A 70072-nucleotide genomic window follows, 5' to 3' on the forward strand; every position below is an offset into this window, starting at 1 on the left:
TGAATTTGCTGTCACTCTCCTGGGACCTCTTTGGCTCTGCTCTCCTGTCTCCTTAACAGCATCTTCTTACTTTCCACCTCTGCAGCTGCTCTTCTGCAGTATGTAAATTCAGCTGCTGGTGCTGAACCTGGAATGTGATAAAGCCTTTTAAAACTTCATTATTTTTGAGTGGCTCTGTTTATGCTGGTGTTAAGTTTCCGTTTCCATTTCATCAAGTAGAAGTTTTACTGTTTCTCCAGCCAATGATTCCTACTGGCAAGCTCAGGAAAACCACAGGCCCCCTTCCCTGCCCGAGGTGGGAAAGGCCCCCAGCAGAGCCGTGAGCTTCCCTGTCACTCCTTTATTTTTTCACACCATCACTGCCTCATTTCCTTATTGTATGGGTAGAACTACTGGTTTTATTTAATGGGCTGCACATTTCTAAGATCTCATTTAATGCGCAGTTTTCATGGAATATAAACTTCATATTCCAGCTCCCAAGTAAAGGATTCCTTTTATCTTCCACTGGGTAATACACAAGTCTGTAAAAAAAACCCTTTATCTGCTGGGTAAGGGGAGATTTCAGCATGAGCTAGTATCATCTGAGGAATGCTGCTCCTCTTGAGTTTGGTCCCATTGTACTTCTAGGGAAGAAATTCAGGCCTGTGAGTGATTAAAGAGCTGATTAGGTGTCAAAGGCCTCCACACAGTCCTCCTGCAAGTCCCTTGTAAGGCCACTTTACATCAGCTTCTGCTAACTGCAGAATATAATGCCCCCATAATATCCATTTACTCAGGTAGTAAAAATCAGAACTGCTACAATAAGGTCAGTGTCTGGCTTAACTATAAATGATTGGGCATCACAGAGGAGGATTCACAAAATCTTGTGCACTGTAAGTGCAGTCTGCTCTGCCTTTTCTTCTTTCTTGTCAAAAATCACCACACTTATACTTGCCAAATTAGTGCAGGATTTTCTTTTGTGTAAATGAAATCTGGTATCTTTTACAGCAGAGGGTGAAACAAATGTGGGGTTTGCTCTAGGTTAACTGGTGGACTTTGCAAAGAGCAAACTGCTGCTTCCAATTTCTGCCCTGCTTTGCTGTTGTTTTCTTCTTCTCTTTTCATGGCAAACTACCTGCACTGGTTTAATTACCTGTTGTAATTTGTGTGGTGGTGAGGGGTTTTTTCAGAGATCTGCATCTACAAACAGCACATGATGTTTGCACGTGGTTTATTTCAGACTTGTTTGAATAGCCTGGTTGTTGACAAGCAGCTTTTTTGTGGCAGTTTATGACAGACTTCTTTTTTTTGTATCATCACAAAAGCTGAAAGAGCTTCTTGTTACCACTGGGGCACACCAAAAGTCTGAGGTTTCCCTGCTAATAACTTACTCATATAAAACTTGGGCAGCAAGAACTTACAAAAAAATAAAATAAAATAAAATAAAATAAAATAAAATAAAATAAAATAAAATAAAAGGCTGAGACCTAGTTTGAAGGGTGATTTATTTTACAGTTGCTTTCATCCACAGAGCTTTGTGTTGGCTGCTGGCAGAGACAACACTCTGGATTAGAAGGTCCTCACATCCCAGCCAGTATGACAGCCAGCATGACCCATGCTCATAAAAGATAGATACCAGATATTTGTCCAGTTTTTATCATGAGATAATTTTCCACTATTCTCTACATGTAGCTCCTGAGTACACTGTAAAATGTGAAAATTTAGAAAAACATCACAGGAACTACCAGTGTCTCCCAGAAGGTATGTTCCATCATAGTTTTGCACACATGTACATGTAACGATGAGAGGTTTATACACTATAAAATATAGTTTTTAAAGGGAATTTGATGTTTTTACCCCATCTATTTTACTTCATGCTGTTTTGTTAGGAGCCATTGAATTTCTGTGTAATGTTATCCCCCTTTTTTTTTTTTTTGTTTAGGTAAGAATGGATAAAGGAACAGGGCCACACATTTCAGCCCCCCAGCCACAGGGTTGGAGCTCAGGCCATGTTGGTGAAACCATGGGTGCTGTTGCTTTTATTAACCACTGTGGGTACAGAAACACCTGCACTGCCTTTGTGTCAGCCAAAGCAGCTACTGAAGTTGTGCTGTGCTCATTGCTCATGTGCCTCAGACCCCACAGCTTCGAGCAGCTGAGAGCCCTTGGGGAGCCACACAGCTGCTCTGCTTTTGGCCAAACTGCTCTTCTTTTTGGGGTCTTTAAAAACTTGGCTTAGTATTGAGCCTTGCTCTGGTGAAATGCAGGGGTTGAGTCCAGCAGCTCAGGATGGGGGGGGAGGGGGAATGTGCAGCCAGATGAGCTCCATGATGAATCCCAGAGCTTTTGGCCTTTGCAGTGATGTGGCTGACCAGGTAACTTACTGGAGGCTCCGGAAGGGCTGGGAGAGAATGCCAGATGGAGACCCAAATGAATGGCACCATTGCATGGACATTACTTCAGTGAGTATGTTGCACTGTATAGGATACCAGAGCTTGGCTTTTTCTTCTTATGTAAAAAAAATACAAACCTTCCTAAATAGTAAAAGTCAATTTTGTTACACTGTACAGGCATATTAGGTGGCAGGTCTTGTAGAAGAGAGCACTGGGTGGGGCTGAACAGAACATAGTCTTGTTATCTCCTCTCAAAGGATCCTTTCAAACACATTAACCTAGTCTTTGAGAGTGGGGGCTTTTTCTGAACCATTACTGTTGGTTTCTGAATTTAACACAATATCTAAGCCACTTCCAGCTGCACTTAAGAGCCAGCACTATTTCTCTTTTTGTGTGTTTTTAAGCCCTCCATAATGAATGCTATTTTTTTATTAAAAAAAAAAGTCTGTTTTCCAGGATAAATTACTTTTATAATTTCAGAATGTCTTGTCTAATGATAATTATCCAGACATTTAAAATAAAATCTTTCAGGAAAGATGTTTTCATCCTGAAGCAGATTTTAAATTGATTTTTCTATTTTTCATTGTTTAGGATTCAGTTTAAGAAAATCAAAGACTGTTTTTCAGTACAGAGAGGTTCCCAACATGTGCTGCAAAGTCTGTACTTGTCGTTCTTTTGGTGGGAATAGCTGTTTTAGAATTGTTTATATATTACCAAAATTAGGTTCCAAAATGAGCTACAGTATCTCTGAAAAAAGGGGATAATATTATTTTAGAGAACTAATTGGAAACTTGTTTTTTGCTAAAGCAGTTATTATTTTCATTATGACAAGCTGGAAGCAGATGAAATTCACCTTTATCTTCCCCAGCCTGGTGTCTCACATTATTTATTCAAACTGAAATTAAAACCTGACAGAATCCCAGTGAGGCATTTCACACCAGTTAAAGATTATTCTTCTGGAAAAAAACTTTTGTTCAACAATTTCATTATGTTGTTACGAACGTATTTATTGTAAAAGGGTGACATATAAATCAAAGCTATCTTTTCTTGCATCTCTCTACCCCCCACCTCCAATTAAAAAAAAAATAAAATAAAAGTTTAAGATTCTACTTTTCCCAAGAAAGTGAAGTTTTAAGAAAAAATGACCGTCACTCCTCAGGTAGTGGAGAAGGTGTGTGTGCTCCAGCACAGGGAAAACTGCCATGGGAAAACAGAAGCTCTGCAAACTTCCAGCACCAACTGGACTCTTCCTAACCCTAGTGCATTCAAGGGCAGAGTCAAGCTGGACACATGCATGAAAAGAGGAGCAGAAAATAAGGCAGAAAACCCTAGTTGCTTTATGCTGCCTTTATTCTGCCATGCCAGCCTGTAGCTCTGTGCCCAGGAAACCAGGCAAAACCAGAATGTCCTCCTTAGCTTTAGCTTTGCTAAGGAGGAAGGGGGGAACTTGGAGCCTGCACATTGCAAGGTTAAAACAAGCACAAAAGAGCAGCTGGTTGTAGTATCTGTCAAGGGCTACACACACAGGTATTCTTGGGTGAATGTAAAGCTCTGAGTCCCATCCCCCTGTGAGAAGTGGTCAGCCTTAGGCCAAGACAAAGCTCAGCAAACCAGCAGTGTGCACAGCACAGCAGTGGTGCTGGGCCAGCATCGCTTGCATATGAAAGCAATGGGGTGAGAAATTGTTTCCTGCTCTAATAACTGGAGGATATTAAGAGGGATAGGTTCATGGGGGTGTGGGCTACTTTTCATAGTTAGGAGAAATTTTCCGGAAATGCAGAATGATAATTGCATGAGGAAAGGATGGTTAATAATTTTGCCTGTTAATTCAAACACACAAAAGTTAATTGCGGTTTGGCAGTCTGAGATATACAAATTAGGAGAGTTTAATTCTGCTAATCCTCACTTTAAGTTCCAGGGTATTGAATACAAATAGGAGCATCTCATAAGGGCAGGAATCCTGCCTCCACTGAAGCTGGTAGGAGCTTTGCTATTGACTTGAGAAGGAGCTGGGTTCAGTCCTGGGTGCCTGCTAACGCAGGCTGTGCGTGTACAAGGGAAGGGGCTCAGAGAAAGGGAGACCAACAGGATTTTTCTCCTGGAATATGAGCCGAAAAGATTTCCTGGAGATTCTGAAAAACTTTGGAAGTTTTCACCAGCCCCACTACTCAATTTGTGCAGCTATTTTTGGCTACCCATATGCCCTGTGAGAGAAGTTGAGTTTTCTGTGGTTTTCCATTTCCCACTCCATTGTCTGACTGATTAAACAACCAATGCCAAAAATCCTTTAAAAAATCCAAGGCTGTAATACAAGCTGTGCTATTTCACATTCAACAGCCTGCAACAGTCTGTCTGCTCTACCTAACTCCCCTCTCTTGCTGTTGCCACCACTTGTTGTTTTATACATCTCATTTGAGACCCTGTAAGGTTTTAGCCCTTTCCTCCTCTGGGTAAATCCAGGGAAATCAGAAGAAACTGAAGCGAACTTGCTGTCAGAGGCTGGATTTTTGGATTTGATGTAGGTGAAAATGTTGCTGTTGACTTGAGTGGATGTAGGATGAGGCCACACATTATGGTGGAGGAGGGCTGCAGTAGAAGTAGAAGGCTGCTCTGCCTCTGAGCTTGTATGTGGTTTGGGGTAACATGTCTTTGAACACCTTTGAAAGGAGAATAAATCTATTTACCCATCTTTGTGAAGTGTCTGCATACCTGTACAGCTGAGAAGTGTAATTTAAGGTTGATCAAGCAAGCAGGAGTTAATTGCTTATGGTGCAATATATCTGGGCCAAGCATCTTGCCATCATTTCATTTGAACTCATGTGTACAAATGACATGAGATAAATAGTACAAAGATCAGTCCAATCAGAAATGGGTATTGCTTGAAAATACCCATTTGGCCTGAAATATTGCAGGAAAATCAATCCAGAATCTCCAAAGAACTGAATAAGCACATAAGTCACCGAGCACATCAGATGTGAGTAAAACCTCCTCATCTTGAGTTCAGCTATCACTGACATTTCAGCTATTATTCATCAGTCTAGGAGGAAAAGCAGAACCCAGGTCATTTGCTAAACCTGGATGGTATTTCCAAACGTTTCTTCTGCCTTCCTCATGATGACTATTATATGCTGCTCTAATTAGACAGTTTAATTTGCATCTCCCATCATAAGAGTATGCAAGTACCAGTGCAGATTTATCTCTCTGGTTTGCTTCCCTCAGTCACTGCTCCCAGCTGTGAGGCTGCAGCAGTATTTTCTCTTTGGACCCTCAAAAGTGCAGAAGCAGAGATGCTCTGTGACTCCAAATGAAATAATTTTGATGTCACAAGAAATGTCATTAAAACTACTGCAGTCTTTTAATAAGCTCCTTCTTGGGAGAATGGATTTTCAGCCTCTCTGCATCAGTGCTCAGCAAAGTAACCACAGCAGAGTTTGTGCCAATGTCCCTGTTACAAAATCCGTTTCTCCAGGGTTTATAATTACAACATGCCTATAAAAATTTACTTTAGTCTGAAACCCAGGATATAGTTTCTCAGACAAGAAGGAAATATTGCTGGCTGAACTTGGTTTAAATCAATTTTGAGTTTCAAGAATCCAAAAATAATAAGGTTTGTGGGGTTTATATGCTTTTTCTGTGGTTCTATAACTCAGAAAGAAATCACTTTGTAGAATCAAGTGTCATGTTTGTTTCTAAAGCAGAGCAGAAGGAAAAATAACACAGATAAAACTTCAGACTTTTTATAGTGGCTACTGAAAATTCTAAGCAAATAATTTTCTCAAAGAATTTCCCTATAGTGTCCTCATGTACGAGCCTTGCCCTGAATAGATCTGACAAAACATTGCAGGTACTCAATGGGGTTGTGGTTCACATACTTGGAGAGCTGGAGGGCTGTTCTAAGCAGCTGGAGAAATAAGGGATGGCAATTCCTAGGTTAATTTTGTTTATTGAGGCTGCTCCATCCTCATAGCTAGGAGAGGGGAAGAGGCCTCGATGGGCAAAGAGGCAAAAAGCCCCATTGCTGAGACACCCTGCCACTGTGCCCAAACATATTTACATTATTGCTGTGGTTAGCTGAAGGACAGAGATGTGTTCACTCAACTGTCTTACAGTTAGCTAAGTGCAACAGGCATTTTACCAGTTTCCTCATTTCCACATTATGGCAGTAAGAAGGAAGACAGAATGTGCCCTTGAAAGGATTGCTAATAAAAACATCAATAACTGGACCGCACACAACTGAGAGTTCCCATTTATATTGGCACTGCCAAATGCCTTGCAATATTTAGCCTTTGGCTTTTATCAATAAAGAAAATAATGCTGCTGCTAAACTGAAATATTGATGACACAAGCAAAGCCCAGCACACACAGACGAGGGGGAAAAAACAAAATAGTCTGAAAACTAACTCTATAAATCTTAGTGCAATATTTTTAATTTTGTTTGGAATTCACAATCAGGTCAGCTTTATCCAATTAAGCATTATTCAGTCTGTCTTTGTCAGCTCTTCCCTATTAGACAAACTGCTCCACTTCTCAATATTCTACTTCTGTAGCAAATTGACAGGGTCATTTTTCACATGGCAAACTGGGATTAAGGTGATATTAAACCATTTTGCATACAACAACTTGGAGCATGCTGCAACAACAAAACTAGCTGTCTCCCTTTGTTGGTGTCATTAACGATGTCCTTCCTTGCTATTTTGGTGGGCTCCTCAATGTCTACGGTTTTGCTACCCCGTGGGACACTGATATGATATTGCAGGACTGGAAATTGTGTTTGGACTCTAATTCATAACACTGATTTTCCCATGAGCAGCTTTGGGCTGAAGAAGCAAGACATTGCTAATCTTAGGGTAACTTTAGGGGCCACTAATGGGCAGTAACCCCAAACTCTTGCAAAAATACACATTTGTCACAGGTGAGCTTTTCCCTTCCCTTTTGAGAGAAGCAGGAGATCTGTTTTAATTGCTTCAGTTAAATTATTAATTTTGTGCTTAGCACTATAACTTCTTTAAAGTCAACCTATATAAGGAAAATTATCCCTTTCTGGGTGTGTTGCGTCCACCTTGCAATATATCAGGTATTTCACTCTCACAAAATGACTGAATACATTATTTTTAAAACCCTTTATCAAGGAACATGGTTATAAACACATTTTGTACTTCCCTCAATCTCAGGCTTTTAGTATTACTGATTCAGATCCCATGTGTAAAGCAATATATTGAGTACATGTGTGGGAAGAGGAAGGATGTCTGTTTTCCACTCCTGACTGAAATCCAAATGTATTCCTAAATCCTAAAGAAATTATGCTCATGAGTGATCCTGGTAGAGCAGAGTAGGAGTGTAACTGTGTGGGAAAGGAGGGCTCTAATGAAGAGTCTATGGCTCTATGCAGAGATCTTGGTAATAAGCTTCATTGGGATGATCTACACCAATCTAATGGTTATGCAGGACTTTAACAAGCTTAGTTTCCATAGCAGACCTGAAAAATCCTAGAGGAGATGCTGGATGTAAGACAGATGCTTGGGTAACGTAGCCTCAGCTTTCTGGTTTTGTACCATGTTTGGTTTCCTAACTAGTCCCGTCACTCAGCTCAGTCATGGCTCTAGGAAGATGTGCTTTCTGGGGCTAAAAGTCATGAGGGAGCAGATTTCACTCTAAATTTGGACTGAAACCACCAGGGCTTAACCATACAACCATGGTTTCTGCAACCATGCAGAAAGAAAAAGACAGAAGCAATGTCACAGAACTAGTCACTGGGTACAGTCCCACAGCAAGATGCACTGCCAGGAAATGCCACTGTTTCCCTAACAGCTCTCTGCTCTTCCATCTTTTATTTTTAAATGTCATGGAAAGCTAAGCAGTCTGATTTTCTGAGTGAGCTTTGAAAAATCCATTTTTCTTCCGTAACAGGAAATTCCTCATGATCACTTCCATGCTATGTGTCTTCTCCAGCGAAGCTGGCAAAGCAAAAAGGCAGTCACCTGTACTAAACAGCGCTGTGCAATGGCCCATTATTGCAGGAGGATTCAGGAGGAAAAGAAAAAAACCCTCAACTTAGATGCAGAGTAACCAGAGAACAGATTCACTTCCCAAACAAAGGAAGAAAAGTGAGATTTGCTCTGGCCTCTTTCCCAGGGCAGCCCTAAACCAGCAGGCTTTTCCCATTGTTTTACAATATTACTCCCTTGCTTTTATCCTCTTAGACTCTGCAGTTTCCTAGCTGGGATTGCAAAAGCTGAGGGAGGATCATCAGTTCATCTCTGTTGTACAAGACTTTCAGACAGGGATTTTTTTCCCCTTCTCATCCTCATGTAGCTTTGTAATGAAAAGCTAACTTGAAACACATAAATGCAGTTACTTCCAGAGAAGTTTCAGACAGGCATCAGGACTTTAAGGGACATATTAAAAAGGAAATGTGGGTTGTTTTATTCTAGGTTTGTCCAGGAGCATCCAGGACTCATCATATTTCATGTTAAATATCAGCCTCACTTTTCACAATACTGCAGTGATGAAGAACTAGCTCAAAATTGATGTATTGATCCCTAAAAAGACAGATATATGCGGTTATTAAAGTTAACACTTCAATATGTGCAAAATCTATTATTTGAGCCTGTTAACATTCATGTATTGGTTAACAGTGGCTATAAAAAGGACAAGGCAGACACCTCCCTCCTGAAACAACTGCTCATGGAGAAGAATTCAGAAATATGTCCTTTTTGGTAAATATCTACATCTAGGCTGGAGTCCCTGAGAAGTGTCAGTTGATGCTCCTTCAAAAATTAAGCCCCGTTTTGCCCATGTTCCAAAGTCTGTGTTCTTTTTTCCAAGTATGGTTTCTATACTCATAGCAGGGTCTTGCAGTTTGGCTAATTCCTTTCCTATGCAGTTACTTGCAGGAAGAAGATGTGAATGTTCACTGCATTTGAAAACTAGCCATGAGTCAAAGTATGGATTTAAGGGCTGTTGAATGTGCAGCTAAATACATTTAGGGAGAAGTGTTTCACTTTATGGTTGTAAATGAAACATTTTTCTTTTTCAGTGAGAGAAAGCAATGTTCTTGTGGTTCTTCATTTCAAATCCATTAGAGTTTTCAATAATTTATTCACACGCAGAGTTTCTGTCGCAGTGGGTTTGCGTTTGTCACATCACCTCAATTTTTCTAAGGAGTTGCTAATGAGAGGTCAATTACTTATGGAAATTAGAAAAACATTCATTGAGGAACTGTACTGAGGTAAAGTGTGCTGCCTCATAATGTTATGATATAAATCATTACAGCTTTAATGAATATTTTACTCTTTTTCATGTTACAGCTTATTTCCCACCCTATAAAGTCGCCTTAAGATGATTTTTAAATGAACATGAACAACTCTCCTAAAACTCTTCTCATATTGTGTTTGCTAGTAATTGCAGAAGATTACCTTACTTTTGGCTTTTGCCATTAAAAGTTTGCTCATGCATCAACATTTTGCTGTGAAATCTTCAGCTGATTAAAACAAAGGTGTTAGTAACACCAGAGTTGCCACGTTGAATCAGAGCACTCATCTGTCATCCACCCTGGCTCCATTCCCAGCAGTCACCTTTGGTTTGGCTCTGCAGGGGGGAAAGGAACATCCTGCAAAACACCTGGCTGGTTGGATTGTACCCAAACTGGTACTTGGAAAGGGTCTTCCTTACCCCTCTTCCAGGTCACCAGCACTAGCAGCACTGCAAGGAAACAGCCAGAGCCTGCAGCACTTCATCCTTGACCCCCTGTGCTGGTGAACTCCACCCCTATCTTTTTATTGAAAGACCTTCAGGACTTGCTTGTGGGTAAGAAGTTTAAGTGTTCATTTCACAATTCACCCTCCTCCTGGGCTCCTTTTTTCCCACTTCTTTAGGATTTTGAATGAATGGGTTAGAGGTAGGGAAAGAGGCAAAAAGAATTTGAGGGACCAAGATGGATAGCAGGTTAGTTGCAGAATCATGCAATTAAATTTAGAGGCCAGGGATATAATTCACTGCTGAAATTCAGCTTTGCACTGTCATAAGTTATTATTTCAGAGCAGAAGCTGAAATGGCCAGAGAGGGGAAAGTGAACAAGCAGAAGTATAATTGGACTTCAGTATTTCATATTGATACCCTGAGACTTCCACTGCTAAGCACAGTTTCACAGCCTGACCAGGGCAACACTGCAGTGAACAAATGTAGGATCTCCCATATTCAGACCATGCGATTATTCCATTTCCCCTGCAGGCACTGTAAATCAAAGGCAAAGGACACCCCGTTACGTGCTACAAGACAGTTTTGTTGGCCTTTCTTCCCAAACACATTCTGAACACACATGGTTTTTTTATGTGAGTCTTATTCACTTCAGCTTTACAGTCTTGAATACAGATTTAAAATGGGGGGAGCAAAGGAAAGAAAAAAAAAAAAAAATATAAATATATATAGGCCTTGAAACTAAGCACCTATCCACACAGAATGAAAGTGGCAGCTGGTTAAATGAAAAAAATGAATGCATCACACAGATGTTACTTTCTCAGCTTCTAAAGAATTACAAGGTCTTTGCCCCTTTGAACGAGGTCCAGTCTGGATTTAGGTGAAAACCTTGCAGTTATTTGAATTGGGTGTGTTCACAGCCCATCATTTTGGTGCAAAGAAATCCATTATGTGTACTAACGGGTAAAGCAGTTGGTCCAAAGAACAGTTCTGCCACTTCCTCTCACTATCATCTTCTCACATTTCTAATTCCCCCTCCCTTCCCTTCTCCTTGGAAAGATAAACATGTTAACAACAATGAGATGTCCAGCTGCTAAATGAAAACAATATAATACCACATAGATCAGGTCCATGATGGAATAAAGAAGTGAGGGTGAATCTAAATACCTTCTCCTGGTATCACAGCCTCTACATTGTTTTTGGGAGCATTTTTGCCAGGCAGTGATGAAAGGCTGAGAACAAAGTGAGTAAAATTTCCTTTTACTGCTTAAAAATTCTCAGCTGGTTTGCTGTATCAAAAAGCTGTCTCTTTAAACAAATCACATGGTTAAAAATGCCAAGTTATAATTCAGCAACTAACTCAGAAAATGACAATTTAATCAATCAGAAGCAACCCTCCTGAAAAAGAAAAAAAATATCTTCAAGCTTTCATGCAATGTGAGTGGTTGAAACTATAAAAAGGTTCAATCACTGTAGAACAAGCCTGCAGCATCAATGTTTATTAAAGTCAGGGGAGCCATTTATTGACCTGGGAAATAGCAAAGCACCAGCAGCACGGCTGGATTGCATTTTTATAGTTAACAAACGGAAGGTGGTATTTTCCTTTTCTCTTTTAATTGTGATTCCATCAAATCCAACAAGTTAAAAGCCCCTCAATTTTTAAAGGAAAGCAAAGAGAAGGACACTCCACACTGTTCCTTAGTCATTCTCTCTGACTCCTAGCACTGGGATATATCAAAGCATTGCAACACAAGATCAAATTTCTAGGCTTATCCACATGCCAGCAGAATGACAGGCTGGTGTGTGTTCCCCCGCCACTTCGGGTGATTGCAGAACACAGGGAGCAAGCATTATGAAGCCGTTTCTTTCTGTAATCAAAAAGGAATTACTGTATTTATTCACACAAAGGTCACCCTGCCACGGGGACAGCCAGAAGCACTCAGAACGAATTGTCTTATCCCAAGACACCAGGCACTTTCTCCAGACAAAGACACGTCTTGGTTGTTCTGGAGATTTTGTAACTCTATTTTGCTACAAGCGCGTTTTTAAGGTGCACCTTTTCACACTGCATAAACTGTGAACCACGTAAGGCTATTGAAAGGAGAGCATCAGCAACCTGAACTGTGCTTACGGATCTTTTTTCCCGTATCGTTCCCCATCCACAGGAAACCTTGGGCTTAACTGAGCAACACGGGGCAGGGATTTAAAACCCACTGCATGTGTCAGCTGCAACCTAAACAGGTGCCAACGCCAGAAGAGGTGACTTCAAAAGCTAAGAAGATGAGTCAGTGCAGCCTCAGCTGCCGGGCCAGGCGCTGAAGCCGGGAGCTGTAGCTAACCCATATCCTCTGTGGATTAGGTACAGGCTGAGCAACACACGCAGGCCAGGAGGTTGTACATTCATGCATCAAAGGGTAATGAATATTGTAACAAATCCCTGCTCACCCAGGACCCTAGCAGTTGTCAGCACGCTGCATGCATTAGCAGATCAGAGCTTGGTGGGAGCAAGAGAGAGAGAGGAAGCAAGTTCCGCCACTTCAAAAGTGCCTCTCTGCCACTTGGAGAATGTCACGCTATGTCTGTACAGAGCACTGGGCACAAAACTGCCTCTCTGATCCCACCCAGTCCTACACAGCACTTCACACCTTCCTTTCAGGTTTGCAAACAAACCTCAGGCAGCTCTACTTCTCATTTTCTTTTCCTCATTCACAAAGGAAAACACATAATATCCTTGCTTAAGACCTAGCAGAGGAGCTTGACACAAATCACCTGTCACACTTGAAACAATGTTGATTTGGGGGGGGGGGAAGATGTAAAAAGCAGCTTCAGAATTCAAAGATAGATCATAAAAAATCAGGTAAACTGATAGGCTGGTGTAAGGTTTGAGATTCTCATTTGGTGCTAAAAGTCACAATGCTGAAAGGATACTAATAATTAAAAGGTTATGGGAAAAGTAACCCATGAGTTCTCTCAACTTAGATCCCGTTGGTGTGAAATTAGTTCACAGCTGTCACTGTGTTGCTGCAAGAGAGATTACTTCTTAAATAATATTAATGACAATTTTGGTTTGATTTCTGTAATTATTGGAGGGAGAAGGGACCACATTTCCTAGGAAGGAAAAGCTTTTATCTGCTTGTGTAATGTACACTCTTTGATAAGATGGAGCTTCTTTTCCCTTGAGTTATTTCCTTGAGTGCTTTTGTTTTGGAAAAGAAATGGATTTCCAGTTGAAAGCAGAGCTGCTGTGCAGCTGATAGGGCTGTGGGAGAAGTGCCTAATTGTCATTTACAATGACCCTAGATTCTTCTCTAAATAGATCATCTCTCCTACCTTTTCTCTTCACCCTGGCTCTGCTTCACAAGCAGGTGTATTTACAGGGCTGGATTCTTCTCTCAGCTACCTCCACCACCACCAGTAAATCATAAAAATTTCTCCTGTAATCAATGGAGTGTTTTCAGATTTACCAGACAGTATAATCTGGTCCACAAGACAGCTGATTGTTATCTATAACCTCCCCATCCAATTCAAGTGATGGGAGATGTAATCCAAAAAATTTCCTTCAGACTTTTTTACTGCCAAAATAGATCAAATTCTGTGGCAGCCTTTTTACAGTCTCCACTTTTCTAAATAAACATCACACAGCCCACGCTGCCTTTACTGCAAAGCCCTTCTCCCTGGCTGTGTCAAGGCAGGTTGTTACCTGACGTGCTGACACCCAGGGCAGCCCAGCAGTTTCTCCGAGCAAGCCCGTGGTGTGGCCCCAAGACACGGGGTGCAATGGGGCTCGGGCTGTGGAACCCGAGCTCTCACTCACCAGGGAGCACTGGGAATAGTCCTCATGGCTGGATGAGTTGACTTGCACTGTCCCCTTCCCAGTGAAATACTGCATGGTGTTGGAAATTCCCAGAGTGGGCTCCCAGGCGTGCAAGAGTTGGTGACGGAGCGCTCCTGCAGATCATCAGGCAGCTGGCAGGAGCAGGGGCTGCCCCCAGGAAGGGCTGCAAGGCTGAAGGGGCTGCAGAACTGACAGGCCAGGTGGCTCCTCGGGCAGGATGGGGGAACGGGAACAGCAAAACCAGGCACTGCCATAGCTCCAGTGGCTGGAGAAGTGCTGATGAGTGCACAGTAAAGCATTTAGAAGGAATCCTTCAAAGTATGTTCCTGGACTGTAAATTAACTGAAACTGCTCAGAAAAAGCCCTGAGTGACATTGAAGGCCATGCTATTAAACGCAGGGCTCTGATTTGCAATGATCAACAGAAAGCAAATACCTTATTAGTATGCAAGGCAAATAGAAAATAACACCAAAAATGGTGAGGATATGGCTGTATTGTGACATTATATGAATTAACAGCTTTCCCCTATTGGTTTTTTCGCTAAGATTCAAACATATTCATTCTTTGATGAGCATTTGTATTCATAAAACTGCAAATTTCTTTCCAGCTTCCTTTTGTTGGGAAGGGCTGATGGCTGTTAACGAGAAAGGGAACAGAGAAGAAGCTAGAGAGGATGGGGCCGAACAAAGCAGGATTGCTCCCACACTCACAAAGAGACTTTCTCACAGGGACCTTGAATTTCAGAGCAGCCTGGAAACGAGGTGCCTTGCCTATATAAAAAACAAACACTTCCATGCAGCGTTATGACTTTGTCTTGAAGAGGTTGTGGTTCTGTTTTTAATTCACATTTATGGACATTTTAACCCACTGAGCTTAACTGTGTAATAAGGGTGCCTGGATGTGGATAATTCTTCCTCCTCCTTTCCCTTTGCAATCAGGTTTTGCCCTTCATTATACGTTTTTGTGGACATCATTAGAGCATAAATCTTTACAGAGTTCTTCAAGCTTTGACCTACATCTTGCATATACATAAACTTTTCTCCCTAGTTTGTCTTTTGGAGCACGCCAGTTCGTTAAAGTCTTGAACACTGAACCCTCACTCTTATTGCTTTATCGCCTGGTTTATGTGCCGCATGTCAAAACAGGCATCAAAAATCTGATTTATGAGGATATATACAGAAATTGTGGTACCTGCTTGTGACTGGGAGTCAGCTGGCAATTTCCTCTCAGAATTTCCTCCTCAGCTACCAGGGCCCAGCCGGGCAGCCCAAAGACAACAAAGCCAAGATTGAATTCAGAGATGGTGACTCGGGACAAACAAAGCTTGGAAGCTTTTTGTAATATCTTTGAATTTATGTACTTTCCAGTTTTAATCACACCTGACCATTCTGTGGGGGGGGTATGTTTGTTTGTTGGGGTTTTTTTGAAAGTAGAAGTCAGTGCTGGTTTTAAAAAAATGAAAGCTAACCAAGTCTCCAAATGCCAATATGAAACAGATTTTATACCCTCTTTCTTTCTCTCTTTGAACTATCAGAAAGTTATGGATGAAACAGCAAGCCTGCAGCACTACAGAAATACACAACTGTTGATAAGAAATCTCAGGTTCCCCCCCTAACCTGCCATTTCACACCGCGTCAAATGTACCTCCTTCCCACACACCCGACCTCCCTCACCACACACCGCCGGCTTTGCGCGGGAACGTCGCTTCTTTTAACGCTGTCTTTGCACCAAGGGCTCCCAGCCTCCCAGCCCCCGGGCCGTGGGCAGGGGCCCGTCCCCGCAGCCGCGCCCCGGAGGCGGAGGGTGGAGCCGAACCGCCGCCTCCCGCTCCTCCCCCGGCCTGCGCGGCCGCTGCGCTACGCGAGCGCGGGGATCCGGTGCGGCCTGCGGGCAGCCCCGCCGCCATGGCCGGCGAGGTGAAAACCAAGCTGTCCAAGAACCTGCTGCGCATGAAGGTGAGGCGGGGGGCGGCGCGGGGAAGGAGGGGAGGGGGCGGCCCGAGGCCCGATCCCGCGGCGGGGTGAGGAGGGGCGGGCGGGCCCCGCTGCGGGGCGCGGGGAAGGCCGGGGCCGCGTCTGTCTGTCTGTCCGTCCGTCTGTCTGTCTGGGGGGCCGCGTGTGTCGGGCCCCGTGGTGAGCCAGCCTGGGTCTGCCTTGGTCTGGCACCCGGGCGCGAGTGTCTCCTGCCTCCCTCAGGCAGGTTTTGCCGCTTTGCCCTTTCACTCGGGCCTGCAGCTCTGCGGGCTTCTCCTTTCCGACTTCGAACACCGGGCTGCCCGAGCGCTGGCGAGAGGTCTGGGCGGGTTAGGGACTGCGGGTGCGGGGGGGTTTGATCCAGGGCAGCTGCGGCTTTGTTGCAGCAAAAGTCTTGCCCTGCCAAGAGCCAGCGTTTGGGCACCATTGGAGCCTTTTCGCTCCGCTTCGTTTCTTTGCAGTTAGGTTGCTTATTGTGAATTAAAATTGTAGGACTTCCACACACACACGTTGAAATGAAAATATTTATTTGCTTGCCTTACTTAGATTCATAGAATCCTAGGGGTTGGAAGGGACCTCGAAAGATCACCCAGTCCAACCCCCCTGCCAGGCAGGATCACCCAGAGCACATCACACAGGAGCGTGTCCAGGCAGGTTTGGAATGTCTCTAGAGAAGGAGACTCCACAGCCTCTCTGGGCAGCCTGTTCCAGTGCTCTGTCACTCACAGTAAAAAATTTTTTTCTGATATTCACCTTGAACCTCCTATGCTCCAATTTGCATCCATTACCCCTTGTCCTATCACTGGTGTTCACTGAAAAAAGCTTAACTCCGTCCTCCTGACACTCACCCTTTACATATTTGTAAACACTGATGAGGTCACCCCTCAGTCTCCTTTTCTCCAAACTAAAGAGACCCAGCTCCCTCAGCCTTTCCTCATAAGGGAGATGTTCTACTCCCTTAATCATCCTTGTGGCTCTGCGCTGGACTCTTTCAAGCAGTTCCCTGTCCTTCTTGAACTGAGGGGCCCAGAACTGGACACAATACTCCAGATGCGGCCTCACCAATGGGGAGGGGTTTTCATCTTGAGGGATAAAAAGTATTTTTTTTTTTAATTGAGTCCATATTTTTTTCCCTGTTTACACCCATGACTAATAAAATGACCAACCTGAGTGGCAACATTAACCGCCTTTCCCAATTCATAAATGCAAAGGCTGTTAGTAACATCCTGATGTGTCCATTACCCTTGGAATTGTGAATCTCGTGTCAATTCCAATGTGAAATTAGTCTCTGCTTACGGGCTAATGGATTCTGCTCCACGTTGTGTACTACAACACCTAATTCACTCGAGTACATTGTCCTGTGATTGATGGGTCTTTGCTACAGGAAAACAACCAGTAGAAGTTGAGTAGCCATTAATTTAAAAAAAAAAAATGTTAATAACCATTACATTGTTGTAACTGAATATGATGGGGCTTTTGTGGCTTCTTGCTTGTAATGTTTTTATTTAGTCATTTTTTCCCTCACATGTTTTTATGGGACTGTATTTCAGGCACTGGCTGAAGGAGTTCAGCTGACTTCAGTTCAACGTACTGTGTAAAGTGTACTCTCATACCATACAGTGGAATATCTACCCCAATTAACAGATGCTGCTTAATGAAAGACTAAAACTCATGCACAGAGGGAAGAGAACACATCTTGCCTCGCCCTCAAAAGGGAGTAGGTGTTGAGCTTACTTAGCCAGCAGTATCCGACAGTAAGACTCCCATAACCTGAATTGCAACATAATTATTTTCTCTTATTTTTATGTAATATTCTCTTTTAAAATTAATTTTCTGCTCACGTTTATTGTTTGGGGTTTTTTTGCCAGTTTATTAACCCCCTAGAGATTTCAAAAGCCAGTTTTTAGATTTCCTTCCTTGGAAGGCTGTGGAGAAGCAGCCTGTGAATGTGCTGCTGTGGTATTTGCAGGTTTCCAGTCCAGGCAGTAGTAACCAGCTTTGATGAGATGAGTAGGTTTTGAAAAGGTCATACACAGATCTTGTATTTACCACATCCCTTCTGCAGATCTTCTTGTTTACAAATGTTTTAATTAATACTCTAGTAGCTGCTTCTTCAGATACTGATAAGATGTGTTATCATGACTCAACAGGCAGGTGAAGTGTCACCCAAAGGTTGACATATGGTCAGTGGAAGCATTGTGAAGGCCCTTGGTGCTAAGTACTGGAGCACAACTGATGTCAAAGGATGGCTCGTGCTTTTCTATCTTGCATATTTAATCCAGGTCCCATTGCTTGGGGAAATTAATGCAAATAACCACTCAGTTACTGACTTGTATACTCTGTGTCTATCATGATGGGTATATTCTTCATTCATTCATGTGTGTTTACATTTTAGATAAATGCAATCAGGTATTTTTTTTACCCAGTTATTCCTGCAGTAATTTTTAGGAACATAATCTTTAAAGTGTAATGTGAAATGATTATTTAATTGGGCGCTTGCAGCAGAACTCCTCCTGTTGAGATTTCTGACTGGCTAACCAATTTCCATGAGCAATATGGTTTTTCCACATGATGGATTCCCTTATTTTCCTGAAGAAGATACTGTATTTTTAATTGGAAAGCTTTGACATATTTTGGATCGACTCAGAAAAGTCAATTTTTCTTTCATTAAAAATCTTGTACAAATGGATGCAAATAGAAACATAAATAGAAAAGGAGACACTAGCACTATACTGGCTTTTACTTCAGAATTTGGTTTGTCTGGGCATTTTGTAAAGACTGAAGAGGTGGGGAGTGTGTATATAATAGGTATATTACACATCTGTATTACCTACATATTTTCAGTAAGCTTAGTAATGCAGTTTTCTTTGTGAAGTGTTTTGTGATGCCTTCTTGGGCTTTATCCCCAGCCAGGCCCATTTTAGGTGGGACTTAAACAATGTCCAGGTATCTGCTGGTGTTCAAGAGACAGATGTGCCTAACTGACACGTTACCTGTCAGCCTGAAGGCTTGTCTAAATACAAAAATTATGCAGCATTGAATGAGAGGGTTCAGATTAGTTGAGATTAAATTCCTCTGCTGCATTACACACCCAGGTATGCTTTTATGGCCTCAAAGCAATTTTTGTCCAGGAGTGTGTATAAACTGTACTGGTAGACTTGCCTCTAGCTGGGAATGACACTGGTATAAATGTACATCTGTCCTGGTTTGAGCCAGGATGAAGCCAGGACAGCACCTCTGACAGATGCATTTGTTCTAACACCTTCTACTTTCCATACCCCGTTAGGGAGGTCCCAGCTCCTAGAGATGATAGAATTTAAGGGTGATGACTGTAAACTTGTAAAGAGTTCAGTTTGCTTCCAGCATGGTTGGTTAACACTGTTAATACCTAAATTGCCACTCAGTTCAGGCACCTGGCTTGAGACAGGTGGAGAGGGATGTTTCACTTGGATCAGGTCTGTAGTTTTGCACTCTCAGCAATTGTTCATGGGCCATCACGTGTCCTCTTTTACTCCCTGCTGTGAGAGGGTACTGTTCCAATATGCCTGTTCTCATAAAGGCAATTTACAGGAATGCCCTTCTATTAGGCAAAATTAGCAGCCTTACCCCAAACTAAATTATTGGTCTCAACTATCTTGGCAATCTGTTACTGCAGTGACTTAACAGGTCCTTATGCATACTGCTTGACTGGCACTTCCATGGGTTGATGATGAGAAGAGCTGATAACATCTAGCACAGCTGGGTACCAAGGACTTCTTTTCACAGCCTCAGTTACTTTTTTCCACTTCCAAAGGCAGGTTCCAGCTACAGGGCTACAAACGCAAGCAGTTCATTAAATTAAATCTGGGAAAAGGGAGGGTGGTTGAAAGTATGGATGTTTCAAACAATGGCCAAGGTGGTATGGCCTACCTCTTGCTCTGAGCTCCAGTGCTGTTTGTGTGAGTGGCTTCAATTTCTGATATTCAGTAATATCCTTAATACTGTGACCTTGTCTCCAAGCCTTTGCAAAATTTTAGCAAATTTTTGCAGTTGTAACAACTGAAATGCATCAAAACTAACCTGGGAAGGTCTGTTTCTTTGTAAGTGCAGACAGCTGATGGATGACTTCCCAGTAGATAGCTGTGATCAGCAGTTGTTTATTTTTCCATTGCTGTTAATCCAAACCTAGACCAAACTCGGAGCATTTACTTTTTAATCAACTGCTAAATGCTGTGTAGTGGATAATTATCTTCATGTAATTATTGTGTGGTCAGAACATACTCATGATGTAAAAAAACTGAAGCTGTGTGTTTGTGTCTTTCTTTTTAGTTCATGCAAAGGGGTTTGGATTCACAAACTAAAAAACAACTAGAAGAGGAAGAAAAGAAGATAATAAGTGAAGAACACTGGTATCTTGATTTACCAGATCTAAAGGAGAAAGAGTAAGCTTGTAACCTTTTGTACTTATCATTGGATTGTTGAGGGGTGGGGATAGAACATACATGTTTTTTTTTCCTATAAAAGAAATGTTATTAATAACCAACTAGAATAATAGAATCATTAAGGTTGGAAGGGACCTTAAAGATCATCAAGTTCCAACCCAGACTTAAAAACCTCCAGGGATGGGGCATCAACAACCTCCCTGAGCAACCCATTCCAGTTCCTCACCACCCTGAGAGTGAAGAATTTCTTCCTAATATCTAACCTGAATCTCCCCTCTCTCAGTTTAACACCGTTACCCCTGTCACTGTCTTCTCTGATGAAAAGCCCCTCCCCAGCTTTCCTGTAGCCCCTTTCAAGTACTGGAAGGTGCTCTAAGGTCTCCCTGGAGCCTTCTCTTCTCTAAGCTGAACAGCCCCAACTCTCTCAGCCTGTTTTGATAGCAGAGGTGCTCCAGACCTTTGATCATCTTGGTGGCCCTTCTCTGGACCCTCTCCAGCAGGTCTATATCTTTCTTGTGCTGAGGGCACCAGAACTGTACACAGTATTCCAGGTGTGGTCTGACCAGAGCAGAGTAGAGGGGCAGAATCACCTCCCTGGCCCTGCTGGCCACACTTCTTTTGATGCAGCCCAGGATGCAGTTGGCTCTCTGCAATTAACAGAAGCAAAAATAGTGACAGACTGGCATTGCAGCTTCTTTATTATTTATTTTCAGGGACGTTCTCAAGGTTGCCTAGTGCAGCTTGACCTACTTTCAGTTCTTGTCTCTGTTGTTTTCTTTCACAGTTTCTTCTAGATGCATGTAATTAGTTTCTTTCAGGCAGGGACCAGTTCATTCACTGCTGCTTTTTCCCTTCATTTGAAAAAAAGAAGTTTGAAACCTTGTGTTAGTCAATTCAGGTCCTGTCACACAGTTAGGTCCATTCAGGACAGTTCTGTCTTCTTGAATCCAGCTCACTTCAAATCCTGTTTTTTGAAATAGGAGAGATAATGGCAAAATTAAAGGAAATCTTAGCTAATAAGGAAGATAATGTCCATTGCTGCTATTTAGAAAGGTCCTTTAAAGAGCAAGAGAACTACTTTTAAAATTCTTGGATTTTTATCCTTTCCAAAGCAGACAAAAATTCTATTGAAGGAGAACATACATAATTTTTAAAAAGCAGGGATCCAGGGAATTCACTGTAGTTGAATAAGGTCATTGATAAACTACTTTCCATTACTGTTGGTGGATATGAGAAAAAGGTATTTGAGCTTCAGTTGCAGAAAGGAAGGCTCAAGCTGGACATTTGGAGAATTTTTCTAACAGTGAGGCTATTGAATCACTGGAATAGATTGTCTAAGGAGATGCTGGGTTCTTCATCATTGGGAAGTCTTCTGAGGACAGGTCAGATGGACCTCTGCTGTTCGTGGTACACGTTTAGCCGATCCTAGCTTGAGGTGGGAGAACGAGCTTGATCTCTTCAGCCTAACTTCCTGTGATCATGGGAGCTTGTTTTACATGGGAGATGAAGAGGATGAGGGAAGAGTTGCATACGTGTGTGAGGAAAAGAAGGATGGAACAATTCACGGAAGTACTTTGATCTGGCACGTGTGTTCTGAACACCTCGGGGTCGTGTTTCTTTTCTCACTCCATGCTCATTAAAAGAGGAAAAAAGGAAGAAGAAAGGGGAAATCTTTGCTGAACAGAGGATTTACGCAGTGTTTTATATCCTGACAGACTCAACTAATGCCAGGTCTAACATCACAATGAAAAATTAATTAGAAGCTTTTGCTGGTATAGTAATGCCACCTGGAGAGTGATATTTATGTGGTATTTTTATTCTGGCAAAGCATTAATGTAGGTGGAATCTTACCAGCAAAGAGTGCTCTTTGTCTGGAGAGCTAATTTTGCTTGTGGAACTGGCATAGCTTTACTGGTAAAAAGTATTCCTTTGCATCCCTTGTATTGAAAGATTTATCAGAGCAATTAAGCTTCAGAAAGTAGTTGATGGTTCAGAATACACTGTGGTTCTGTTTGTTTGTGCGTGGGGAGGACAGCAAATGCTTTTTGCATTTGTTTGATTTGGTTATTCTAAAGCACACCATTTGACAAGTGCTGGGTTTGGGGTTTCATGCAGGAGCTTTATAATAGAAGAGAGGAGCTTTATGCCATGTGAGGATCTACTTTATGGCAGAATGTCCTTCAAGGGATTCAATCCAGAAATTGAGGTACTGTTTCCATGTTCTGTTCTGAGGTCGTTGCGGGTTAGGATGAAGCCCTTGGGGATGGGGGTTTGAGTGTTCACACTACATGCTGTTTGGCTTTTGCAGCACCTTCCATAAATCCTCCCATGTACAGGAAATCTGTGAGTTGAACAAAATGTTGATCAGTGCAGCATCTGGTAAATAGAAGCTTTTTATCTCCTTGTGTTGATGGTCAGTAATTGCATGACTCCTGCAGATTTGCCCTCCCTGAAGCGAGGAAAGTGTCCCACCTGCTGCTCCCCAAAACAATAGCTCACTTTGCCTCCTGCCATTTAATTTAGAGTCCAGTCCTGCAAATGTTCAACCCTATTTATTCACCAATTCCTTGTATAAGGACTTGAAATTCCAAATTAAAAATTACGGGTGAGAGTATTTGAATTTCTTTCTGGCATGATTCATGCGATAGAATTATGCTGAAATAGTAATAAAGATGTTAGCACTGAACTGAAGCAGGAGGATGAAAGTACGAAGACTGAGAGGAATGCAAAAGGTTATGCAAGGTGATTACTAGAGGATTCTTTCAGTTATTGAACTTACTCTCACTGTGACTTAGCGTATTATTGCTTTATGGTTTTTACAAGTAGTTTATTGTAAGTCCTTGCAGATATTTTTCCTTTTTAACAAAACCAGTTCAAGGACTATGTGCTAACATCACAATGAAAAATAAATGATGATCACATTCTCTCTGGTCTCCTGAAGATGTCTGGCATGCCCTTGAGGGTGTTTGAATAAGTACAATTCACTGAAAACACTTGTCTCTGTGTTGCCTCTTTTCCCAAAGGGAGACTCTAAGCTCAGCTTAGCAACAGGCAGGCACGTTGCCTTTTCCTGATGAGCTTTCATAACAGTATGCTCTAGCCTGACCAGGGAACAGCAACTAATCATGAAACTTGATTCTTACCTTTTATACATTTCTCCTACCTCTGAATTTCTGTAGCTGCTATTGTGTCAGGCTTACATGTTTAAGCTGCTTTCTTACTTCATTTTCAGAAGCTAATGATCCAAATGAACTCTAAATGCAAGGAAGAAGAAGTTGAAGTGGATGATAAAATGGAAGCTGATGTGTCAGATGAAGAAATGGCCAGAAGGTAAGTTATAGTTTATGACATCATCAATATTAGCTAGGCATATGATACATTACTGCATTATAAATGGGAAAATAAACCCAAAAAGCAAGTACACCAAAAAAACCAAACGCACCCAACAGAATTTGTTACTTTACAGAACTCATTTTCCAGGAATTCTAGTGTGTATTCTTTGGTATCTCCATGACTTTTGGCGGAAAAATACTCTGTAGGGGTTTTCTGCCCTTTGACATGTAGGCATTCCATGCTAATTCTCTCCTTTTCCCAGATGGCTAACAACCCCACACTAACAAAATGAATGGTAATGTAATAAATGATCATGTAGTACTTGTGCCTGTCAAGTTCCTATGATAGGCTTTTTACACTGCTTAAATTGTTGGTTAGATTTATTATTTGCTCCATTGAAGTTTTCTCTGATTTTAGTAAAAGCTGTATGGTTTTTATTGTATTCACAGATATGAAACATTAGTGGGAACAATAGGGAAGAAATTCTTGAGAAAAAGAGACCAGCGTGTACTCCAGAATGAAGATGAGGATGGGAACACAAGACCTAGCAAGAAAGCTAAGAAGTTCTTAAAACCTCAGGATTAATGTCAGCTGCATAACTGGAGCTAATAGAAATATTATCTACCAAATATAGTGTAACAAACTGGAGATTGTTGGGAATTTTTGCTGTGTAAAGTTCTTCTAATGTAAAGGACAGATTTGTAAATCTGAGTCTTTTCTCATTTAAGTGTCTACCATCCACATGACAAACATTTTTGGAAGTGGATGTGTATATAATGGATGTTATACATCCTTTCCTCTCAGTAGCTTTTAATATGTGGGGCACTAATCCCATCAGCCTGTTTTAAATGTTGTGCATAACTAGATGGAGTGTCCCATGCAATTGAGAGCAATGTTATTTACTTAGGATAACATCTGAAATGAGTATTTGGAGTTCAAGACAAGCTCTTCCCAATCCAGTAAGGCAGTTCAGCTTTCACTGTTTATTATGAAAATTAAAACCTTTGCTGTCTTCAAAATGAAAAAATAGTCAGCAGAAACATGTTGTTTGAGTTTGTTGTTTTTTTACCATGCTAAAAATAAGATGGGAAAAGAGAGATAAAATCCATTTTGTTGAATGTTATTTTTTTATAAAGTCTATTTAAAAATAGATGGGTTTGTAGTAAAACTTGTTTTATACAGAGAAAGCCAAGTATTGGGCAATGCTTACAGTTTGACATTTGAGCAGATTTCGAGTCTTAGTTTCTGTCTTCCAAAAGCAGTTTGCTATTCTTGTCTCTTTTTCAGCAAAAAAAAATCCAACCTTATAATTATCTGGGTCTTGTCACAAAAGCATGATAACAGCTTCAGAAACATCTGAAAGCTGAATAAAAACTGGTGGGTTGGGACTTTTTAGTGGTTAATGATTGTTGTTTAACTAATTTAATATAAAAAATTATGCTTGATGCACTCTGATGTAAGAAGTGATCCTGTTCTGTGCTGGCCACAGGTGTCCCCAAATAGTAGCTGACTCAATTCTTCTGGTTAGGGTGCAGAGAAGCTGTCTGAAGTCATGTTAGGACAACAGCCTCGTGCCCTTTGGTCAGTCAGTGCTTTGGGCCCCTTGAAAAATGTCAATGTGGTCTTGTCTAAAATCAGAGCAGGTCTCTGTATCCTGCCTTTCAAAAAGAAATATTTCTTCTTATTACTTCATTTCCCAGTTGTATGTCTAAGTTACTTAGCCTTAATGCTGACTCTCTGGAGAAAGATGGATTTGTTAAATGGAATCAGGCAGTGGCTGTTCTGTCATGGACATGAGTTGGGGTTTTTTTCTTAACAACTCAGTGAAGCAAGACATGAAACTCAATTATATAAAGAAAGGGACTGTGTGTCTGCTGTATTTTGTGTGACACATGAACTATAAGCCATACATCAAGAGCATCTTGTTAGATATTCAAGATGGATCACACATGGAAAGAGAAATACACTTTTAACCTAGTAGGGGGACCTCATGCAGGTGGAAAGTCTTGATTCATTATCTGAGAGAGTTTTTTCAGAGTTAATTAAATGCTACTGGTTCAGTTACTTAAAACCTGATCATGTATTATTGCTAGCTGAAAAGAAGTTAATGATGGCAAGACATTTTTCTTCCCACAGAAGATGTGACTTGAGCTAAGAAATGATTTATGGCTGGTCATCACAAGAAAATATCCCATTATTCTCTCTTGCTTAATAGTAGGAAAATTATTCCCCTTTATCTGAGCACATTTCTTCAAAGGAGAGAGAATTTCTGCACAGCTCTGCTGGGTGACTGAGGGGGAAAGTGTGTTAAGAGTTAAATCACCAGCAACCAGGAGATGTCACTGCAATTGCACCCCCTGGGAGACCGTGGAGCAGGTTCCAGTGGTGTCACATAAAGGAGCTTTTGGGTAATTTCGATCATGATTAATGGTTCAGCTGGACTCAAGCCTTTTGTCATGGTTTTAGCCAATAATCAGGTAACAGATGCTCCCTGTTATCTCCCCACTGCCCTCCCAGTAAGGGAAATAAGGGAGAGAGGCTTTAAGGGTGGGGAAAAAAAACAAACAAACAAAAAAAACAACTACAATAGGCTTAATTATGATGGTGCATTACAAATACATACAAATATGTCAACACAGCACCCAGCTGGCAACTCCCAACCCGACAAGTCCCAAACAGGACTGGACAGCAGCTGGGGGGGAGCCCGAATCCAGGCTCCCCGTGACAGCCCAGAAAAGCCTTGGAGTGCCCGAGCTGTGCGGGGCAGCAGGAGGAGCCGAGCCGAGCCGAGCCGAGCCGAGCCGAGCCGAGCCGAGCCGAGCCGAGCCGAGCCGAGCCGGGCCGGGCCGGGCCGGGCCGCCTCAGGGGACGCGGCTCCCCAGGCAGCAGCAGCGCGCGGCTCGGGGCGGCCATTTTGTACCGAGCCCGGGGGCTGGCGGCGCTGCGATTGGCTGCGGCTGGTCACGTGAGCCGCCGCCTCCCCAGAAACCTCCCCCTGGGGGGGTCCCGGGCGCTGCCGCGGGCCGGGGCTCCCTCCGGCCGCCTTTCCTTGCCAGAGCGCCGTGTGTTCGGCTCTGTTGCGTGTCAGGGCTCTGTTCGCTCCAAGGGGGGGGGGTAACCTTGCGCGCCGGTCCTTCGCTTTCCCGGTGGGTGGCTGGAAACCCGGGCTGCGTGTGTGTGGGGGGGGGGGTGGGAGCGAGCGCCCAGCAGCCTCCTTGGAAACCCGTCCGCTTGGGATTCGGGAGGAGGAAGGGTGGTTCCTAAAGGCGCCTGGTGCCAGCTGTGAGGAAATGATGGGTTTGGCTTCTTGTCTCCGGGCCGCGTGCTCCGCTGCCGGCGCGGGGCGGGGCGGGAGGCGCTGCGGGCCCGGCCGGGCCCCCCGCGCGGCCTCTGGTTCTTGGCGGGCCTGTACAAAGTAGGGCATCGTGGTGAGCAAGGCAAAGCTAAACATCACCGCTGTGTGGCTTTAAAAACGTACTTCAAGTGCCCAAAGTTACAAGGGGGCATTTCATGGTGGAATCCTCTGAAATACTTGTCTGCATTTCTCACCTTTTAAATACCTCCATATATGTATGTGTTTTAAGTCTGGCTCTAGCTTCCCAGCCAGGGTAGTGTGAAATCTGTGCGTGAACTGCTCTCGACAGAGAGGTAAGTGTAGAGGTGAAATACTCACAATGTGAACCTATGTCAATTCAGGCTTCCTTGGCTCTGACACAGTCTCAAGTGCAGGTGCATTTTCATGTGCAACTGCCTGAGCTCTTGAACTTTCCTGTGTGGTTGTGTTTCAAATAAATAAAAAAACCAAACACGATTTCTTTGGGAACAAAAGCGGGTTGGGTAAGGAGTAAGCATTTGTGTTGAAGGAAAATGGTTGCCTGCAAAATTTAATGGGTAAAGAGTTATCAGGCACCAGAAGCGTTTGTGCCTGTAACACCGAGGTACCTGTTAAAGTGAACAAAGCAAAGCAGGTTGTAGTTTGTGCTGTCTGACAGCTCCCAGTGTTGAAAGTTTAAGCAAGTCTCTCCAGTCAGGTGAAGTTTTGTCCCTGCCTTTGGCAGGCTCAGAGTGTTTATTTCTGTAGTAACTGCTGATGGTAGAAACATAGAAGTACTGAACAACTTCATCTTTTTTGCTGATGTTTCTCATTATTTTTTTTTACTTTTATTCTGCTTAGTACTGGGTCTTACAGAGTCCAGGAATAGAGTCCAGCTGAAGTGAGCCTTTAGTAATGCATGACCTGATTAAACTTTGACTCTCTGGGGAGGGGGAACGATGTTCAGTGGTGTCACAGAGTTTGAACCATGTTTCTTCTGTGTCTTGTTTTCTAATAAGACACTACGTTACACAGTTCTACAACCATGGATGGCTGTTGTTGCTGTTGGGCATTGCTTGTGTGTAATGAGCGGCTGGGCTGGGATCCTGGGACTTCATGCGCCACTCAGACTTAAAAAGAAACTCTCTCCTCTTCCTGTTACCTGGAATAACATACTTTTAAATTGCATTTGGAATTACACAAGTCCTGGGTGGAGGTTTGAAGTGCTTGTTCTGCTTCATTTCAACAACAAAAACTGCACAAGATAAAGCTGCGCATGAAACTTACAACACTCAGATACATAGTGGTGGTGAAGGATGTCAGACATCCCTGTTTCTCTTCTGCATGTGAATGCAAGTTTCTCTTTAAAGCTGATGCTTTAAAGATTTGGTTGTTTCTTCTGAATCTGGGAGAGCATCTGCCTTAGACAGTAATGCCTTGCTAATGCAACCCCAGCAGGAGGCTTCTGGGTTTCTTTGGCTTTGTTTGTTTTTACACCATTCTTGTCTCAAACCTGTGAGACTGTTGCTCAGTTGTATGTGTTGACATTCCTTGTGTGATATGTTACACAGTGAGGACCTGGTTATAACAGTCACATCGAGAGGAAATATCCCACTCAGAGAGGGGTGATGGAACTGGGGAGAGAAGCTGAGGCTTCAGTAATCAGCAGCCCTGAAAATCTTTAGTAAGAACTGAGTAGTAGAAGAGGGTATCTGGGTTGAGTCCCATCACTGCAGGCCCAGTTAAAAATGCCAATATGAGCCTGGAAACTTCTGCCCAAGAAACCCTCACACACCATAACCTGAGCAATTACCTGGGAGCAACAGCAGGAACATCTCTAGAGAAGTATGGAAGCAAAAGAACCAGTCTGTTAGTGGTTGTCCTCAAAGGCAGCAGCCCCAGGAAACAACTGTAGTTCATTGCATAAAGAAATAACAGTTTTGTGACCTAGGTGAATGCAGATGGGAATTTCTGTCAGCTAGAATGGAGGTGGTGAGTGTTTTGAAGCTCGCAGTGTTCCTTGGGGTCTCGGGGAACAACTCCATTTGATCAATCATTTAGAAAGGGGTAAAAACCCTTAGTGGGACCTTAGTATGACAGAATTCTATGAACACAAATTAGAGAACAAAGTCCTTAGTTCCATTATTTATGGAAAAACTGTGTTCCTACCTCAGTAATATCTTTCAGTGTCCCCTACCACCTCCTGCTTGGCCTTTGGTTCCCTGTCCCCATGCACATCATCTCCCAGCAGAGAAAGTGACTCTTGGGCCTCATCTTCCATGACCATCATCTTCCTCAGCTTACAAGCTCTTTTTCCAGGAACCTGTAGGTACTTACTAACACTGCTATCAAATTTGTTCAATATTGGCCTGTTTGGTGCAAGAAGTTTGTGGTGAGGAGGGTTGGCCAGCAAATCAATAGCATGACTGAACAGATCTCATTTACTTTGCAAATGGAATGTGCAGAAGTCATGCAGTTGCAGGGGGAGGCTGTATTTACAGCAACTCTTTGTTTTTATTTTCCTTTATTTATTATCAGGTATGCAGTTACAGCATTTGTGAGATTGATGATCAAGTGATATCTTTGAGCAAAATGACTATCAGTGGGAGGAATCAACGTTTGACCAATACTCAGGATTGTCAAAGATGGAGGAGTAAGGGTGCTTTTCAGTATTACTGCTAATTTTTTGATACGTGTGAGAATGTTTTGCCTTTCTCAGTGGTTTCCTTGGCTGGGCTTTTTGCAAAGAAGCATGGTGGGGGAATTACTTTTTTTTTTTTTTTAATGGAGAAATGTGACTGTGAAATCATTCTAAAGAAAGGGGTTCCTTTACATTTGATTTCCCCCTTGATATCTTTCACTTTGATACAGATAAATGAACTAAACCTCCTGTGCTAAGTGGTACTCATTCAGGGTAGCTGTATGGAGTCCCAGATCTGCTGTGCACAAAGAGGGCAGAATTCAGGGCACAGTGGGGTCAGCTTCATTCTTCTGCCTTTGTTATACAAATAACTCACAATGCTAAAAATAGAAAATGTCCACCCCTTTTGGGACAGAAGTAAATCTAAGCCAGTTGTGACGTTCAAGCACCATTCACCCTTGACAGGATGATTACTTTTTGAAAGCAAAGCTTGCAGGTATCTTCTTAGAGCCCATCAGCCACAATAACACTGCAATATATGCAGTTTTCATCTCTGGAAAAATACATACAGACCAAAAATTACTTTGGGCAGTTTGCTGCAGTAATGGCAAATGGGATGCACGTGATGATAATTGTTCTGTGTTTTGTCTAGGGATGATGGTGAAAGAATTATACCCCTTAATGCTCCTTTCAGAGATTATGTTGTTTTACTTATATTAAAGGTAGAGAAATGAGATGAGCTGTGAGTGGTTAGATCTTGTGAAAAATGAGGTTTTAAATGTGTACTCTTTTGTCTAAATATTCATAGATTACTTTTCTCCTTAAAATAAACATAGAAAAAGTGTTGGCAGCGTATCACAATTAATAACCCATACTCCTATTTATGTGCTATAGGCAGTCCAAAATTCCCCAGACATATTTATTATCCGAGTTAATAACCAGATTCAAATCAGATCCCATGTTTGTGCCAAAAATTGAGCTGCAGCCATCTCACAGCAAATAATTCTGTCTACCTGACAGAAGAGTCTTAAATTCATTATTTTTCCCAGAATTAAATTCACTTTAATCTGATGTTAATGTATTTTTCCTTCAGTTGCCTGCAAAAGAATCCCATAATCTTACAGTAGTGATTGCACAGACGGTGGAGGGTTCTGTACATACACAGCATTATGATCTAGGTGACCAGTTTTCTTGGTCATCTAGATCGTGTAAAATCCTTTGATGTTAATTGGGACAAGTTTTCTATCTAGGGTTATGCTGAATTTCTCTTTGAGGGTTTTTTCCACCTCTTCATCTTGAAGAGTTGTGAATTCCACCAGATCCATGTTTTCCTTGTAGTTGTATGTGGTCTCAGTGAGTGTCCACCCAATTAGAGCTCGAAAGCCATCGGTGGTCTGGAGGGTGCAGATGGACTTCTTTGTGAAGAGGGAATCTGGAGATGTCTGAAGGTACGTGCACTGGGAACGGAAATCCTCCACTGTCTGTGGCTCCAGGCTGAACATATAAACCTTCCGACACTCTTTTTTCTCCAGAAGATCAGAATTGGAGAAGTTTTGATTAGGAATATATTGTTTCCGTCTCGTTTTCTCAAGGTACCAGATGGCATTTTTTTCTGTGAAACGAAAGATGCCGGGAGCCTGGGGCTGGTCTTTCCCCGACACAAGCTCCATCGGCTGCCACATCTGATAGGACACCCCAAAGCCTCCATCAACAATATAAGCTCTGCCCTCAATAACAACCTTTACAAGGAGATGGGTCATGATGGTGGCGTATGCATTTTGATGTGGATTGAACACGTAGGCTCCCAGAAAGCTGGTGTCATACCCCAGGTGTTTCAGGACCCAGCCCAACAGCTGGTTGTTTTCCATGCACCAGCCACCCCGCTTCCTCTGCACAATTTTGTTATAAACCTGCTCCAACTCCAAAGTAATTTTCTCCCCGCAATGGATACTGAGGTTTTCGAAGGGAACAGCACGGATGTGGTGCTGGAATATGTCGGTTAAGGTTTCCAAATCTTGTTTTTCAAGGGAACCTTTATAGCCAGTCCTCGCAAAATACTCTTCCAGGTTCATGTCTCCTGTAAAGGAAGGAAATGGGCTTTGGTTTTCTTTCTTAACATCAATGATTTACAATGCTGTGAAAAACTGCCCAGGCTGCTGCCAGCAAAGATGCTTTAATCTAGTGGACCTCGTCAGAGCAGTTTTTAAAGGGAGCAAGTATTCTTACCAAATGGTTCCCCGAGCAAACAAGTGAAGTGTCCACGGGGGTTTGCTTTTTGACTTGAAGTCATCCCCATGGCAAACAGGTGATGCCATTTCAGCCTGCTGTGCAATGGCTGCAGAACGGGGATGTGCTGTGTTTGCATTTGCAGCAAGGTTAAGAAGAAATGTAAGATCACACCAGGGAGTGTTCAGGAGGGTTCATGACAGTGAGTCTCACTGTGCAGTGAGTGTAAGAGGGGGAAGATGTGTTGGCTGCCACTTGGAGGGAGGATAATTTGAGTAAGGAATCACACAGTTTTTTCACAAGCCTGTCACTGATCTATGTGATAGTAAATGAATTGCTTGTTCAGTGCACACTGCTCTTTCACCACTTACAGAAAGTGAAAATGATACTCCTTGAACGTTTTGTGAAGTGTCAAGTTTCATTTGGATAATTATAACTGAAAAAACCTCTGACCTATGCAAGAGTCACAAGCCACTGGGTCTCTTGTCCACTCTGAGTGTTTCACAAACTCATTTTGGTGTGGAATAATAAATCTGATTGGAGGCAGGTGACCTAAAAGACAAAGAGTGCATCTCTATTCCCTGCTGTGCCCCACATCTCACAGGGTAGCCTTAAAATGGACAGAGGCTGCTTTATATTACTCCTGGACCATCTCAAAACTCACTCTATTCCTTCCAGAGGAGGTATAACTGAGAATTACCAATGCCTGGTACATTGCATCCCTGGTCAGTCCTGCCTCCAGCAGTGCCCACCTCCTGGCCTGCCTTGGTAGGAATCCTCATGAGCAAGATTGCTGGGATGAGGAACTACTCAACTTACTTTTTGCCTTCTAATACTGCAGAAAGTCACACACAGTCATCTGGCTTTTCAATGGCCCAGCACAGTCTGCTGGCCACGGTTATGAGCTGGATGCTCTGTAGGTAGCTGCTAGATACTCTTTGTAAAATAGAGAGTAGATCGTCTTCTTGGGTACGGAGGTGGGCACACAGTGTTTTGAAGGCTTGAACCTTTGCAAAGAAAGCACTAAGCCTTTCAGCAGTCTAGACTTAGTGCACATATTTAGCTTCTTGACAGCCCAGAAAGCTACTTGGAAATCTTCTGTGCATACAGTAAGCTGAGGTTTAGACACTTTAATATTAGTGACTGAGGAAGACTATTGTATTCAGATAAATTCAGTGGTGAACCACTGAATGTTTACTGCAAACTAGAATTTCTCAAGATGATTTTCAGTGACAGATCCATGATGTGCATCTGCAAGGTATAGAAGCAGCCCATCAAAAACTGCAGTTTATTTTCTACAGAAAGGCATTTAGCTTCCAGTTACATTTATATGTATTGTTGGAGGATATTTTCAATGTGATAGTTGTTAAGTAGAACATAAGACTTCTGGCATTGTTTTCTTTGATTTGCAAAATCCAAATCTACTTAATCCTACCTGCTTAAATTGTGAATGCTAAATAGATCACACCAGGATAAAGCTGGTTCTCAAGTTTGTATCATTTGTAATTTCTCTCTGTAGCTACATACTATGATTGATCAGCATTAGATTTTGACTGCAGGAGATGAGAGCTGCAGTTCTTTTGACTTGTAAAAGGTAGTCACCCAGATGTGGCTGTGATTTATGTGGAGAAAAATATCAGCAGAAGAACTTTAAAACACTATTTAGAAATGTGCAAATGAAGGTGTTAATGTAAAAATATTCCTTAACAGGATTATACACACTATCAGCAATTCCACTGTTAAAATATGTTGTCTACTTTTATCCTAGTATGTAAGCACATGGACTTCCTGGGGTACACAAACCACGGTTTGTAATTTCATTTTTTTGAAGTTGTTTCTAAAAGACTGCAACTTTATTCCCAAAAAAGAGAATCTATTGATTATTGATTGCTTTTTTGCTTCCTTTGCCTTTGCAGTATTCATAAATATAAAAATCTAAAAGAATAATTTTCACGAAAAGTTTTATTTCTAAATTTGTACCTAACATTGTATTTAAACAGAAGCATCTCTCTCATAATCAAGAGAATCTCCTGAGGAGCAAAAAGACAGAAGTTATTTTGCCCTCTCTAGGATCAGTTTTAGGAGGTGATATTTGAGCTCTAAATCCACACATTTTTATGTTTTTCCTAAAAATAATATTGCTTATGTTATTGTCTATGACCTTTACCATCATAAATAAACCAAGTTTGTTGTTTGGGTTTTTTGGAGGTTTCTTAAGAAAATAAACTTACCTCTTAAAATAGCTTTATTTATTTATTGATGTGTTCAGCTTCTGAGTTGTTTATGACTGGAGCAGCAGTCAGTAAAGCCAGGAGTGGATACAAATTGCAAAGGTTGTCCTTTCTCTTTAAGCTCTGCTGGCCCTCTCTCTTGAATCTTAAATGCAGAGAAGGGGCAGAGTCCACCCAAAATGAATGCACATTTTTGGACTTCACTGATCCGTGTGCAAATTAAACTTTGTTTCTTCTCTATTATGTTTATGCTTTCCCCTGGTTAAGACCAGACTGAACTTGTTTGCATGCAAAGTAATTACAGTAGACGGTTGCAAACAGCTCTGGAATTTATTTTCTTTATTAAATTATTGTTATTTTGCAAACCAGCACTTTGCGGTGGAGGAGGGTCATCTGCTGCCTTGTGGGTGCACTGAACTGCCAAGGTATTGCAGGCTGTGTTTTCCCATACTCTGTGGGTGCACAAAATGACCCCCCTTTGCTTATAAAGGAACTCTTTCAATCTGGTTAGTGCTTCCACTGCAGGTCATTCCTTTGGAGCTGCCACATCTAACAAATGCCATGATAAATATTTATTTGCAGCAAATAATGCATTTCCTCTCTAAAACTTGCCCTCCTTCATCTTCAAGTGTTGCAGGGCTGTTTCTTTCATTCTCGCCCTGTCCAGCATGTCTTCATTTGGTGGAGGTGGAAAGTCAGAGGTCGCTCTTGGGAAGGCAAGTCAGGCTGCATCTAGGAAAGCACCTGAGGTTTAGGCACATCAGGTGCTCCCATGGTTGACTCGTACAAGCATCAAAGACTCTTCCTTGCCTGAGGACTGATGCTCTTCCATCACCTTCTTTCATGACACATCCTGCACAGTACCTGCCACAGGTATCATGAAGGTAAAATGCTTTTCTGCTATGTATAACGTGCTGTAAAACTGTACAGGTGGCATGTCCTAATTTCCCTAATTTTCTTTCATATCTGCACTATTACTTATGTAAGGTAGCTTTTGTGCAGAATACTGCAATAAATAAGATTTTTATACTGTCATGCCTGCTTGAGATCACAGGAAGGTCAGGCCCCAAAAGTTTAGAATATAGTTGGATCTAACTTTGATTGCTTCCATTTTTTGATACCAAAAGCCTGATTTTTAAGAACTGTTGAATCGCCTCAGCTTCTATTGATTTTGTTTCCATTTCAGAGACACAGAAAAATCAGACTCGGAAAAACTGGACACTCAAAATTAGAGAGCTTTTGGGATTTTTTAAGTGTCCTTGCATAAATAGCTCACTTCAAGTGAATTTCTGGTAAGTGAGTAGGACTTAAGTCTTTCAACTTACTTCATCATACGCTAATAAGCACCTAATAGTGGCTTGTTTTGAGAAAGTCTTAACCTTTCTTTTTTTTTTTTTTTATGAAGTCTTTGAAAGCCAAATCCAGCTCATTTTTCTATTACAGACTGTTAAAGGAAGTGAATAATTTGTAAAACTCTGCTGAGAAAAAGATTGGAAATAATACTAAAAAAAAGGTTAGAGGTCTTTTGTGTAAAATAGTAACACAGCTTCTCTTTCTGTAGCATTTTGGTCTCCTTTGCCACAAAATATATCTGAAATAAAATGAGATTCAGAGAAGTGGAACAAAGAGTTATGGAGTAAAAAAGCAATTTCCATACAGGCAAATTGGAGGTAGTAAGATGTCTGAGTTTAAAAAGAAAGAGAAGCTTAAGAAAAGATACGTATTCAGTATATGCAGTTAGCAATGTACTTGCATTTCCCAAGCTTTATGTTCATCTCACTAGCTCAACTTTAGAATCAGATGAATGTTATTAATGTTAATTTTAGAACTTTTTATTTTGGATATTTAAAGATCCATCTAGCACAACATTAGAATTAGATTGTATCCACTAAATTAGGTGGCAAGCCACGAACGTTCACTGGTACGAGTTTCTTCTCCAGCACTATATTGAATTTGTCTTTCAGTGTCTTCTCAACCTCTTCATCTGTAAGAGTTGTGATCTGCACCTGGTCCATGTCTTCTGTGTAGGTGTACTTCATCTCAGTGAGGGTCCATCCAACTAAGGCATAAAGCCCTTCAGTGGTTTGGAGAGTGCAGATTGACTTCTTCTGAAGTATGTTATCTGGAGACACTTGTAGGTATCCATTTAGCTCCTCAAAGTCTTGTATATGTCGTGGCTCAAGAGTGAACATATAAATTTTCCTGATATTTCCCATTTCTGGAGTATCAGGGGGAGGGGCACTTTGCTCAGAAATACAATGCTTCCTTTTGACCTTCTCGAAGTACCAGGTGCCATTGTCTTCCATGAAGCGGAAGATGCCAGGGATCTGGGGTTGGTCCTTCCCAGAAATCAGCATCAATGGCTGCCATGCCTGGTAGGCACCACCAAAGCCAGCATCTACTATATAGGAATTTCCCTTGATCACCACCTTCAGAAGGATATGATTGATCTCAGCAGTGTATGCCTTCTTTGCTGGATCATAACTATTTCCTCCAAGAATACAGACGTCATACCCTAATTCTTGCAAGGCCCAAAATAAGAGGTGGTTGTTTTCCAGGCACCAGCCACCACGTTTCTTTCTCACTATCTTATTGTAAGTAGATTGTAAATCCAGCTTTATGGTCTCCCCGCAATGCATGCTAAGGTTTTCAAAAGGAATTGCCTGGATGTGATGCTGGAAGATGGCTGTTAAGGTTTGCAAGTCTGCATCCTTATAGGACTCATTGTAAGAAATTCTTGCAAAATACTCCTGAATGTTCATTTTGCCTGTGTGAGCAGAAAAATAGCCAGTTACTGTTGTGCAGCTCTCAAGGGGTTTACTGTTATTTCTGTAGCATTGGTTAACCAGCCTGCAAATGCAGCCTAGGCCATTTTGTTGAGGATTTGAAAGAAACCTGTGTCATTGGTATAAGATGAATTCAGGCTAGACCTGCCTGTGTCATCTGTAGTCCTTAAAAAAAAAGAGATGATAGCAGCAGGTGACAGTAATGCTTTCTGTCTCAGATGTTGCCTTTGAGCCAGGGGGATGTCATTCTATGGGAAGAGAGAGCATGTGGCCCAACAGAATCTCTGGCCCTGGGTGAGGGTCCCACGAGAGAAAAAAATTATAAAACTGACAACAGGTTTGTAGAAAATCTGCTAGGCCATACCAGCATACAAGTCACAGCAATTTCTTACTGTTTCTTTCACTATATCGCATAAGCAATTCTTGATTTTTTTTCCCCAGGAAATTTAACTGGAACGTTTTACGTTCATGACTTTAAGCTAACTGGGATTAATCTCAATGTGTCACCATTGCAGAGGGGCTTCCATGTGGCTTGTTGTGTTTTTAAGCTCTTTAGTTTCAATGTGGAGCCCAGCTGTTGAAAGGAAGTACCTGTTAATTTTTCTAACCTAAGGGTCAAAGAAATTGATAATTACTAATAATACATTCAAGACATATTCAGCAGCTTTTGTTTTCTTTTACCATCTTTTACAAACCAAAGGCCCTAGTTTTAGCTCATAGTATTGGACAGATTTTGTGTCTTCATGTCTGGTACTGGCTGCATGGCCAAGATGCAAAAGGTTCCCTGTAAGGCTTCTAATCCATTGATTCATTTGGTATCTCCACGGGTTTCTTTGACCTTTCATTTAGACTTCATTTTGCTTATTTCCATGCAAGGGTATTTGTTTTGTAGAACAATTCACAATCTGCTAAGGACCGTATTAATTTCTAAAAGACATGTGGATTTATTGCTCCTTGAAATCAGTCACACATTCCCTGGGATGCTTTTCCAAAATGTTTTTGATGTAGATGAGATGGGAGAGATTACCTTGCAGTGACTGTTCTCAGCTTTGGCCCAGCTGCTCCCCTACGAGCCACCAGCAGTTCGACCTGATGTCCGTGCCAGTGCTCAAGTGAATGCTGGGAGCTCTTGCAGATCCCACCTCTAATACATAAGTGGAGATAACCCTGCCCCAGAAGGTAAGCACATCAGATCACCTCATCTCTAGACTTCAACCCCAATTTTTATGCCAGCAGCACAACTCACTCAACTTCGTTGTATTGCTCCTGATCTCCGCTGGTTGTCAGGATTCAGACGGGCTGATGCAAAAACACAGGAAAATGTATTAAAATAGAGGACTATCCCAGTAGAGGAAAAAGGAATCAATATTTTCACTTCAAAAGGACCCAAAGAAGCTACATGTAAAAAACACTAATGAGTCTTTGATACTACATTTTATGGGGTTTTTTTTTCCCATCCCTTTTTTAGGGCAAGGGCACTCAACTCTGGCACGATGTCCTTGAAAACATTGGTTGTAGAAAGCCATTCCCTCCCAGACAGCACATGTGTACACTGGTAAGTTCATTCTATGGTCCTCTGCCTCATTTTTCCTTCTATTCCCACTTTTAGCCATTTTCTGTAGACAGGTAAAAATATCTTTTACTGTGACAGTGTTGAGCCAAACTTCTTTGACCAGGAGAAGCCCAAGCGAGTCTGTTATCTGAAATTTGCTGTGATCTCAAGAAATATTTCAAGAGGCTCAAGCAGGTTGTAGCTACAGTACAGAATGAGTGGGATGAGGAGAGGCAGACAGGAAGCATTCCCATAGCCAGCATTCACTGTCTTGCCTGGCTGGAGGCAGCTCTTCACCTCGCCACAGCCGTTCCCACTGCACGAGCAACGGGGCTGTGGCAGCCAGCAAGCCCTGGCCCAGTCTGCCTTCTAAAACCAGATTGCCAAATATCTTAAAAGGCTCAGCCCAGAGCCCAGCCATGTTTCTTTTGCTCCCACAGCAGCCCAGCTTTGTCCAGCAGTCGTGCCCATTCGCAGGGGCAGCTTGGAGGGTGGCGAGAGTCGGACATCAGTTCTGCCTGGCTGCGACCGTCCCGGGGGATCCCTGAGTCCTTGCATTGTCGGAGGGAACACTGCTGAAATTCCTGAGAGGTTTCCAAGGTAGGATCCTCTTGCACACGCCTATGCCATTTGTTTGATTTTAGGCTACCCTACAAGACAGTAGGTGGGTTTTTCATACGCTCTGGCTCAGCATAAAGTAGTTTAAGTCTCAAGTACTTGATCTTTGTACCTGGACCATGTCCCTTCAATGCAATGCCCGCTGTCGGCCCTGGGGTTGCTGTCATGTGTGCTAATATGCCCACAGTGCTATAAGCACATGGTATGCAGACCCCCAGGGATGGGCTTTTTCCAAACAGGCTGACCCACAGCTGCAGGATGAAGTTAAAGATCAGACCCTCGGCCCTTACCTCTCAGTTAGCGAGCTCAGGCTTTCTGCCCTAGTTTGCTCCAGAGCTCCCAGGAAGAGTTGTTCTGGGAACTGCTGCTCTTAAAGGGCCAGGATGCCCTTACTGCCTGGCAGTGACAGCGTTATTCTCCAGCAGAGCAGGAAAAGAGGGGAGACAGTGTCTTTTATAATTGTTCTTATCTTGATGGTTTTACTGGTTTATTTGTATTACATAGAAAGCCTTGTCATGCAATTCATTGTGATAGGTGCTGTACAAAGAGCCTGAAAATGATCCAGTCCCTGAATTGCCTACAACAGGGAGTAGATTTTAACCTCCCACATTACAGATTGAGAACTGAAGTTCTCCAGGAATGCAAAGGAGAAATACAGTATAGGTATTACAAGCAACTTTTAGAAGTGTTTATAACCCCATTCTCAGCCCCACAGGGCACCCAGCTGCTTCAGCCTCTGGGGCACCTTGAGGGTTGCATCCATGCTGAAGCAGCAAAACTCTAGTGCAAGTTTTGATACAGATTTTACATAGTTGACACTCACGAGCCCTGAATCCCTGTAGGAAGTGACTTAGGACAGAGAAAGAATAATCGAAGCCAAAAAGCCACTGATTTATTGGTGGGGGATGACAACTCTGGAATTAATCCCCCCACACTGAGCTGGTTTTTTGTGGCAGGTGCCAGACCCCCCAAAGCAGCAAGGTCAGATTTGCCAAGTCGTTTAGCTGCTTAAATCCCCTTGGGTTCAAGGAGAAGCCCTGTCCTTCAGCAGTGAGGATTCTGCTCCCCGAGAGCACTGTGCCTGCTGTGCCTTTAAGGATTTGCCTCCACAGTTAGTGATAAGGAAAAAGCAAACTAGTGCAATCTGCAGTGAAAAGCCTCATTTCCCCCCCCCCCCCCGCTTTAAGCAGAGAACTACTTTTGATTGCTCAGCAACAAAATCTGCTACTGTGGGTGTGCTGAGCAGGAGGTCCAGGAGCACTGAGCTGTGCCATGAAGTGGGCAGCAGCCAGAGCAGCGGATGGGGCAGACGCTCAAGGAGATGAGTCAGCTGAAAGTAGGTTTTCCTATGGTTGTTTGCCCTTCATGTGCTGAATCTCTGGAGCAATGGACTTTACTCCTCCTGACCTTATGAAACAGCCCAAAGCACAAGAAACACCCAGGCACAGGAAGAGGAGCAGGTGCAGCCCTTTTTGTGTATTTCCCTTGTCTGTTCCCATGAAAGAGGGCACTTCTTGGCACTCCATGGACCTCTTTCCTCACACCTCTGCACGACCTGGCTGGGCTTTTACCTCCATCCTGATGCTCTGCCCCAGCTGCCAGATTGCTGCAAGGATAAACCCACTGAGTTTAGCTCCTTTAGCTCATCTACTAACATGGGGACCAAAGATGGATCTTGCAAACAAGCCAGATTCTGAGACAGTTTCTTCTGACCATCTGTGTAGAATACTGATGGCCCACACCACAAGAAGCCCCTTTTTTCTTCTGTAATCTACTACAGAGTCAGTTCTTTACGTTTCATCTCCTATCCCCATGTGCTATAAGGGACCACAGCACACATTCAGCCAAGCACATGCAGATGCATTTGACTCTGGGAAGACAGAGATTTGGGAAACTCGCTCTGTGTCTGTGAAATACTTTTTGAATATGCAAATGACAGCAGCTTTTATTAACAATATTTCTAGAAGGCTGCATTTGTTGCATAGCAAATAAAAAGGGGTCAGTGAGTTATTGTAATTTTTTTAAGCCTTAGCTGCAAAATATTAGCACATACAAATAATCAGAACAACTGCAGTGGTTAATGACATTTTTTACTTTGGGGATACACATTATAATTTGGAAAAAAACAGATTAATACTTCTACTTTACAATTCTCAAATTATTTATTTTTTTTATTTAGTTGTAAGTCACTTATATAGTTTACTTAGTTATGAGTGCATAGTTATAATGTTTCCATGATTTGTACATAAAGGAACATCAAGCATCATCTCAAAGGGCAAAGTGATTACATTTGAGTAATTTCTCATGCTAAAAATCTTAGCCTTTAGGTATCTGATTAAGATTCATCATTTCTCCTTATATCAATATAATTAGTATCACTGCCAGCACAATCCTAAGTAGAACAGATATGTTTCAGAAAAAGAATTCTGTGTGTGTGTTTGTGTTCAGCCAGGGTAATTAATGTGTATTAACACTTGGAGTCAAGTCTTGCAAGAGGAGCATGTATTCCCAGCAGTCTGCTACTGGGTGGGAACAAACACCATGGCTGGGAGATTCTTTCAGTTCAAAGAAATACTGCTGCTGGTTATATCACTGAGAGAACAGGGATTGTGTGGAATCTGAAACAAAACACTATTGTCCACTCCTATTTCTCATCGTCAGTCTGAGGCCATAAATAGCCAGTCCGTAAGTATTTGCACAGTAAGACACAGGCGTGGGGCTGCCCAACAGCTGCCTGAGAGGCTGCTGTGAATGCCAGAGCAAAAAGAACAGGCTTATGGCTGACTGTAGCTAACTCATCAGAGAATGGCTTTGTTTTTCTGGCTGTTAAATTCCAAAAATAATATGGTATTCAGTTAAGAGGTGCATATATTTTTCCCTGGTGGCAGCACAAAGTAATAAAGAAAGAGACATACAGCTCCGTCGCTCTGCCCTGCTACTCTGGATGTATTTGGAAAGGCTTTTAAGAGATGAAAGAAGTAGGAAATGGGCAGAGCCTGCTTCCAGCTAAGCACAAACAGAAAGGGAGTGATTTGATTGAGCTAGGAAGGAATTATTTGTACCCAAACCAAAAAGAGATGCAGGAGCAGTTGTGAAAATCAATTTCTTTTCCAGATTCATGCTAATGTGTTCTGCTTTACGCTGGTGTAGATGGAAAGAGAAAGCTTAACCTTTAGATGCTGTTTAGAAATAAGGGGAAGGATTGAATGTAATGCCACTGGATTTAATTATCATTCAGACAGTGACTTAAAACAGAGACAACCTGCTTGTATTGACAGGTACAAATTTCTTGTCTAGTGTTACACTGAATTTCTCTCTCAGTGTTTTCTCCAATTCTTCATCTGCAAGGATTCTGATTTCCACCAGATCCATATTATCCTTGTAATTGTACGTTATCTCAGTGAGTTTCCACCCCACCAGAGCCCGGACACCAGCAGATGTCTGCAGGCTGCAGATAGACTTGGTCACAAACAGCGAGTCCGGCGCGGTCTGCAGGCGGGCATTGCAGGCTCTGAACTCTTCGATGTCTCGTGGCTCAAGGGTGAAGAGATAAACCCGCCGGCAAACTTCTTTATCCACATTATGGGAAGTGGAGAGGCTTTGGTTGGGAACCCACTGCTTCCTTTTCACCTTCTCGAGGTACCAGAACCCACTCTCCTCCACGAAGCGAAAGACCCCGGGAGTCTGCGGCTGGTCTGTCCCTGAAACCAGCTCCATTGGCTGCCACATCTGGTAGGCCATCCCAAACCCACCATCCACGATGTAGGATTTGTCACCAAGCTGCACTCTGAGCAGCAGATGATCCATCTCCTCTGCATAGGCGTTGTGCTCCGGGATATAAACTTTTGATCCCAGAAGGGTGATCTCATAGCCAAGGGTTTTTAGGACCCAAGATAAGAGGTGGTTGTTTTCCATGCACCAGCCCCCTCGTTTCTTCCTCACTATCTTGTTGTAAGTCGCTTCCAGGTCCAGCTCAATGCTTTCTCCACAGTGGATGCTGAGGTTTTCAAAAGGGACTGCTCGGATGTGGTGCTGGAATATCTCTGTCAAGGTAGCCAGGTCCGGCTTATCGTAGGAGCCCTGGTAAGAAATTCTGGCAAAATACTCCTTGATGTCCATGCTGCCACTGAGAGAAGGGTGAAAAAAAGTAAGAGGTTGTGTCAGAAGTGACAGAAGGATCTTCCCCATCCCTTCTAACAGGTTGCTCATCAACATGGGCAGCCTGCTCAGAAGAGGAGTGGGATTTGACTATGGCCCTATCAAAGGCAGCTGCCTGTGAGTATTAGCACGGAGGAAAGCCAATGGGACACTGCTGATGAGCACAAATGTTATTTTTAATTGTTTCTTTTACAGCTGTGATGAGAGGCTCCAGCTGTGCTAAGCACATTTCAGTAGAGTTCCTGCCCAGCAAAGCTACAAATCTCTGTAGGAAGGAACAAAAACAGGAGCAGCCCTGTTTCCCCACTAGAAATTACAGGAACTGAGACTCTCCAGATCTGAACTGCTTTACTTGTGGTTTGACTCTGTGAAGTGGAAAACAAACCCTCCCACTTCTGCAGAGCAATCCAGAACCTCCTCTGCAGCCAAGCCTGAAATGAATCTGCCCTGCCATGGTATTTTCTGTTATCTAGGCAGCCTGGCATGAGCTGGTCTCACCTGCTCCTTCTCTCTGTGCTGTTGGTAGCAGATGTGACCTGGAGCACAGAAGGGTGTCTTAGGACAGAAATGGCCATGAGAGTTTTTTTGCTGCATCTGCTGTGATTCACCTCCCTTAGCTCCCTGGCTCCTCCAATCACAGCTGTACAGCAGCAGCAGCAGGAAACCAAGGTTTGGGCCAAAATGACAAGTTTTCAGGGAGCCTCACATTTTCTAACACCCCTCTTGGGATGCATTTGATCATTCAATATGGAATCTCCCCAACAGTGGGTTTTTACCCATGGGGAGGGGACCAGGCACCTCTGTCCCCAGCCCAGCCATGGCAGCTGGAGGTTGTGTTTTCACCAGCATAGGGGTGGAAAGCAGCTGAGGCCCTCCCAGCCCTTGGTGGTAAAGAAACAAAAACAAAACAGGTGGGGTTTTGGTGTAGCCAATGGCTTTTGTTATCCACACCCCAGGCAGCTCTAAATTTCTGAGTATGGAGCAGTGTTGTTCAGACTATTGACCTGAGAGTTGTCAAAATTTTCTCAAGTTCCTGTGTATGATTCTTAAGGAAAAACTGTAAAAAAGTCCAGCTGTCCCAACAGGGTTAAATTATCAATCTGATGCAAAATGGCACACACACAACAAATTGCATGGGAATTTTGAAAAAGTACTTTCAGTATAGAAACAAAGCAGGGAAAAAATTCTGTTTACTGTCAGACAGGAACAGGAGATGTCCCCATTTGGCTTCCCATATTTCCTAACCTTTAGGATAGAAAGGTTACAGAAAGCTGTACCTAATTGCATCATGGCCACTGCCCTGTCTCCAACTTCCAGTAAGTGCACCTAGATGACCCACGTTGGGTTAAGAGCATCTGGTTATTATTTGGAGGATTCTCTTTGTTCAGTTCTTGGCTTGTTCCCAAGCATTTTCCCAAAGTCCCAGAACTACAACTCAATTCATGTTTTAAAGCTTGGCAGAAACTGAGTTCTTGCTGTGTGAACTTTAAGCCGGCATCACCAGCAGCGAGCTGCTTTTCCTTTTCTGAATCCCGTCCTTTCACTTCGCCACAGCAGGCAAAACATGTGTAGTAACTGGTACTTACAGGGAAAATGGTGGTGTGGGTTTTTTCCTGTCTGTGTGTCCATCTCTTGCGGGTGTTTATAAGACCCTTTCAGCAGTGGTATCTAAAATAAGTCAGATGGCAGGAATGCCCTCTCTGCTGGAGGCTGATGACTGACTAAACAAACCAGCATCTGTGTAACATGGGGGGGCTGAGCATTCCCTGCCCTGCCCTTAAACCATTTTCTACTGTGTTTTGTTTTCAAACAGATTGAACTTCCTGGTTAGGGAGCACTCAGCCGCCAAGATTCGGGGTTGAAAAAAAAGGCTTACCTGGAAAACTGGCAGTGTACCTCCGGGGTTTGGGTGGGAAGGTTTTAGGCTAAAGCCAGTGGCGTGGCTGGCTGTCCTTTACCTAGTGCCGACAGCGCCTGGGGACTGTCCTCCAGCTCCTCTTCAGGGGAATGCTTGTTCCCTCAACCTGCTTTCACCCGCCTCTGTCAGACTGCAAAAGCTGGGGGAAAGAAAAACAACAAACCAACCACCAGCAGAAGGGTGGAGCACAAGAGCTGTAGAGAGAGAGGAAAATCAACAGCACTGACTCAACACGCAAGCAAACCCCGGTGGATATTAGAACAGAGGCTGCTTCACATTTTCACTCATTTTGTGCTTTCTGCAGAGCCTAGCTGGGGCTGTGACAAAAAAGGGTACTTTTTTTGTTTCAGTAACTAGCTGAATGCACTCATATATATATATATATGTATACACTAATTATTTTTTCCCCAGGTATTAACTTACTATTGTTTGGAAATGTGGGGAAGAAATCTTGCATGCATTCAACCCAAGGAGGTTTTTGCACTGTTTCTGAAAAGCAGCAAGATTTTGGCACAACAGTTTGCACCTGCAAGCCCCTGCCTCAGTCAGCTTGTACAAGAACTTCAGCTTTTGCTTCATTTGCACTGTAAGATTGATGTGCATTTTTTAATTACAGTAAAGTTCATAGAATGTAAGAGAGCACTGGGACAGCAGTGGGTCTTCTTTTGTTTTTGCCCACAAGCAGCAGCTGAGGATTTCATTATAGTGAAGATGCTACTGGCAAAGTGATTACTATGGAGAACGAACACAGAGAGCTCCAGCCTTTTGATGTGTTTCTTACTGCTTTTGTATCTACAGAATTTGCTTGCATTTGGCCCATCTAAGTCTCATTTATACTCATGTATATACAGCTGGATTCTTTCCTTTTCATTCCCCAACAGTAGTTCCAGTCCTTCACATGTACTATCAGTGGCAAGTTTCATTCAAACACTGATTTATTGTAACAATTAGCAGAAGTAACAAATCAGACTAAACAGAGATGTCTGTGGTAACTCCTTGCACAGCTCCACTCCCATATCAAAATTTGGCTCTTTATCATCCCATCAGTGGCCGGGGTTTGACCCTGCAAGCCAGAACTGATGCCCCAGCCGAGGGGCACTGAAGGGAATGGATCACCTGCCCTTGTCGGGCACCTCTGGGCAGATCCAATTTGGTACAAAGAGAAAGTTCATAATCCTGGGTGGATCTTGCTGCACATGGAACAATCCCTTCTCTTCCCACAGACTGAGATTCCCTGATTTTGAGAAAGAGAGGGTGAAAACAGAGGAGGCAGATGTGCAGTCCTGGTAGGAACCATGCCAAAAAGTAGCCCATGGACTTGTTGCTTTGCCATGTGTGAGAACACCTGGCTGTGCTCCTTGCCCAGAGACATTTGGGACCACAGACTGTGCCAGAAGTGGACACTTGCCATGCTCCCATGGGCAAATGTGAAGTGCTTGGGGATCTGTCCCAGCTAACTCTGGGGTCCCATTAGGACAGAAGTGTTTTCTAACCAAGTAGGAGCAAAACCCATTTATCCTGGCACTTCAATACTCAGCTTTTCTCCACACCTCTCCCTGTAATGTTGCTCTGATATTGAGCATTTTCTTCCCATGTTTTTCAGAGTCTCATCCCAACTCACTATTCCATCCTGTCATTCCCACATCACTCTCCTTTTTCTTCCCATCCTGTACATTTTCCTCCTCAAGCCATTAAAACCACAAGCTCTCATTCTCCCCAGGCGTGCCCAAGGCCATCAGAGGGCAAAGCTGACTCAAGGAGCACTAAGGGTAAGAAAGGGCTGACCTTGACCCAGGAAGTCTGTTTGCATTTCACTCTGTGCCAGATCACTGGGGCTAATTTCAGGCTTGGTGAGGCAATAAGCAGCAATCACAGCTGCCAGGTAACACTGCCACAACGTGCCTGCACCCATCCCCAAAAGCAGCAGAGGGCAAAGCCCAGCTCAGGCTGGCTGGGTTCCAGGGAGGTTGTCTGCAGGTGAAGGTGCAAATGGGAATGCCCTTGAGAAGGATATTGATGTCCACCTGACACTATAATGCAGTTTTCCAACCTTGGCAGGAGCTGAAGTTGATTGAACTTTTTTCCAGAAGATGCTCAGTGTAATTGCACTTGCTTTTGCTTATTAATAAATTCTAAACTGCCAACAGCATTTATTTTATTACTGAAATCCTCTATCATCCCAACTCTCCTGAGAGGCTGCCTTAAATATCCCCAGACACACACTTTAAAAGACTATTATCTGCTGCAGTATTTGCTTGGGGAAATAAGCACATAGGGTACCCTGTTTGGGGTAATAGTCAAGTGTCAGCTCACTGCTCTATAATGACCTCTGGGATGGGCTGTATAACAAAGCAAGATATATTATTTTACATTAATCATTATATTAATAATTATATTATATAATAATATAATATATAATAATATGTTGTATTATACTGTATTTTATTAACTGGATGCTTAACTTACAAACTATATGGTATTCTAATTAACTATCTGGTTTTGGTGGGGAGGAGACAAGAGAGATTTGAGAGACTTCTAAAGTAATAAAACAAGGTGTTTTAAATGGAATTGGTGTACAATCTGAAATCCTTACACAAGGACAGAGTCTCCCATCCTGCTGATCTCTGAGTTGCTGGAAAAGGAATTGCTGCACACCCCGAGTGGAGTGGCTGTCTCTAGCCTCTCCTTTCCAAAGGGATTTTAATGGACGTGAGCTGCTCTAATACAAGAGCTGTAAATAACATTCACGGCCCATAAGCATATTCACAATGGCAGAACTCTCATGCTTTATATTCATTGCCTTCCTTATGTCATTACAGATAACACATCACTGTAGCTACATATCTTTGCATATAGCTCCTTCTGCCACCTCAACGTGAGGTTCCATGGTGCATATTAGGAAAGGGAAGATGTCTTCCATTTCATAAGCAATAATCACACCCTCAACAATTTGCTGCCCTCTCCATCTCATGGGCCACCTCTCCTGAAGATGCCAGGAGTGTTGACAAACTATGAAAATGCTGAGGAGAAAGTCCTTCATATTGGAAAGTATCTGAACGTGATGGTAGCTGAGTTTGTGGGGACTGACAAGAAAGTAGGGAGGCTCAAAGCCACAGTAGCAGTGACCTTGCTGGCATCTGGAGACAAGGAGTGGTGGACAACACTGAAGAGGAGGATGAAGAAGTCAAGAAGAGTGAGCTGAAGTTTATACAGCAATGTGGCTTGTCCTGGTAGCTGGAGAAGGGGCTGGAGAAGCCAGCAACCTACTTGACAGCCTGGGAGCTTTCTGTATCTGCTTGCCCACCTTGCCCAGGGCTGCTGCAGCCAGTGAACTCTTTTAACAGACATTCTGGGTAACTCAGGCTTTCAGAGCAGCTCTATGGCCAGCTTTGCCCCATCCCCACTAGCTCAGGGGGTTGGACTAGATGATCTTTCGAGGTCCCTTCCAACCCCTATGATTCTATGATTCCCCTTCATGAGGGACATGCTGCCTTACCTGGGCTCACATGCTTTTCCTGTCGCCAGCCTGGTCCGTCCACAGTTCCCATGGCCACAAACTACTCTGTTTTTTCCTTCTGAAGGCTCTGGTTCAAGATGAGCTGATCAACAGATAGAACCAGTCTCTTCTGGGGTCTGAGGTGTGCAGGTATTGTTCCTGGAAGCAAAATAAACCAGAACTCACTTTGCCATACTCCAACACGTTTCTTGTGCAGCACTTGGATGTGCTGATAAGCACTGGGAGGTCAGCCTGCTTTGGATCTTTTCCAAGTGAGGGAATTTGGAAAAACTTGGGTCTGAATGTTTCAGAGGTGCAGCCAGGCTACATGGGCATCCATGGCAGAGCCAGCAAGCAAAGCAGATCGTCTGTGGGGAAACAGTTGCTAAAGACCAGTTTATAACTAATTTCACCACATTTTCACCATTATCAGTAGCTAGTCAGGAATTGCAGGTCAATGTGTTTTCCTGTCAGAAACAGGAAAGAGAGAGAAAAGCCTCATTTGAAAATAAAGATGTTCTGGTGGTCTAGTTCAAAAATCAACATAAAACAGCCTGTTAAAATCAATTAGCTGATCATTTGTAAAAATTCTGTCCTCTTGCTAAACAAATACATAAAATAGCCTATGATCTGAGCACACATCATTCCACCCATTTTGGTGTGACCTGCCTGTGCAAAGAGGATGTGCCAGTCAACAGTCTCTGTCATTACCAGGCACATAAATGCCTGGGCATCCAAACCCCCGTGTACCATGTGCAAAGAATATTGTTGTGAGATATTCTAAGAGGCAAATATTCCCAGCTAATCAACAGATGCACTGACTAAAGGAGAGTTACATATGTGTATGGATACAGTGGGGAAAAAATGCAAGGGCACTCAGACCTCTGAAATTGCTTTGGTCAGCTCACATTTGAGATAGCAGAGAGGTACTGATGAAATACTTGTAATATTGCTCCAACTGGGATATGAGGCAACAGAAAGAAGATTTCAAAGGAAAACGTTCCTGAATTTTCCTAAATGGAAAATGTCTTGTCTTTATAATTGGTATGTTCTCTATGCACTGATCCAATTTATATTAGTGGACAATTTATTTATTTTTTTATATATGTATATATTTATATTTTTATATACACAAATATATTAGCCCTGAAAAAAATCACTCTCTGTACATGTACCTAAATACAGCAGCCATCAACATTTATGCACAGTTATTCTTGCAATGAACCTACCAAGCTTCATCCTCAGCAGGGCTAAATTGTCCCCATTCCACCAAAACCATGGAGTAATGCAACTTGCACCCACCTGGATTTCAGCCTGCTCCAACACAAGGCTGTGTTTCAGTGAAAAGGCTCTCATTGACTTCACTGGGAACTTGGATCAGCCCGAATTCAAGCAATCAGCCTGGAAACATGCAAAGCAGGAACAGTTACATGAGTTCTCTCATTCCCACTACTCAGATGATTATTTTCTTTTTTTGGAGGTAGATGGCAGGGGGAAACCTTTTATCTCAGTGAAGAGTAAGAAACAGTAGAATGACAGCAAAGGGAAAAAGAAGCAACTGCTCCTTCAGAAAACACATTCATTACAATGCAATAACATGCATCCCAGAAATAATGTATCTTTGTGATGACAACACATTCCCTTCAACCCATTGCTGAATCATGAGTGCAACCGGGGAAAAGAAAGGAGAGATGGATTCAAAATGCTCCCCCAGACTTACCTTAATTGTGGGGTTTTTGGCTCTCTGGTGGAGAGGCTGGGAACTGTGGGAAGATTCACAAGCAAGAAGATGGTCATGCAGGACTCTTCATTCATTCTGGGCAATAAAAAGCCCCACCACAAATATTATCAGTGGCAGGCATGTCCTTGGAGCTGGGTGTTCACAGAGTGAAAGGTTTTTCCCAGTGTAAAAGCCAAAGGCAGTAGAGCAAGGGTTACTGTGGCAACCCGGACTCAGGAGCTCTTGGCTTTCCTCCCTGCTTGCACTGGTGGGGGATGCTGGTGAGACTTCTAAGTGGCAGTGCAAGGGTCCTGGGGACATGTAAACACCCTCTGCAAGTGGTTTTTCCACCTCCCCACGCGCCCACAGCTGGTATATACAGCACAGAGTAACATGCACCACGTATAGGTATATGGAAAAGGAGAGCAAAGTGTCCACACCTGGAGCAGGAGTGGAACAAATGGAGCTGGGAGAAATCACCTGTGGATTTGCAGGCTGGCATCCTGGGCACTGCTGTCCCCAAGGGTGGAGGACACAGCCTTCACGGGGTTTGGGAGGGACTGAAAGCTGGGAAGCAGATTTGGGATATAGCCAGTGCAGGGAGCTGTATTGTGGAGAAAGAAAAATGGGGAAAGAAACTCACTATTGACAAGGTAAACTGATGTAGCTGGTGGGATCTAAAAATCACATCCACTTCTCCGTTGCTCAGCTGGCAACTGAGTCAATCTTGTAAAAACAAATTCCAAGTTACTGAATCTAATTGTCTCCCAGGAATCAAGCTATGCCAAGCAGCAATCCCTTCCCAGAAACCAGCCCCATGCCTGCAGTGCTGCCTCAGTGCTGATACCCACACTGTTTGATTTTTTTTTTTGTCCACCAAGAACCAGTTTAATCCTTGATCATCTGCACTGGTAAATGGCCTTTGCTGTGGGATGATGAACCTAATTAAAGCGATATTGACCCTGTACATTTTCATCCTATAAAGTAAAAGGCAGCCTATTTCCATGCAACAGCAATGGTACTTTCTTTTCTTCATCACACCATTGTAAATGACTGCTACCTCCAAGTCAGTGTTTCGTCTCAGATGGATGCTGAGGATGTTGCTGTGCTGGAAGATTGTCATCTGCCTTCCACACTTGTATTTAATAGGAGCTGTGGTGTTAAATTCTGGTGAAATAGTCCTTGAAAAGTAATCACCTGCTTTTCAAGGGGCTGGAGGCACATCTCTGCTGCTCTTCTATTTAAAATAAATAGACCTATCATGGAGAAAAGCCTACGGTTCAGCCACACACCATGAAGTCCCACTGAGACCAAACCCAATGCTGAATTTGTCGATTCACTCTGATGTTATTTTTAATTGCTTTCTCAGCAGTTGTGCTCAGAGCCTGCCCAGCACCAGGCACCCTGTGCAGCTCCTGCCCAGCACTGCTCGTGAGCCCCCCAGGCCAGAGCAAACTGAGACATATATAATGTTGACAAATAGAGTATTGTCACTGGGGCTGGAGACCAGGACCAAGTAGGTGATGGAGGAAAGTGCCTTTAACTCAGGATATCCTTCTGCTGAAATGTCAGAGCCGTGCAAACCCTCTGGGAAATTTCTGAGGTGTAGCAGGGCTTGGCAGCAATCCAGGCAAGTCAAGGGTCCGCAATGCCCTTTTTCCTCCAATTTTCAGCTTTCATGACAGGCACCAGGTGTTCCCCAGCCCTGCAGGGAAGACAGGGTGACCGGGTCTGTAAACCCTTCAATGAGTGAAACCCATCCCCTTCACCATCCATGAAAGCACTAAGCAACTGCTGGTCCTCTCTCAGCTCTCTTCTGCCAGGTCCTTACCCACTTGGGAATTGTTCTAGCTCCTGCGTTGTGCCAGCATAGCTAATAATTTTCCAAATAGTGTTGCATCAAAAGAGTAACTGCAATACAGAACCTGAAGTCCCACTACACATTTCTTCCTTCTAGAAAATCACTTACCTTATCACAGAAACCCTGCAGTTAATTTGGGCTACCATTTTTAATAAACTCCCGTTCCGTTGTTACTGCTCACAACAGTCAGAGGCAGCCACAGCATCCGATGTGCATGAGTCTCCCTCTCTCTCATGCATGTATCTGAGGCATATTCTCCAGTGGCATCTGAAATCAGACAGTGTGAATGTATATTCTGCTTTCAGCTAATAATTGAGAAACTAAACCTGCCTGGCTGTTGGAGACTCAAGGGAAAGGCTCAGAAATTGGCTGGGAGCTTCCTTCTCAGCTTTTATCAATGCAGCTCCTGAAAGTTTCATCATAAGAAAATTTGACTGCATATTTATATGGCCACAGAAACCTGGTTTAAAAACTGCAGTATCAATTCACCAGCTGCATCAGTTACTGCTTGGTGTTGGTCTTCCAGCTAACCCAACTGACTTGCAGTTTTCAACAATGAAGGCACGAACAGGCAATGCTTTGCCTCATCCTTGTCAAGGTAAGTATTTCTTTTAATTGGTTGCTCAGTAACACATTACCTACCTAAGGCTTCAGCTACAGCAGGGTACTTCAGCAGGACAGCCGGATTCAAGCCCAGCCTGACCAAGTGGCCATGACTGTGGTCAGAGTGCCTGTCTGACATTCAAAACCAGAAGAAAAATCCTTTTAAAAAAAAAAAACAACAACTACACCATCAGTCAATCAATAACCTGAAGTGGAAAAATAATCTAAACATCACAAACCAGTGAGTTCCTATTGCTGCCAGATGCAAACCCAAATCCTGCTTTGATTTGAGATGCAAACCTGAATTGTAGCTTTGATGCCCTGTTGATCTTCTCTCTATTTGTTTTTTCCCTCAGTGCTGGTCAGAGCTCAGGCAGAGCTGCTGCAGCGCCGCACGTTCCTGCCGCTGGGTTGGGTTCACTCTGCCTTTCTCTCCCTGGGGACTAGCACGTACTTTTCAAAGCTCCACACCATTTTATTAGTTCTACTCCCACTCTCCAAAACGTCAAACTGCTTTTATATGAATGTGCTGCAATTTCGTACCATCAGCAAACTCTGCTGAAACAGGGAGAAATACAGATGGAGCAAAGATCCCCACAGAGCCCCCCCACAGGCCTTCCCCAGCCCCACCGTTTTGCTCTGCATCATCCCTGCAGCACTTTAATTCACATAATTTACTCTCATTTGTAACACGTCTCATTCCCTGGCCTTGGCTAATGATTTGATATTGTGTGTTAGGTGTTTAAAGCACTGTCTAATAATAGTTTTGGTTTTTTCTCTGGTAGCCCCTTTGCAAAGTACTGATGGTCACCAGATGGCACTGTGATTTTACTCTTGCCAGCCCTACTGAACCAACATGATTCCTGGGATCTAGTTTGCTTACTTTAAAATCCTTTTGAAGTATGTATTAGTGATCAGAAAAACAGCCAGCAGCTGTCCTGGTGGAGGATTTCCTGGGGTGGGAAGGGAGAGCTTGGGGCTGTGGCTGAGTTCTGGGCAGTTGCCAGGGGTGTGTGTGTGTGTGTGTGTGTGTGTGTGTGTGTTTACACCCACAGGCTTCTGATCAGCTCAGGGAGGTCCTGTTCATTTAGTGCTGAGTTATTAAATCCCTCTGGGGTGTGTGTGTCTGTGCAGCAAAACACATGCAGCCACACACCTGCCTGGGCTGTGTGCAGCTCACCAGGGCTGACACATCTCCAAGGTCACTGATGGACTGCAGAGTTCCCTATGGCTTTTGTGACCAAGTGCCCTTAAAATGTTGTTTTTCTTTAATAATGCCCCCATTTCTCCCCCAAACATAAAGCCCAAGTCCCTCCACCACCATCTGAGTGCTCCTATCTCCCTCCTTTTAGCCAGATCATCTCATTCCTACTGTAACTTCAGTTAACCACACAGGTTTTAGGACTCTGGAAATCTCTACAGAAGTGTCCTGCCTGCCTCACTCACCTTACAAGATTTTACAGAATATATTTCTTCAAGGCCAGCTCATACCCACACTCCCTCTTTCCTGAATTCTTGATTTCTCCATTGGACTCAGCCTTTGGGATATGACAATTTAAATATTACAGACCACACTCCTGCATAGGCACACAGGGGTATTTTTTTTGGCCCATTGAAAAAAATTCACCAATGAAATCAGTGGAAACGCCTCCTTAAAAAACATTTGCCTCCAAATTATTGTTATCATTTGGCATTATCCAGATGAGCAGAATATGTCTTCACTCTGTACTCTGGGTCTCTCTGGGGAATATGCCAAAATCAGGTCTTTCAAGGAAAATCAGTTACCGGGTGTGCAGCTCTAAGGCTCCTAAGGAAGCACTAGCCCGAGGAACCAAAGCTCTTTGCTGGCATCTTTCGGTGAGCAAGGAGAAAGGACCGAGGGCCAAGGCAGTTTCCCTGCCCCTGCAGTGGTGAGGGGATGGATGACAAAGCTTGGCCATGCCCAAGGGAGCTTCACAACCAGGGAAAATAATACCTGCAGTGAAGCAGCTACACGGAGCCACAATGGTGCGAGGGGAGCTGGGGCGATGAAACGTGCGCTGGGCAGAAGCTCAGAGCAAGGTCTGCAGCAACATGTTTTCCTTTGAACAGCCCACAGGGACTTGGCAGTGGTCTACTCTGGTGGCAGCAGGTTTGTAAAGGCTGGTGGGTGCCTGCCTGTCCTGTGAGCATTGGCAAGAGGAGGGCTGTCTGGGCAGGGGGTAACGCACCTTCTGGCTTGCTACTGTCACCCAAATTATACCCTGTCCACCTCTGCTAATCCCAGCATCTTGGCTGCTCTAACAGCTCCTGATATCAATGCCACCTCACTTTTGGTGAGCTTTCTGTTCAGGTTTCATTAAAAGGAGATTAAATGGGCAACAAGGCCTCTGGACAAGTGCTGTGTGTTTCTATAGAGGCACCAAAGGAGCTGTTGTGGTTCCCATGAGAGCAAAAGCTTTTCATCTTCTGTTGCCAGCCAAGGCCTTAAGAGTCCTAAATCTCCTCTGAATTCTGTTTTTAGTTGAAATAACACAGCCCTCTCTTTAGAAACTCTTCTCCACATCTCCCCCAACAGAATGCTCTGCATTTTGCCCAGTGAGTAACAGCAACACACAAATCAGAACATAAAGAGACTTTTAAAGTTTTACCACTGAATTTAGACAAAAGTTAGCACTCTGCTGCTAATCCTAAAAAAAATGACCAGAAGCCTTGTTAGTACAACTACAGAAGAAGACAGAAGTATCTCCTTGTTAATTGGAGACCAATTAGTCCTGGGTCAAAATGAATGAAGAGTCCTGGGTGCTTTGCCTGGGGCAGGAGGAGTGGGGTTGGGGTGTGCTGGGTGCAGCACCCCAGCTCTGTGTGCACTCACCTGTCAAGCTTAGGGCCTCAAGGGCCAATGGCCAGGATGGACACTCAGAACCATGGCAGCTCTCCTGTGGGGTTCCTCTGCCAGGAGCAGCAGTGAAAGGTCTTTCGTCAAGATAGCTGGTAAAAAAAAAGGACAGAGAAACCAAAGGACTTGAGCCACTAACTATTGAAAACTACATCCGGGATCTGTTTTTGTATAGTAGATTCATCTTAAGGAATTGCTTGAATGTTCTTATTTGTTTTGAAGGATTATAAATTACCTAGGAGCCTGATTGTGCATACATTAAAAGTGCTGAAACAGTTCAATTACAGATGTGACAACTTTAAATCCCATTTAAACATGGGCAACTCTTTATACATAGGCTGTTCTTCCAAGTCATTGACTTATTTCAACATAATTTGACTCAATCAGGAACCCTTTTAACTAAACCCAACATAAACCTCTGTCAATCCAAAGTGAGGGCTTGCATATTAAGAGTAAACACATATTTCATTTCATCAGTTGTAAAACAGATTAATACTACATGGAAAATAGTTCCAAATGAGACTAACATTATGTGGAACAGCCTTACACAGACATTACTGTAAATCATCTTTTTAAACAGATTTAATCTTTGTTTACTCAAAAATACCACAGAAGACTAACTAGAACAATACAGGACTATGAATTCATAGCACAGATGAGTTTAAGCAGATGGCACCTGAGTGGACGTGCTTCACCAGAGAACATGTGGCCATAATTGGATTGATTTTATACTTATACTTCAGCTACAGGAGAAATGCTAGTCAAGTTCCTGATGCAGACAAGCCCCAGGGTTAGGGCTTTCAGGGAGCCACTGGATCCTTTGCTCTCAACTCTAGTTTGAAAATTGAACTTAAACGCAAAAAATAACATTAGGTGCTTATAAGTGCAAGTGAATCCCCAGTCTTAAAACCTTTATTCATGGTCAGATCTTGCCTCCTTAATTCCCTCTGACTAGCCAGCAGCCCTGAATGAAATGATACTGCCCATACACAGCATCTCACTTACCAAAGTGTTTTGCAGGGATGAGGCTAATGCTGGGAGTGGGAGGGCATGTCACTCACCTCCTGCAGTTTCAGTTTTCATGGGCTTTGCAGCAGAGGAAGGAGACAAGTTCCTGTCAGGGGATGCCACCCCTGCCACGCAGTGCAGAGCTGGGGAAGGCAGGTGACAGCCTTCTGCAGCTGCATCTTCTGCTGCCACCTTGGGTGTGCTGCATTCCCATCTCTGCAGCCCACATCTCTCCAGGGATTTTCTTTCCCCCTCTTGATTTGCAGGCTTCTTGTATTCTCATGCAGCATTTCTGCTGCCCAGATGGTACCTATTAATCACTTTTAACATGGGCTCTTCTTAAAAGATCCAGGCTTGCTTTTTCCTCCTAGAGAGGTGCTGGTGGGCTGAGTCCTGACTTGCTGGAAGATGTGTGCAGTGGTTGAGATCGCTGTGCCCCAGCCTGGAAGGGGGGAAAGGTTCACTTCCCTTTGCACTGATCTGTAATAGGTGTAAATAACTCCAGTAATCACAGACCTATTGCTGTGCAAACACACCAAAAAATGCAACTCACATTTCCTTATCAATTATATGTGACAGGCCACCCGCATTGCTAGCTGGATCACATCTGGCATTGACTGGCCAGGCTGAAACCTGCCAACTGCACCACTACACACCTCAGTTTCCCTTCTAATTTCCTAAATGTTCTTGTTTCCAAACTGCCCCAGCAAGCCAGGAGCCCAGGATGCCCACCAGTGACCTGCAGCCAAGGCAGCTTGATGGCCGCAAGAGACGCATGACTGCAGGGCCAGGTGGTGTGTGGGGTAGAAAGACCTGCCTGTAGGTAAACCTCTGAGAGCTGTTGATTTCACCTCAGGTAACTGGTGCTCTTTCTTTTGTGTGTGCTTATTCTACATGTTGATCAGAGCAGTCCTGGCTGGGTGAGGCAGTGCCCAGTGGCAGGGAGGCCACGGTGCAGGGTCGCATGCCCAGGTATGGAGAGCGTGCCAGCAGAAAGGCTGCACTGCCACGGGTGCCCAGCTTCTCCCCAGCAACATTAGCCACTCTGAAATATTGCTGATTTGTTTGAGCAGGACCCAAATATCATTTCATCCATTCGTCTCTGCAGAAAGCAAAGTATGTTTCCCCATTTAGGACAGGGAGCAGAGCAATGGGGAAAAGGCCAGCCTGGTGTCAGTGCTCAGCCCTGGCAGCCTGGACATCCTTCCCTGAGCCTGTCCCAGGGAAACAGCTGCCAAGAGCCCTCTGATACACAAATGCTGCTAAATTTGATTTTTTCAAACATTTCCTCAGCCACACTTACCATGTACCTCTGAGCTATATTGGCAGTAGCCTGTTCTGACAGGCTGCACAACCAATGCATTTAAACTCAAATCACATCCGTGTTTCTTGTCCAAGTACCAGTTCTACTCAGCACAAAATCAGTCTGTATTCTAGCACCCACCCTGAACCCTCCAGCTTCACAGAATGTTTCTTTTTGTATTTGCTAATTAACGTATAATGCCACTTTACTTTCCTTGCAACCAGTATTTTAAAATATTTCTGTAATCAGCCTAAATGCCTCTGACTAGACATCTGCAGACTAACCTTGCTGGGTTATGTTTCAGCAAGCCCCCAGTCCATGAGTGCTGGTGGGTGAGAGAGCAGGCAGTGGGACATGGGAAGCTGCCCTAAAGGAAAGCAGGATTTGGGGGACAAAAGGCTGCTTTGGTGACATTATCTATTTTTGGTCTCTCCCAGATGCTGAGCACAATCTGGAACACGGGGACAACAGGGGACTGACAGGACAGCGTGGACAGCTGTGCTATTCAAAAAAAATCCAGCAATATTGTCCTTGAGCAAAATGGAGAGGTCTCTAAATTCAGGTTGTGTACATCTGTTGGTCTTGAAAAGCCCAACATTTCCAGCTCTGATTTGTGCACAGTGTGCTCCAACATCCAGAGCAAAACGTTCTCACCGTGTCCCTCTGCCAGTTCCAGCAGCCACTAGAGGTCACCACGGTTTTACCAGCCTTCTGGTCTGCACCCATCCACAGACACTGGGAACGCAGGAGAATAATTCGTCATAGAACCATAGAGTCATTCATAATGAAAAAAATATTCACTTACTACAACGAGCACAGAGCTTAGAGAAGGGAAAAAGCAGAGTCCTGCTCTTGTCTGTGCCACCTCTGAGCACCTGTACACATGGGCACGATTTTTAATTTGCCTCTTGATGGCAGGAGGGTAGTTTGGTATCTTGACCAAGTTTCTGCAGCTAGGCATAAGGCTAAAACTTACTTTTGTTAATGTATTTATCAGAACCCTATTTAATTCTGCTGTCTTACTAGCTTTATAGTTATACACACACACACACTCGGTTAACTTGCCAGAGACAGGCAGCATCAACTGGGCAGTAAAATGGACAAGGAAAGCTTTGGGGATGAGCTAAACCACCTGGTTCCACATGCAGACAGATCAGCAAAGCCATTGCTGGGATTAGCTCTCTCCAAGCTGGGTGAAGCTGTAGGAAAACAAAGGGCTCCAGTGATCAGTGCAGCTGACACATTCATTTTCATTAGCCTTCACTGATTAATTATTAACCTGTAACCATGCCATTCATAATCTGGAGGATAAAGATCAGAAATTGTGCTCACAACCCCACGAGGCTCCACTTCATCTCTCACCTCAGAGGCACAAAGTCACACAGAGGCAGCCTGAGGCAGAGGTGGGGTTTTGGCAGCCCAGAGCTGGCTTGGGGAGCACTGGAGCCCCAGCACAGTGTCCCAACTCCTACACCTGTGCCAGGGTAAAGCGCAGGAACCCTCCCCAGATGTGTGCTGAAACCTGTGATGCACAAAGCAAGTTGGAGCTGCAAATCCTACCAGGTACATGCTGAAGGCCCCTGTGGTGGTGGCACAGCCTGTGCTGCAGCCATGGCTTGTTGCCACCAATCTTTGCTTTTGGAGATTCCCCCACTAACACCAAGGAGCTGGTGCTAGTTCACGTTTCTGTCCATCAGACATTGAACTTCAGTCCTGGCTTTTAAGATATTTAGGTCCTGAATTGGGCAGAATTCTTTGCTTTGACTTAAAAACCCTTGTCTCCAACTGTTGCTTTCTCTTTTTTTTTTTTAAAGCTATTTCCATAGTCCCCACTGGCCTAGTACCAGCACAAGCCCTGATGCCAGCCTGCTCCTCTTTGGCTGTTACATTCTCCATCCAGCTCATCTCTTTAATCAGACCAGCCTTGTCCTGTTGTTCTGCTTCTTTGGGTTCAAGATGATTTTTGAGGAAGTTCACGCCCCTGACCTACCCAAAAGCCCAGCAACATAAATGTCCTTCAAAAGGAACTAAGGTCAATACCCCACTTCCTAAACCATGCAGTAATTCAGCAGATCCCTGTGACACTGTTTGGCTTTGGATAAACTCTGAATGACATAAAATACTGTAAAGAGGGGGCCTTTCTGCATACATTTCCTTCAGGATTTCCACAGTCAGCCCTTAGCAGGAAGGAAAGTGTCCAGCCCCCCATCTGCCCTGGTTGTATCTCATTTCTCCTTTGAGCTAAAGGTATCTACCCCACAGCAACAACTACTAGAGATGCCCATGTTTGCTTAAAGGATCATTCTCAGCACATATTCTTTCAATCTGTCTTCCAGGAAAAGTCAGACAAAACAGGATTTACAGCTCTGTCTGAAGACAGCTTTTTAACTTGAGTCAGGGCTTATTTTCATTTTTGCTTCATGACACATAATATATTTAATACAAAAGAAAATACGCCTGGCTCAGAACTTCAGCCAAAGATGACAAGTCCAAAATTATCTCAACTTAGAAATATTACTACCCAGGTTATTAGTCTTAGGTTTGGTTTATGATCACTTCTTCCAGCAGTGCTGCTACACTTGGAATTAATTGCCGCTTGTGTACTTTCTGGAGAGAAAAAGGTGAAACAGATTATGCATTTTATCACTACTTCTTGCACAAATATATTAAAAAAGCAAAGGTTGATTATTTTCATTTCTTTTATGCAAGTATATATGTAATTTTGTCACTTTGCAGCCTGCTACTGCTCATGAAGCAGGTGCAGGTTATCTTTCATTTCAGTTTTCCTTAGCAAGTAAGTAACCCTCTTTTAGGATTAAGAAATTCATTTAAATTTCAGATTACTTTTTTTTTTTTTTTCCCAAAACATCTTCAGTTTGCTCTGATAGCAAAATGTGTCTGATGCCCAGCGGGACCCGCCAAGTCTCACTTCCATAGCAAAGACAAAAAGAAGTGCAGATCTATGTAGGTCAGAAGCTTCCGTGCCTCACTTCCTTTTCTTGCATCCCACTGCACCCTGCTCAACACAGAAAAGGTCCACCTGAGGGACCAGGAAGGTGATCTGATACCCCACACCTGCTCACCCAGAGAGGCAGCTCCCACCTGTGATAGCCCCTCTCAGAACCCCGGCCACAAGGTCTCCACTCAGAAATCAGACATTGCTCAAAATCCCCAGATGCTTGCACTGAGATTTACCTGTGACACTGCCAGAAGCCCCAGGAGGTGGTCACCTCAGCATTCTGCTAAGAACTCCAGCTCACAACAACTTCAGAAAAACACCACCTCTGAAAAACACACCTGGAATGGGCACAGGTGGGTAATTCTCTAGTAAACCAGCCAGTCAAAAGCCTCATGTCCCAGTGCCAGGCAGATGATAAAGGCATTTGGGGGCCAAACTTCCCATGACAGCCCCAGTTCCTTTTACAGTTTGATCCCCTCTAAAGCAAGTGCTGGATGCAGGGGAGGTGTGTGGTGTAGGGGAACTACCACTGCCATCACTAATGCATCAGAGCAACGGCATCTTGCTATTTCTCAGCTTTGTTAGTTTAAAAACACTTATTTAACTTGTCTATTTACATTAAGCCCAACACTTTGGAAGCTCTGATGTATTTTATGATACTTTCTTGCTGTTACCTTTGATGGTCCTATTTGTGATTCAGCAAATAGTACCCAAGTCATCAATATTCTGTCTAAGTGGACATTTTATTTATCTACAGAGCCACCATATGAATTCAGTTGGTTTACTGGAGGTCAAACACTTTTCATCTTCTCCATGAGCCAAAGAAAATGGAAAGATTTAAACTCCCTTTGAATTCCTTTGATTAGCTCAAGGTAAATATCTCAACTGTTTTTTCAAACTCAGAATCTTCTCCACTATAAAACTACCTCAGTTTGACACACTGATCTCTGGGTAACATCAAGTGTTGAGGCATAAATGGGAAGACAAAGGAAACTGTAGAAGAGTCATGAATGATGTTGCTATCAATTATCATCCACACCTCCTTTGGGCTGGATTTAAAAAAAAAACAAAACAGCAAAACAAAACCAATACATAACATTGATACAAGCTGTATATTTTAACTGTGGGGGAACAAGGGTTGGGATCCACACATGGGATCCCCACAAAGCCACCCAGGCTGTATCAGTAAATGGTACTTCTATGTTATGTACTCACATCAGCATCATCCCCTCAGCTGGACCAAATTCAGACCATGCAAACACATGCAGTGCCCCTGCTGTCATCAGGCTGCTCTAAAAAGCAAGAAACAACTCATTATGTTTCAGACAAATGGAGAAAAAGAGAAGCAGAAGATCAGATTCAAGCTCCTTCACACCTCCCTTGCACAATTCCACAGTGTCCCAGTTTGCAGGGCTGGCAGGAACAGAGAAACCCAATGATTAAACCAAATGAATAATGAAAATAACACCCTGGATCTCTCTCATATGCTTTTCCTGATGACTTCTATGATTATTTTTTTTTTCAGTAGTAAGGTTTTAGAGGAATTTTTTTTTAAGTGCTTAAATGATCCAAGCCTCTTGTGCATGAAAGTTGCTTCATTTTAAATAAAAGCATGAGTTTAAACCTATTTAGTTAAACAGGAAAATCCCTATAGAGAGACACACATCAGTTCTGGTGACTCGTTCCTAGGAAGCTCGCCCCTCACCTCCAGTCATCTCAGCCAAGAAAGTGTCTCACCCTCCTCAGCTCTCTCCCTCGTGGCCTAAACAAACCCTGTTCTAGCCACAGTTTCTGATAAGGGTTGGGTTTTTTTCAGAAAGCTTGAATTATTTTTCTTTTTTCTCTGCCATCCTTTCTCCCCCTCAGTGTATCCCCTCTTTCATGATGTGCAACAGATCCAGACACATCCTTACCTCTACATCCCAGCAGTGCTTGGACCATTACTTGCTGCTCTTTTTAAACAATCTTCCAGTTTTATTACATCCACCTTGCTGCATTTTTTTTTTTTTCCTGTATTTCCTCTCCTGGTTTAAAGGAATGTCACAGGCAGAGCATCAAAGGTCCTGTGAAGGTAAAGACACATCAACACATAATGCAGGTCCAGCTAAGACATATATTAGATTGGCTTGAAATTACTTGCTCTCAGAAATCTATTTAGCAGTGTGTTTTCCTGTAGATATTTATCAATTGGTCAATAATGCCTTCCAGGAACATGCTTGTACTGATGAGGGAGAAAGAAGGAACACATGGGAATAAAAGTCATGCAGGCGAACCAGTGAGCCAGGAGCTGAAGGATGAAGAAACATGATGGACAACCCTTTGTGGTACCCTGTCTGGTTTCAGTGGTGTTCTTGCTTCATTCAGACACGAGTGATGCTTTTATGCACCTTGGGTGTATTTCTCCAGAGCCCTGACCTGTGTCTCAGCCTCTGGCACCAAGAGGCAGGTGGGTGGATGCACGTCCCCAACGCGCTGTCCCGCAGCACCTCCACCTTTGGGCTCCTTTCCACTCTCTGCTTAAACTTTCTCATGCTCCATTGGTGTCACTAAATATTGATAGGAGGTAACAGTGATGCTGGCTGTGGTGAACAGGGAGTTAGAGGCATTTGCAGCATCTGTCAGGATGTTTGTTTTTGCTCCTGTGCTGCTGGCTGAGCCAACACCCACACTGCCCCCTGCTCCAGCTGTTTCCTCACAGCCATCACAAGCAGTTTTTATAACAAATTGCACCTTAAAAAGTAAGGGTATTGAATCTTTTTTGGGCTTCCCCTAGGTGAGGAAGCAAAGCCAGCTCTCAGCTTCCATGTCTCCATCACAACAGTGCATGACCTTGCTGCCCATGCCAGCAGTTCTGGTTAGTGCAGCCAGTGATGGAGAGGGGTCTCACTGGAGCACAGACATTGTACATAAGAAATGCATTTGTCAACAATGCAGCACTAAAAAAAGGCTGCCACAAGGTCCAGAAAAAGGTGTCCAATGTAGATGCAACAAGCTGGCAGCAAACAGGAAGGGAGGCTGCTACCACCAGCAGGAACAGTGGTGGCCATGCAGGAGGCAGCCCTGGCTCTCCATGGACAGCACTGCTTCCCAGGCTTTTGTCTGTCCTTAGAAAACCTGAGTGAATGAGTTTCCATTTCCAGCCAACTGCCAGGTAATAACAATTTGTTTACTGCCAGCCATCTCTCACAGAGGTCTTTGGCAGCACCACACAAGAATACCAGGGCTTGTCCTTCTCTCAGACACCAAGCTAAAAAGAGATGATCTGCCTCCATCCAATTTGGCCACAAAAACGCTTGTGAGGCATTCACAGCAGCCCTAGACTGCAAGCAGTTTGGCTCTGAAGACCTTCAGTAGGCTTTCTGGCCACCTGATGTTCTGCAACAGGGATAAGATGACTGGCTGGCAGTCAAGGAGGGGACAAAGCTGGAGAGGATTGAAGTGACTTGTGGGTGGTGATGAGTCTTGTCTCAGTGAGCAGAACTAGGTCACTTTCACCTTAGTAGCCTGGAGGATGTTCTGACAATGTTTGGGGTGGGTTTTTTTTAAGGGATGATCCTTTACCATCTTGAAATAGTCTACCAATGAACCCTTAAAAAACATCTCCTGGTAAGCTGACTCATGGCTCCATGAATCTTTGGACGTTTAATCAATCACCGATGTTTGTTTTCTGTAAGGAAGCTATTGATGTTGTATGTTATTCGTTTCTTGGCACCTTATCCTGGGCTTTCAGCAAAGCAAAATGGTGATGCAATTAGCAAAGGATATCAGTGTGTGCAGCAATTCACATTATCCCTCAAAGCTTCATTAGCCTCAGAAACTAAGGCACCGGAGAGGAAATGTGAAGGCAGGGCTCAGCCCATCTGCCCTGCATTCCTGCTGCTGCCAGGCCGGGAAAGGGAATTCCAGCAGCACCTAGCTCCAGGGCACAGGGAGAGGACAGCGACTGCCTCCCTCTGCCCCCTCTCACCTCAGGACCTACACACACATTTTACCACAGGTCCAAGCTGTTGTGTGGGACAGAGCACGTTTCAACAGCTGGAGTCAGAGCAGCCAAACGTGGTATTTTCAAGGAAAAAAAACCAAACAAATAAATAAATAAAATTCAGAGCTCCTGCCCATGGCTGATGCTCTGCTGCCATGGCAGTGTGCCCTGACCAGCTCATTCTTCTCCTCTTGGTCCCTACCAACACTCCTGAGGTCAACAAGATGTAATTGCCCCATTATTTCATAGAAGAGCCACTGACGTCAGTGAGAAGCAGCTGTTGGTGGGATGGAAACCTCACTTAGGTAATTTGGTCTTTACAACTCTGAACACAAGCATCTCTTTATACCAGTTTCACTGCACTTACCAGCAAATATTTGGTCTCCAGGTTTTTGGTGTGGATTGTTATTTGCTTCTTTTCTTCTTTCAGCTGAATTATGTTTATTCTGCTGATCCACGTTGCCATTTACCTCTCTGCAATTCTGAATACAAGTGTTGTCCTTGACTGCACAACACAGTGAAAGCCTTCAGGTCACAGCTTTTAAAACACTTGATATTGTTTTTTCTTTCTGGAAAGAATAAATAATGTTAACCTCTCTGTTAGAGGAAAAAAGGAAAGGAAAAGGCTATCAGAGGCACGTCAAACAGGCTGGTATTGGACTTGGGTGATTCTAAACCCATTGACCAGTTTGCACAGCTTGACATAAAAATTAGCTCATCTCCTGATTAGCTGCGTAATTAAAGCACATCATCAGATTTGCAGTTACATCCCAGAGACAGATTTACAGGTGAAACCATCTTTCCCTTTTCCCTGCACACCAGGGCTGGAGCTGCCCTGAACACCACCTGGCTCCTGCCCCAGAGCTGCACCTGGAGGCAAAGACTTGGGGGGACATGGGCTGGGGACAGCAGGGGCTGGGGACAGCAGGGGCTGGGGACAGCAGGGGCTGGGGACAGCAGGGGCTGGGGCATGTGGCAGTGTGGGCTCCATCTTGTGACGGCTTCACATCAGGAGCTGTCTCACTGATGGAGCTCAGCTCACGGTTTGCAGGAGCATGAGGACCTTTTCATGCCTTCCCAGGATGGTAAAATTAATTCCCAGCTGGCAAAAGCTGTAACAGCCCTGAACAGAATTAATTAAACACGTGAGGATAACTTCGTTTTCTTACCTCCTCTTTGCCAAGTGGCCTTCCCTTTCTGCAGATCCAGGAAAAGGAAAAAGAAAATGGTACATACTTTTCCTACGTGAAGATGTCTGATATGTCACACTCACACAACAGATCTGTTCTGAGGCAAATCCTACCTGTTATTATTCTTTTTCACATTCTCCCATTTATTTTTAAACTTTCTTGCAATTTTGCAAAGCAAAAGTGAAAAACAAAACAAAACACCTTCCCATGCAATTAATTGTGCTATTTTACTTGTCTAGAACAGCATAAATTATTGTTTTTTACATTTTTTTTTAGCAGCTTGGAAAACAGCAGGAATTAGCAGAGGGAGTTTTAAGTGAACCAATCCCTTTAAATTGCATGATTCAGCTTTCTTCTGGCTTCATGCTTGAAAATGTGGGCAAAGCCCAAAGGCTAGAAGAGTGTTATTGTGCTGGAGGTGAGGACAGACTGGTGGGAGAGCCATCACCACGGGGCTTTGAAGAAGTGCACCCAGTTCCAGCTCCTGGATTTATTACCTGAAGTCAGGTACCTCGTGTACAGCCAGACACCTGGTGATGCCGCTCAGCATCCCATGGGATCATGGGCAGGAACCAGGCATTTCCCACTCTGAGGAGCTGAATTGCAGGTTCCCAAGTCACATTAACTTCTTTTAAAATTCCATCAGGCACAGACCTGTCAGTTAATGAGACCTTACGTGTAATTAGAAGATCATTTTAGATCAGGTAGGAAGAGCCCGTTGTGCTCCTGTGCAAACCACTGGGCACCTCATCCCTTCAGCTGCCTGGGATTCAACGACCCAGAAAGAAAATAAATCCCACTTTCAGCATCTTGCAGGGAAAATGCTGGAGCTGCTATTCACTCCTCTGAATCTCACTGTCAGGAGAGGGGACATAGTTTAGCACTGCCAGGACTTGCAGGAGCTTTCCTGTCTCCTTTTTTTGCTCAGTGGATGTCTATTGGCCCCCAACATTTACACCCAATCACTCTCCTGATCCAGCCAAGGGTCTCTGTGTGAGGCAAAGCAAAGACTACTTTGCCCTGAAATGCAAGATACTTCCAAAAACTAGCAGCTAGGCTGGCTTTGCAGAAATTACCACCTCTGATATTATCCTGGTGCCATCATGAGTTCTTCCTTCCCTTCCCACCCTGCCCATTTGATGCACAACAGGGTCAGGTCCATCCAGACACACAAAGGTTAAGCCTCTCCCACTGCCACCTGGAGAGTGACTTCAGGACAAGCCTGTTGTGTTCATTACCACACAGAAGATCAACCACCCAGGCTGCCCACCACCAGGCCATCTTCTCAGGCACTCATCACTTTTGGTCAACCACAGCTTCACCTCATTGGAGCCAAGTGGTATTTCTGCAGGAAAAAGAGGACACCAGGCACTGTGAGGATGTGATCATGCTCTAAATTCCACCCCTCCTGCCTCTGCAGCTGTATCTTCATGACACATGGCAGATTGTGACACAAATATACCAACTCCTGCTTAACTGCAGAACAACTTACCCTTCTGGCTGCATAAACTCCATCATCACACAAGTCCTCTGTGGCAGCTGCTGCAAAATCATTAAATATTAAGAGACACATTTCTCTTAATCTCTACAGAATTGATAAAAAATGCATTTCTGAGGAAGATTTGAAAGAAGAAAGGTCAGTCATCTAATTAAGAAGCACGACCAGGCAGTCACCTAGATAAGGGAGAAGCAAAAGAAGTTTCAAGGTGAAAAATTGAATCTGTCTAGATGGAGTTGAGAGGTCTGTACAGGCTTGGAGAGGGAGAGATGCACTGTAATTAATGCTGTCTGATGGAGCACCATCCACATGCAGCCCCAGAGGTATCATGGATGCAAAGAAAGAAACCAAGAGTCCAATGGCAGGAAAGGATTAAGCAAGAAGGAGGAAAGAGTTCTCTCCAGTTTAACAGCATCAGGAAGCTGAGATAGTTTTTCTCATTTCTTCATGATTTGGTTTGGTTTTATTTAATTCATACCTGTTTACTATTCAAACATTATGAACAGAGTTAAGTCCTCCTAAGGGTTGATGGGCTTTGGACTTTTTAGACCATTAGATGACCATAAGAAAAGATGCTCTTGGTGTTGGAGCTTGGCTTCCTCTCCTTAAAATGCTTTTTGCCTAGAATAAACAAGCAGGGAGCCCTGGCAAGCTGTGGACAGCCAGCTTCAGGAACATGAAACTGCAGTGGTTCTCATGCCTGGGAAGATTTCACAATTTCTTCTGAATTGTGCATGAAATATGATTTCATTTGCAAATTTAAGCCCTGTATTTTTTTTTTCTGCTTGGCTTTTGTTGCTTGCAAGGATCCAGGTTTTAATCAGAACATCTTGTGAATCCCATTCTAAGTATTTCTGGCAGTAGGGATTTACTCAGGACGAGAACAGCAGTTACCTCAGCTTGGTGAGTTTAGCTAAAGGCAGGGAGGCTGTGTGACTGCAGGGAGGTGGGATGGTTGGCACTTCTTTCTTTTGTCTGCCCAGAAACAAAATTTCCAGAGTTAGTTTCTGTTCAAGCTAATTAAAAGGCTTTCAAGTCAGGACAGTGTGTGCTGCTCACCTGCTTGCAAACTGCCTCCATGGCTCATCCCATCTGGCTCCTGCTGGTTGTATCACTAGATTTACATTCATGGAGTGCACAAACATAATGAAAAAAAAAAAAGAAAAATAAGTCCAGGCTTGCTTATTGCAAACAACTACCTATAGGTCCATGCAGACAGTGAAAATTACCTGGTGTCAGGCCAGAACCATCAGCAACTGGACACATGCCCAGTTCCAAAAATGCACATGGAGGCAACAATGATGTTTTTACGAAAACAGCAAAATCTTTCTAGAAAATGCATGATCTCAAAGCTGCCAAGTCAGAAAACTTCCTCTGGTTTCCAGAGCTGTAGGATTGTTGCACCAGTAAGAACTAGTCTGGTGCAGGGGCTGGGTGCAGTTCAGCATTACCAAGTTAAGCTTTTGGTACCCCCTGGTGCTCCCTGGGACAAGGTCACCTCCATCTCACTTCTAGGCATTCTGAAGATTATTTTTTTTGAAGTATGTTGCATCTTTCCCCACAACTCTAAGCATCCTAGCACGTGGGAGAATTTGTTGCTAAAATTCAGGTGTAAAAAGGCTGTAAATATTTAGCAAAGTGTAGTAAATTGTCTGGTTAATAGCTGGCAAAGAGCTGCTGGCTCTGATTGCTGCCTGAACAGAGTCAACCAAGCAGGCAGCAGCATTTTGCTTCTGAAGGGGGACTTAGACAGTTGGTGTGTTGGCCAGCAAGGTCCTACCTCCAGGTCCCCAGGAGCACCAGCCAACAACATGTTGTTCTGCCCCATCAACACATACTCTTCACTCTTTACCTCCGATCCCAAGTCATAGGGCAGTCTCCATCAATCAATCGGATCAGGGAGAAGAGGAGCTTTGGCTGGTTTAGGTTGGAAGTGGGTAGAAAGCTGCTCCCAGGAAAAATGAGCAACCAGCTCCTCTGCCTAAAGGGAATGGGCCTGTCAGCCACCCTGGACACAAGCTGAAATCAAACAGCTCCAAGTGGTCAGAGGAGAAACAAACTGCTGTCACTCCTGCTGCCCAAAGCTACCAGTGATACGTTGCATGGAGAGATTCCTGTGATGCTGAAACAGCTTGTGTGACAACCCATGGGAATCCCAGCTCATTAGCCTAAACATTTAGACACTTGACTTGAATGCTTCAGTGCTGAAAACCTAATTACTGCACCAGGAATCTGTTACATCTAGGAAGCTCCATTAAGAACCAGGAGCATCCCAGCTAACAGCAGGGCTTCCAAAGGTTAAGGAAAACAAGCCTGAAAAGATTTCATTTCTCTGTGAAAGTATTTGCTTTACCTCCAGGGGCTCCTGCAAGAGCAGTGGGCACCAGGTGCTGCCTCCTGGTGCAGATGCCAGGGTGCTCTGGCAGCATTCCTGCCAGCTGCACACGTGCCAGTGACACACTGAAGGACATCATCTGACTGCCCATTCCTGCAGGAGAGCCA

General features: G+C 43.5%; 4 protein-coding genes and 1 long non-coding RNA gene across 12 annotated transcripts; 2 read left to right on the forward strand and 3 right to left on the reverse strand.

Annotated features, from left to right (window-relative positions):
• Nucleotides 1-15718: 15718 nt before the first annotated feature.
• MPHOSPH6 (M-phase phosphoprotein 6) lies at nucleotides 15719-25017 on the forward strand. 2 transcript variants are annotated; one of them, XM_051629610.1, is made up of 5 exons: nucleotides 15719-15857; nucleotides 20184-20296; nucleotides 22412-22502; nucleotides 23529-23626; nucleotides 24079-25017. In XM_051629610.1, the coding sequence occupies exons 1-5, from the start codon at nucleotides 15807-15809 to the stop codon at nucleotides 24212-24214; spliced, it is 489 nt and encodes a 162-aa protein (XP_051485570.1). In that variant the 5' UTR covers nucleotides 15719-15806; the 3' UTR covers nucleotides 24215-25017. The 2 variants fall into 2 exon arrangements, with proteins under 2 accessions (XP_051485570.1, XP_051485571.1); XM_051629611.1 differs by lacking the exon at nucleotides 15719-15857 and adding an exon at nucleotides 17495-17592.
• Nucleotides 25018-26636: 1619 nt separating this feature from the next.
• On the forward strand, nucleotides 26637-47640 carry LOC127389058 (uncharacterized). Of its 5 annotated transcripts, XR_007890546.1 has the most exons (8): nucleotides 26744-26775; nucleotides 29481-29595; nucleotides 30922-31031; nucleotides 34708-36174; nucleotides 37835-38005; nucleotides 38295-38381; nucleotides 38819-38978; nucleotides 44968-47640. It is a non-coding gene; the product is annotated as an uncharacterized LOC127389058 (long non-coding RNA). The 5 variants fall into 5 exon arrangements; XR_007890549.1 differs by lacking the exons at nucleotides 29481-29595; nucleotides 30922-31031 and adding an exon at nucleotides 33578-33616; XR_007890547.1 differs by lacking the exons at nucleotides 29481-29595; nucleotides 30922-31031 and having other exon boundaries at nucleotides 26637-26775.
• Nucleotides 29591-34126, reverse strand: LOC127389057 (arylamine N-acetyltransferase, pineal gland isozyme NAT-10). The gene is made up of 2 exons (XM_051629175.1): nucleotides 34041-34126; nucleotides 29591-31660 (listed from the first exon to the last, which is right to left on the reverse strand). Exon 2 carries the CDS (start codon nucleotides 31653-31655, stop codon nucleotides 30783-30785), a length of 873 nt encoding a protein of 290 aa, XP_051485135.1. The 5' UTR covers nucleotides 31656-31660; nucleotides 34041-34126; the 3' UTR covers nucleotides 29591-30782.
• On the reverse strand, nucleotides 34365-39378 carry LOC127389056 (arylamine N-acetyltransferase, liver isozyme-like). Of its 3 annotated transcripts, XM_051629172.1 has the most exons (3): nucleotides 39287-39378; nucleotides 38073-38125; nucleotides 34365-36807 (listed from the first exon to the last, which is right to left on the reverse strand). In XM_051629172.1, the coding sequence occupies exon 3, from the start codon at nucleotides 36800-36802 to the stop codon at nucleotides 35915-35917; it is 888 nt and encodes a 295-aa protein (XP_051485132.1). In that variant the 5' UTR covers nucleotides 36803-36807; nucleotides 38073-38125; nucleotides 39287-39378; the 3' UTR covers nucleotides 34365-35914. The 3 variants fall into 3 exon arrangements, with proteins under 3 accessions (XP_051485132.1, XP_051485134.1, XP_051485133.1); XM_051629174.1 differs by lacking the exon at nucleotides 38073-38125 and having other exon boundaries at nucleotides 39287-39308; XM_051629173.1 differs by lacking the exons at nucleotides 38073-38125; nucleotides 39287-39378 and adding an exon at nucleotides 37854-37943.
• Nucleotides 41069-45121, reverse strand: LOC127389055 (arylamine N-acetyltransferase, pineal gland isozyme NAT-3). The gene is made up of 2 exons (XM_051629171.1): nucleotides 45031-45121; nucleotides 41069-43122 (listed from the first exon to the last, which is right to left on the reverse strand). Exon 2 carries the CDS (start codon nucleotides 43113-43115, stop codon nucleotides 42243-42245), a length of 873 nt encoding a protein of 290 aa, XP_051485131.1. The 5' UTR covers nucleotides 43116-43122; nucleotides 45031-45121; the 3' UTR covers nucleotides 41069-42242.
• Nucleotides 47641-70072: the final 22432 nt, after the last annotated feature.

Source organism: Apus apus, chromosome 11 (assembly GCF_020740795.1).
Source record: "Apus apus isolate bApuApu2 chromosome 11, bApuApu2.pri.cur, whole genome shotgun sequence".
NCBI lineage: Eukaryota > Metazoa > Chordata > Aves > Apodiformes > Apodidae > Apus > Apus apus.

Coding starts and splice junctions, on each gene's coding strand:
- LOC127389055 (XM_051629171.1), bottom strand. CDS start 43,115: ATGGACATCAAGGAGTATTTTGCCAGAATTTCTTACCAGGGCTCCTAC.
- MPHOSPH6 (XM_051629610.1), top strand. CDS start 15,807: ATGGCCGGCGAGGTGAAAACCAAGCTGTCCAAGAACCTGCTGCGCATG. Junction 22,503..23,528: donor GATTCAATCCAGAAATTGAG/GTACTGTTTCCA, acceptor CTTCATTTTCAG/AAGCTAATGATCCAAATGAA. Junction 23,627..24,078: donor GATGAAGAAATGGCCAGAAG/GTAAGTTATAGT, acceptor TTGTATTCACAG/ATATGAAACATTAGTGGGAA.
- LOC127389057 (XM_051629175.1), bottom strand. CDS start 31,655: ATGAACCTGGAAGAGTATTTTGCGAGGACTGGCTATAAAGGTTCCCTT.
- LOC127389056 (XM_051629172.1), bottom strand. CDS start 36,802: ATGAACATTCAGGAGTATTTTGCAAGAATTTCTTACAATGAGTCCTAT.